The sequence below is a fragment of the Camellia sinensis genome, chromosome 1, assembly GCF_055761805.1.
Source record: "Camellia sinensis isolate YWXY chromosome 1, ASM5576180v1, whole genome shotgun sequence".
Lineage (NCBI taxonomy): Eukaryota > Viridiplantae > Streptophyta > Magnoliopsida > Ericales > Theaceae > Camellia > Camellia sinensis.
The window spans coordinates 196,700,621-196,772,709 of NC_138961.1; the positions used below are offsets into that span (position 1 = coordinate 196,700,621).

At 35.7% G+C, this 72,089-nt stretch overlaps 4 protein-coding genes and 1 long non-coding RNA gene across 8 annotated transcripts; 4 read left to right on the forward strand and 1 right to left on the reverse strand.

The window, feature by feature from the left end:
* The first annotated feature begins 18,848 nt into the window (after positions 1 to 18,848).
* LOC114319040 (Big1) lies at positions 18,849 to 24,806 on the forward strand. The gene is made up of 4 exons (XM_028266015.2): positions 18,849 to 19,293; positions 21,267 to 22,742; positions 23,439 to 23,569; positions 24,346 to 24,806. Exons 2-4 carry the CDS (start codon positions 22,491 to 22,493, stop codon positions 24,491 to 24,493), a joined length of 531 nt encoding a protein of 176 aa, XP_028121816.2. The 5' UTR covers positions 18,849 to 19,293; positions 21,267 to 22,490; the 3' UTR covers positions 24,494 to 24,806.
* LOC114319041 (uncharacterized) lies at positions 18,959 to 19,592 on the forward strand. Its single transcript, XM_082918625.1, has 2 exons — positions 18,959 to 19,273; positions 19,533 to 19,592. The coding sequence occupies exons 1-2, from the start codon at positions 18,959 to 18,961 to the stop codon at positions 19,590 to 19,592; spliced, it is 375 nt and encodes a 124-aa protein (XP_082774751.1).
* Positions 24,807 to 26,022: 1,216 nt separating the features above from the next.
* LOC114319042 (putative prolyl 4-hydroxylase 10) lies at positions 26,023 to 33,037 on the forward strand. 4 transcript variants are annotated; one of them, XM_028266017.2, is made up of 8 exons: positions 26,023 to 28,212; positions 28,314 to 28,395; positions 29,432 to 29,529; positions 29,672 to 29,769; positions 30,704 to 30,833; positions 30,958 to 31,145; positions 32,121 to 32,212; positions 32,737 to 33,037. In XM_028266017.2, exons 1-7 carry the CDS (start codon positions 28,016 to 28,018, stop codon positions 32,195 to 32,197), a joined length of 870 nt encoding a protein of 289 aa, XP_028121818.2. In that variant the 5' UTR covers positions 26,023 to 28,015; the 3' UTR covers positions 32,198 to 32,212; positions 32,737 to 33,037. The 4 variants fall into 4 exon arrangements, with proteins under 4 accessions (XP_028121818.2, XP_082747723.1, XP_082747722.1 ...); XM_082891589.1 differs by having other exon boundaries at positions 27,878 to 28,211; positions 28,310 to 28,395; XM_082891597.1 differs by lacking the exon at positions 32,121 to 32,212.
* A 2,836-nt stretch (positions 33,038 to 35,873) lies between these two features.
* LOC145801162 (uncharacterized) lies at positions 35,874 to 36,627 on the forward strand. Its single transcript, XR_014342178.1, has 2 exons — positions 35,874 to 36,183; positions 36,390 to 36,627. It is a non-coding gene; the product is annotated as an uncharacterized LOC145801162 (long non-coding RNA).
* Positions 36,628 to 61,509: 24,882 nt separating this feature from the next.
* On the reverse strand, positions 61,510 to 65,743 carry LOC145801163 (uncharacterized). The gene is made up of 5 exons (XM_082891608.1): positions 65,320 to 65,743; positions 62,517 to 64,359; positions 62,197 to 62,401; positions 61,922 to 62,115; positions 61,510 to 61,841 (listed from the first exon to the last, which is right to left on the reverse strand). The coding sequence occupies exons 2-5, from the start codon at positions 64,348 to 64,350 to the stop codon at positions 61,684 to 61,686; spliced, it is 2,391 nt and encodes a 796-aa protein (XP_082747734.1). The 5' UTR covers positions 64,351 to 64,359; positions 65,320 to 65,743; the 3' UTR covers positions 61,510 to 61,683.
* Between the last annotated feature and the right edge of the window lie 6,346 nt (positions 65,744 to 72,089).

Below are 72,089 nucleotides of genomic sequence, written 5' to 3' on the forward strand. Positions count from 1 at the left end.
ACATTTTACAAACAGGATTCTTTGGTAATTTAAACTTTTCAAAATATTTAGCTATATTTTCTTCGTTTATTTGAGTCTGGGCTTTACTTGCTTGTCCTTCTACCCCTTTTCCTTTTTGAAGTACTAATCTTTGTAACAAAACTAAACGATTTTCTAAACTGTGTAGTTGTTGTTCTGATAATTCTTCAATTTTTTTACACAACCGAATAAGAAATAAAATTTTTATATTATTTTGTCTTACAAATATTTTATCTGACTGATTTATTCCGTGATAGCTACTAATTCCCTTTGGGTTATTATGAAAGTCTTATGCTTGTTTTAAAATGACCTGATAATCTCTATTAGTTTTTTTTTTTTATCACTACTCATAAATTAAGATCTTATTAGTTGTTCTAAATTTTTTTATTTTTGTTTTAAATTATCTTGAATTTGGTTGATCTGTTTTATTTGTCTAGCTATTTGATTTATCTGATTATGAATATTTTCAATTAGTTGCTTAAATTCGAACTCTATTTGCTTCGAACTAGGGGTGTACAAATAACCGAATCATCCGATAAATCTGACCGAATCCGACCGATCCGGTATAGTTACGGACGGTTTCGAATTAGATTGGGTCGGCAGGGAGTTGAATTTTTCAAACTCGTTCTATATTTAGTCGATTATCGGTTGTAGAAGTGTATAATTCGCCGAAACCGAGCTGACCAATATATTTGTAAAACGTGTGGACTTTCGATTGGTTTCTTAAATTATCTTCCCAAGACCCTTTGTCTTCTCCCAATACTTAATATAGTCTGCCTTATCTACTTCCAAGACCAAAGACTTTTTTAAGGCCTCTTCAATACGTCTCTGTTAGGCTATTTTTTTTTTCTTGAGTAGTCATGCTAGTTCAATTCCTCTCTCTCTCTCTTTCACCATCGTTTCTCTCCTGCCGCTTTAGTCTCACTGTCTTTCACCCTTATTTCTCTCCCACAGCTTCAGTTTCTCTCTCTCTCACTCTCACCCTCCTTTCTTTTATGCCTCTTCAATCTTCTCTCTCATCCATGTTTCTCTCTTTAAGTCTATCTCTCACCCTTCTCGTCTCCTTTCCAGAAACCACTTTTTTCTTTTCTCTCTAGGCGACAATGGTGATCTTTCATACTCTCATCTCACCCTCGTCTCCCTCTCACTGTGACACAATCCATCTCACTGGAAACCCCTTTTCCACTCTTAATCTCCCTCTCTAGTGGCAATGGTGCTAATCGACGGTGACAATGATGCTCAGATTTACTCCGACGGTGATGAATGTTGCTCAGATTTAGGCGATGGTGAGTCTATCTCTACCAGTCCACTCTCTATTCTTTCTCAAATTTATTTGCATATTTAATATATTTGTTTGAATCTCTTTTGCTCCATTTATTATACATGTTTGAATTTGATTTTTGTTTGAATTACAACCTGAGAAAGAGTGTGAAGTAGATTGATTTCTCTTTGTTTCTCGCTGACCGAATCCGACCACCAATCCGAATGATAGGCCGCGGTCGATTTCGAATATGCTTACGGTCGGCAATGGGTGACAATTTCTCTAACCCGACACATTCGGTTTGGTTAGCGGGCTTAGGGTAAGTCCGAACCGAACTGACCCGTGTACACCCCTACTTCGAACTACTAATATTTATAGCTGAAATTAGAGTTTCTATTTCTAGCTTGGTGGCGAATTTTTCTAAATTTAAATCTATTCGTTTTTGTAGAACTGAGCTACACTGATCATGGATATAATCTAATTTTTTATCTTGATCCTTAATTATACTGCGAGTATTATGAAGATGGTCTATAGACGTAGTAAAAAGATTATTGAGTTTATCTACATCTTTTTTAATATTTTCTGCAAAATTAATCTGATGATCTATAATACTATTTAACTGAGAATTATGTTCGCTATGGAGCTGATGTGTAAAAGTTCCTTTAAAATCACAAAATTATTTTTATCTATATTAAGGCGATGGTTATAATCACTGAGTTCTAAATCTAAACATTCTACTCTTTTCATACACAAAATTAAATCATATTTTAAAATTATTAAAAGCTACTATAATAGGAAACTTATAACTAAATTGTCCAATAATAAAAACTACTCTATTACCGTAAGCAAAATGCATAAACTAACTTAAACTGTCCTAAAACCGAACGCTGCTCCAATACTAATTTTTGGGGGTGAGTTAGTGGTTTACCACTATTTTGAAGTTGGGCTGAGAATTATCTAATTAATTTTACAGTTATGCTGATATTATATCCTCAAGTTGTTGTATGACTAGCTGTAAGGCTTCTTGTTTTATAGTTATCTATCTATTTATTTGTGTGACTTTCAAACTATAGTGTACTAGAGATCTACCGGAGGCTAATGATAATAGAAGTTGATAGCTTTTTATCTTCTTATTCTTGTATAAGCTCAGTACTAGATCTAATTTTAATTTTAAGTTTTTCTTCTAAAAGCATAAAATTTTGATTTTAAAACTCTTATATTGATAATATTTCCTTGATATTTCTACTCAGGTTGCTCTTCTTATTATTTTTAATTTTTTTTTCTCTTATTTGGAAAACTATTTTTAAGTACTGTTTGCTTTCATTACATGTACTTCCGCCTTGAAGCTAAGCCTCGTTTAACATAGTATATTTTTATTTTCTATTTCTTACCTTTTCCTTTCTACCTACGATTTACCCTTAATGCCTAACCACGACTTAAACTAGCTCTTCAGCTAAGGTCACTCAGTAATGAAATAGAAAACAATAGATACTATGAAGGTTTAAAGCATGTAATATTAATAAACAAGCAAACATTCCATAAACTTAGTTTTCCAAAAAATAAATAAATTTTAAGACAGAAGAGTTATCCTTTTGAAATACCTAAGGAAAAAAAGAGACTGCTCACACTTATTATTAATAAATATTATATTCACAAAGATTATACTACAGACTTTGAGATACTAGAAATTGTTGAAAGACTTAAACACTTGGAATTTTTTAGATAAGGACTTGAGTAAAGAAGTTGGAGAATTTTTTGCAATGAAGAATAGAGAGAATTTTCATTGCATTGTCCATTGGCATAAATGCCAATTTATACAATACAATTGATGGATACAAACAAAAAACAAAGACTAGCTTACATAACACTTATGACCAAACCTTACACAAAAGTCTAAAAACCTAGTCAAGCCTAGACATAGGCTTTTACAAAACTTCTACATACAATGACATATAATAAATACAAGGCCTTTGTGGCTGCAATTATATACACATTTTCTAACCAACTTCTTATTACTCACAAACAAAAATAAATAAAGGGTTCGGATAATGATGTCGGGTACTGCTTTGGGCCTCATCGCACATCATTCAATCTTCCCACTTTGATTCTTGATTTTGGCACGATACACATGTAAGGATTCTTACAAATTTTCTTTAATGGAGCAGGGTAGAGGTCATCTGCTCGATTAAAGTAGTGAGTGAAGAAGAACTCTTACTATTGACAGACGCAAATAGTTACAGACATAAATAATTACAATAGCTGTTGTCATTTTTTGGCGTGAATTTTGCTGCTTGTTGAAGAGAGGCCTTATCTTCTACAGACTGGCTTTTTCTTCTGATCATCTTGAAGCCAATTATTGATGTAGATATGTGGATGCTTGGATGATGGAGAGAGTCTTCAAAGCCAATTCTTCCGTAGATACAATAACTGAAAAAGTCAAAAATTCAAAGCCAAAAACCTATGAGTCTAAAAGTCCAAAATGTGAAATGAAATATGGACTTTGTGAATACTACAATTGTTAGACCAAAAGCTTTCAAGAGTCTAATTATGTAGAGTACACGGTTTTTTTTTTTTTTTTTTTTTTTTTTTTTTTTTTTTTTTTCCACCCATACATTCTATTTGAAAGATCTTCAAGATCTACTGCTAAGAGTTGATCGTAAAAATCATCCCCATTATCTGGTTCATTCTCCCATTGGTTACCTTCTTCTTCCAATATTGGTGAATCCTGAGAGACACTATGCTGATAGTTAGGATACTGACTTTCATCCACAAATGTTTCTCTGCTGAAAGGAAAACTTGGAATGACTAAGTTACGGTATATCTTTTGATATCTATCTTCACATATGAGATTACCATAGCTTCCATTATATGCTAATAGAGGATTACAAGAAAATTTCCTCCATTTATTAAGTTGATCTCTGAGTGAAAATTTTCTGCATGGCCAGGGTCTTCGATTGAGAAGTCCTGGGTATCCTGGAAATGTCGAAGTTCTTCTGAGATACATTTTATGCTTGGCGGGGATGCATCTTATTCCTTTCTATTTTGCTAACTTGCTGTCAATTAATACTTCTACAAATAGATGATGCTCTTCTATTACACAAAGTACTGAATGAATAAGTTTATTCCCAAAATTATCTGTTTGTTCTGGATCTGAAAAAATTATTCTAGAAACAAAGTCGTAATCGAACAATTGTGCGGCTATTAGATGACAAGTTCTGCCTCTAATCTCTATCTCCAGTGGCTCAAAAGTTGCTAGATTTATCTGGCAAACAGATGCTGAAATCTAGATTACACTGACATCTTCCAAAATATTCTGGCCTTTCTATACATCTTTTTTCTTATAAACATGGTTGTTTTTCATCCTCATAGAGATAAGTCCATTGATATGCCACACCGGGGCACTGAACTCCTGCTATGGAAAAGTCCTGAAGAAATTGCTATATAGTGACTAACTCAATATTTCTGCTATATTCGGCTAAGGTCTTCTATTTCTTGGCTTTTCTCGCAAAAGGATTGAATGATAGAATGCCTGAAAAAATACATTCTAGCACTTAATTGTTCAAATTCCTCACTGATGAGTTGTCTGATTTCTAGGTTTGGAAAGGGAGTGGGCGTTTTTTCTGGAGTTAGTTTTTTAAGCTGGTTGGTTAGGGTTTGAATGGTTGCTCTCAATTGTTTTTCCTTGTCTTGGAGCTGGTTTAGCTCTTCACTAACTTTTTTGCCTTTATCCATAATTTTCTTGAAATTTCTAGTAAGGGTAGACACCTCATTTTTGACCTCCCTTAAGACTTGGGCGCTTCATTCTGAACACCGGCTGATGAAAGTTACACTGTACAATCTTTTGAATTCTCAGAGAAGAAATTTGGATTTAAGCTCTAATCCCAAACCTTATACCCTATTTTGACCAAAACTATTTTAAACCTTAAAGCCCTCTTTTTCAAAATATTTTTTCAAATGTTTCTACGATGTTTTGAGGCTCGCATTTCATTTAAAATATTGCACTTTTCGGTAAATCGAGTAAGGACAAAGTGGAGATACATAGAAGGGATGTGAACTCTTTGAAAAATATTTAAAAACATATTATTTATAGCTTTGGAGTTAAAGGAAATATGAGGGGATAGAAGAAAATTAGTTTAGGAAATGGTTGGGCATCAATCCGTTAAGATAGAAATGAGCAGCCTTCACAAAATTAGGCATATCTATTTGTACACTTAGAATTTAGATATTAGGCTACACCTACTGGAAAGTAGACTTCCGGGGCTTCAATTTAGGCTCAAGAATCATCTAAAACCGAGTCTGGATGTGAGAGATATGCTCGTTGGAATTTGAGCCTAGAATGCAGATTTTTGAACCCAACCAGGTCCATTTAAATCCGGCCTGCTTTTAATGAAAAATTGTGAATTTGTGCCTTTAGAGTCAGCCTTTCATTTTTGGGCCCGACCGTATGTTTTGGGGGCAACCGGCTCTCAATAGCGCCAAACAGACAGCTGGCGGGAATTGGACAATTGGTTTTGTTTGAAGATATTTTCAACCAAATTGGCTCAAATCCTATAAATAGAACCTCCCACTTCAGATTTTAAGGTTAGAAAAACCTTTCAAGAGGCTTATACATTGATGAGAGCTTTTGGACTTTCAAGTTTCGTTTGATTCTTCAAATCAATTCCCACAATACATACACCATTAAAGCTTGGATTTGAAGCTTTCTTGTAGAGAATTCAAGGCATATTTTCAGAACCTAGAGGTTAGAGAATTGTTATGGGAGATATTTGTAGGAGCTCAGACATAACTTGCTTACAAAAGCTTTCTTCATCTTTAAACTTTCTTGAACTATACATACATAATACATACATAATACATACACCATTAGAGCTTGTTCTTGAAGCTTTTTGTTGAAGTTTCAAACCATGTTTCATAATCTTAAGGGTGCTTTAGATCAAGTTTGATCAACAACAATACATACTCTTTAAAGAGGTATAACTCGTATCATCTTTTTCCTTTATTTTTACTAATCATCTTCTTCATTTTCCTTAAGTTTGTGCACTGCTGGAGGTACTTTAAAGAGTTGAAATATGTGATTTAATTCACAAAAAGTGGAGGGGTTAGCCACCCCTCCTTAAGCTTGCTTGCCTAGTTTGTTCTCCCCTATTTCCCTTCACTTTTTTCCACCCTTTTGAAGTAATTTTAGCCACTGTTTTTGGATTATTTTGGGGCTGAAATATGTGATTTAAAATTGTAAAAAGTTGAGGGGTTAGCCACCTCTCCTTAGGCTTTGTTCCATAGCTTTTTCTCTATTATTTTTACTTATTTTCTCTTGCTTTTAGCTACTGTTTTTTACATTTTAGGGGCTGTTATAGGCTGTTTAATTCATTTAAATAGTTTATGCTTTGAATATTATACTCGCTGTGTTGTAAGTCCTCATGGCTTCGATTGTTTAGGCCTTAGACACCAAGTCATTTGAGTTGATAGTTTTACTTTATTTGGTTTTCATGTCAAGAGTCTCACTCTAATAATCAATCTCGTGTAATAATTTCTAAGCCTTCCCTCTTTTCTTTTGTTTGAGAGTTATCTCAAAAGATTGATAGTTATTCAAGGCATGGGAAAGAGACCTATGCTTAATGGTTTAACCTCTACAGAGGTTCATCGTTAAGGTGTAGTCTCTCTTTCATGCTAAGAATCGCCTTTCATTTGATGTTTCTTCTTACGTAGTGGACTTAACTATCACTTTGGACAAATGGACTAAAGAATGGGAAAGCCTAGAAAAATTGGCTTAAAATCAATGAAACTGACATAAAGAAAAAGGGTTAGAATAGTTAGATTCGGTCGGACGTTATGCCGAATCCATCATGTCAAGAATTGTCACATATCGATTCATGATGTTTTTGATGAGTCTTGATACGTGTATACCTCCTTTTTTGAAGTAAATAACAATCCCAATCAAACAATCAAGACAATCAACACAACGATTTTAACGTAAAAAAAAACCATAACTGGAGCACCTCCAATTGTGATAAAAAATCACGGGCCAAAGTCACATAACAATCCACTAAGAAGACAAAAGCAATAACACAAGTGTGATCTCAATTACCTAGTGAATCCACGCCCAAATTGAACCGACCCCTATATGCCTCTTCCACCACGGTCTTCACCTCAGAATTGTCTTGCCTAACATTGAATCCACAACATCGCTGTCGAATCCACGACAATGAGCCGCTCTAGAATCCACCAAAGCTTCAGGCCCAAATTCTACGGAATCCACCGAAGAACAACTCTCTCTTTTATATTGAATAAATAAAACAACCAAACCCTTTGATATGATCCACTCCATTCGTGATTAATCTCTCACAGGTATCAAAGGAAAACAAGCAAAGAAGCTCCAGATAAAAACCTTAATACCCAAGAACAAGATCTGGAAGCTGTACCCTAAAATCAGACCGAAACACATATTTATAAAAAACAGATCCACGATCTCCGCTCGAGCGCAAGAATGACCGCTCGAGCGGGAAAAACAACTCTCAGTACTTTTGCAAGTGAGTGAAACTTCTAAAAGGTCGTGATCTCCGCTCGAGCGTAAGAATGACCACTCGAGTGGACAAACAACTTTGATCCCTGACATAGTCAACGAAGTGGCAAACATGAAAGAATTAACTTTTGAAACATCCTCTGCATAGGCATAATTTGGGTTGGATTCGCATCTAAAACTCATAGTCTTACTGAAATAAAAGATCGAATACAATTACAACTGAAAGAAGTTTTGTCAAACAGGGATTGCCAAGAATAAAAACCTAACAAAATTTGCAGAAAAAACTTTTAGTGCAAATGCCATGATAGATACCGGAGCCAGTAAATCATACATTGAACAACATATAGTTCCATCAGGATGAAGTTCACCTTTAACAACCCCAGCTTTAGTCAGTATAGCCGATGACACTAGATAGACATATACCCATTACATTAATGGAGCACAAATTAGTTGTCATCATATAGGCTCTCAAACTCAACATATAGAATGGTTCCCTTTACCCCAAGTTTGGATTGGGCATGCTTGACAAAACCATCCCTTCATATTGGGCCTTAATTTCATACTTAGTCTACACGGTGACATGTTTATTAGCCACAATAGCACTAGTTTCTTCAAGCGAACAATACATACACCTACCGCATATGCCCTTAGCACCATTGCCCATTCACCAGAGTTGTATACGAAGCATGGTGGTACTATAGGAGTAGATTCCGTTCCTACTCATTTTTTATTTCCTAGTAGAAATATTTTTCTTGAGTTAGCCCAAAAGTATATACCAAATGAAGAGATAGAAAATACTTCTTTAGAAAATTTAGACATAGAAGATTTTGAATTAGAAGCAAAGTGTGACTCTTGGAGCTTAGAAGAATTTCAACAAATTGTTAACTTAGAATTAATTCTTGCAAAAATAGGAAAGCTAAAGCAAAAACCAGTATACAGAAGAACATAAAATGATTTAGATGAAGTAATAAGATTAGTTGAAACAACAGAAATTTTAGGAGAACAGCCCATGAAATACTGGGAAAAAATAAAGTTTTAGTTAGTTTAGATGTAAAAATTAAAGATTATAAGATTACATTAACACAAATAGATCATATGCCAACAGATATAGAAGAATTTAGAAAACAGATTAAGGAGTTATTAGATTTAGGAGTAATTCGACCTATTAATAGTCCACATAGAAGCGCTGCATTTTTGGTAAGAAATCATGCAGAGATAAAAAGAGGGAAAGCTAGAATGGTTATAAATTATAAAAGATTAAATGATAACACAAAAGATGATAAATACAATATACCAGATAAAGATCAGCTTATAAATAGAATACAGACAGCAAGAATATTTAGAAAATTTGATTGCAAGTCAGGATTTTGACAAATAAAAATGGAAAAGGAAAGCATACATTGGACAACTTTTTGTTGCCCATAAGGACATTATGAATGGCTAGTCATGCCTTTTGGACTTAAAAATGCATCTTCCATATTTCAGCGTAAAATGGATAGTATATTTAACAAATATAGTTTTGTATTGGTATACATAGATGGTATATTAGTATTTAGCCTAGATAAAAATAGTCATATAAATCATTTATATAGTATTAGAAGAATTTATAAACAATGGAATAATAATTAGTAAAAGAAAAATGATATTAAATACACCTTATATAGAATTTTTAGGAATGGAGTTAGGAGATGAAAAAATTAGACTATAACCCCACATAGTAAAGAAGATTTTAGATTACCCAGATAAATTAGAAGATACAAAACAACTTTAATCATTTTTAGGAATTCTAAATTATGCACGAATGTACATTCCTAATCTTAGCAAGATAATAGGACCTCTATTTAGCAAGACTACACACACAGGACAAAAATGTTTTAACCAACAAGATATAACTTTAGTAAGAAAAATTAAAGACATTTGTAGAAATTTACCCGACCTACAACTTCCATTAGAATCAGAATATATAGTTGTAGAAATATATGCAAGTCAATTAGGATGGGGAACAGTACTATTAGCTAAACCTAGCAAATATTATAGTAAAAATAAAGAATGCATTTGTAGATATAGTTTGGAAAATTTAAAGAAGAATATACAACCATGACCAGCTTAGATTTTGAAATATTAGGGGTAGTATATGCAATAAATAAATTTAGATTATTTTTACACAAGCCTTTTACAATTAGAACAGACTGTGAAGCTATAGTTAAATTTCATAATAAACTTAATGAGCGTAAGCTTAGTATTAGAAGATAGGCAAAATTTTTAGATTGTATAGTAAGAAAGGATATAAAATAGAATTTAAACATATTAAAGGAAGTGATAATAAGTTAACAGATTGGCTAAGTAGGAAAATTTATTTAGAAAAAGAAAATAACTAGTTAAATTTTTGTGCAGATAATGGAGAACAACAAAACAATGAACTTTGGGGAATTTGCTCTTCTCATTTATGAAGGCAGAACCAAGTTCAAACCATTAATAGGAATTGAGCAAGACCCAGTTCAATACTGTCTTTTAGATAACCTTTGGAACAACCTTAACCACCTAGCTAAACGTTTGTCAGCTTTAAATTCTCTCAGTATATTTTTTTCAAAAATCCAGAACAAACCTTTGTCCAAAAGCTTTTCTTTCTATGTAGTAGCTAAAGGAACCAAGCCTGGTATTTATCATGACTGGATAGAAGTTGAATCTTTAGTCAAAATTTTTCCCGTACCTCAGTTTAAGGGATTTTATGATTTTGAGTAAGCTAATACATATGCCCATAGACAAATAAGAGCCAGTTATTTTATTAGTCAAATAGCTAAAGATTATCTAGACACATTAAGCAAGATGCAGTCAACTATTTTTGTTACTAGTGGAGTTCCAGTTAGCCAGATAACAAGAAGCAGTAGTACTAATCTTTAGCCAGATTCTCAAAATTCTCTTTAAATGTGTAGACATTGTGAAGGCCTTACCAGAAATTTCAAGAAAATTATGGATAAAGGCAAAAAGGTCAGCGAAGGGCTAAACTAGCTCCGAGATAAGGAAAAACAATTAAAAGCAACCATTCAACCCCTAACCAGCCAGCTTAAAAAACTAACTCCAGAAAAAGCGCCCATTCTCTTTCCAAACCTAAAAATTAGACAATGCACTAGTGAGGAATTTGAACAATTGAGTGCTAAAATGTATTTTTGTAGGCATTCTATCATTCAATCTTTTTGTGAGAAAAGCTAAGAAATAGAAGACCTTAAACCTTATATATACACCTTAGCCGAAGATAGCAGAAATAGTGAGCTACTCACTATACAGCTGTTTCTTTAGGACCTTTCCATAACAGGAGTTCAGTACCTCGATATGGCATGTCAATGGACTTATCTCTATGAGGATGAAGAATAACCATGTTTACAAGAAGAAAGATGTATAGAAAGGCCAAAGAAAATTAGTAGCCATCAAGGAATAAATCAGTCAGATAAAATATTTGTAAGGCAAAATAATATAGAAATTTTATTTCTTATTTGGTTGCGTGAAAAATCTGAAGAATTATCTGAACAACTACACAGTTTAGAAAATTGTTTAGCTTTGTTAAAAAGATTAGTACTTCAAAAAAGAAAAGGAATAGAAGGACAAGCAAGTAAAGCCCAGTCTTGAATAAACGAAGAAAATATAGCTAAATATTTTGAAAAGCTTAAATTACCAAAGAAACTTGTTGGTAGAACTTATGGAAAGTAAAAATGTTTAAACAGTTAGTAAAAGGAAGTAACAATAAAAAGCGTAATGAGGATGAAGGTGTTAAGGTAGAAGAATTAATAGATGTTGTCATGACCCAAACCCACCCCTATATGTTTAACGTCATAACCGCCCAGTAGTCCTTGGATTACCAAAGGCCTCTTATCAAAATGACATATAATTAGGGGCTACAGAAGCAAATATACAAAATATACATAGTCCATAGAGCTGTGTAGACATACATAGGACAGAAATTTGAAACTTTATAACATATATACATAAGATGTCATGTCTATATAAGTCTCACAACACTGTGCAAGCATCATCAAAAGGGACTTAGCCCAGTATACAAATAAACGAAACATAAGCGTTCTTAGCATGGTACACAAAGTAACTCTTGACATGGTCCATAAAACTTGACCTCTATATACGGGAACCTCCCCGGGAGGCACGGCGGATGGCTTGACAAAACAGAACTTAGGCCTTCAATTCTGAGCCTGACCACGCGCTTGGTCACTTACATACATAAATAATACAGTGAGTTGGAGCCTAGTGAATAATAACAGAGTAAAGGGTTTAAATGAATGACATCCATCACAAAGTCAGAAATCAAAATTTATATCAGAAATAGATTCTTATAAGAAACAGAGTCTTTTGCATATTCAGATTTCAAATCAGAAACAGATTCATATACATGTTCATATTCATATTCATATTTTGCATAAGATCATACGTGGTACACCCATTAGCACTAAAATATCATATACAAAGCATTAAAGGTCATACTTGTTAGTTCCATAAAAGAACCTTCGGTGCCAAGAACTTGTAACATGCTTGAACCACGGTATTATTACCCCCAGGCAAGGACCTTGTATTTATAGACCGCGGTATTGTTACCCCAGGGCAAGGGCCTTGTGTTAAGGATGCCACGAATACTTGTCAGAAAATGGGACAGTCATTCATCGTATAGAACATAACATTTCGTAAATAGATCTTATTCTTTCATATAGAAAATAATTAAAGTTGAACATAGTTTTATTAAGTTATTACTCACAGATGGCTCCACTTGCAGAATAGATTAGGTAGATAAACCAGACCGTCTACGGCGCGTGACTTACACAAACATTGAACGGATATGTACGTATTGAATTACACACCCGGAATCATTAACTTAATCCTTTCTTATCTTGGTGTGTTTCTACTTCTTATCCTTATTATTATGTCATAATCTTGGCCTAGGAATGCCTAGGATGCAATAAGGATGCTAAAATGAACTTGAACACATTTAACAAAACTTGCTGAAAACAGGGGTCCCGCTTGAGTGCACCTTTCTTTGCTCAAGTAGATATGTAAAATGTGAGTGGTCGCTCGAGCGCACCTTATCTCGCTCGAGCGTTCTGTAAAAGTACTGGTTGTGTGATTTTCACGCTTGATGGATGCTCGACGGTCGCTTGAGCGTGAGACTCAAGTACTCGCTCGAGCGGTCTGCAAAACATATGAACTTCTGGGAGCATGCATTTTACGCTCGAACCAACTTTTGGTAGCTCAAGTGGAGATGCAAATCAAAGGTGGCCGCTAGAGTGCAGAATCTGTCGATCGAGCGGAGATGTCGAATTCTGGAATTTTCAAATTCACCTCCAAGCTTCAAAACTCGAATTCAATACTTTAAAACTCATCCTTTTGGGCCAAAACTCCAAAAAACATTTAGAAACTTGTAAAAACCATGATTTGAAGATCAATTTGCTAAATCAAGGCCCAAAAGCATGTCAATTGATCAAAACTCAACCTTGAAATTGTGAAAACATATCATTTCATATCATGCATGTAAAGGTATACGTTCAAAGTTTTCAAAACATGATCCAATGAGGTGTCTAACTCAAAAACATGTTGAATTCTTAGAAGAAGATCAAAGGGCATGCAAGAGGAAATTCGTTGAAAACAACGTCAAATTATGATGAAATGAGCATGCATGCATGCATGATATGGTTCAATTCTCTTCAATTCTAACTCAAATCTTGTATCAACCAACTTAATTCTTTAGAGTTCATGTTCTACACATCATAATTGTACAATCTAAGGGTTGAATTCTTACTTAGGCTTGTCAATGATGCTCTAGATGATCAATTGTTTGAAGTTCTAAGCCAAAATCTCTAAGTTCTCTAGCAATTCTCTTAGTTTGAGTTCAAACTCCTCTTTTCTCTCTCTCTTCCACGTTGTGGTGTCTCAAGATGAAGAAGTGAGAGTGTGTAGGTGTGAGTGTCTAGTCATATAAGCCCTGTATAACCTTGATTAAGAGTGAACTAATTAGACTTTAATTAGTCTAAGCAATGACCATTAATTAATTTGCATTAATTCGTTCCGAATTGAATTTTAATTAAACCTACTATAATGTTCTAAAAATTCTAACTAATACATATACCAAGCCAATTTCGTGATCGGATGCCTATAAAACCTTCGATTGGCAGTACAAAACATAAATAGAAACAAATATTCCTACGCTAGACAAATAAAAACTTATATAGCACATAACACATGCAATTAACTCAGGATTTCATCTTAATTACTTATTAGGCATAATTAATCCTGGTTAATTAGCTAATCACAGGTCGGAGTTGCTACAGATGTAGAACATCAAATAGAAAAATTTAAATTGGAAAAACTAGAGTTAATTCCAGCTAAGTATGTATATAAGCTAGGAAAAATTCATAAAAAACAATATTTATTGATTAAAATAGTGAGATCTATTATCTCTTTGTCTGTTTTTAAGAGATAATCAGGCAATTATCTTTTAATCAATGGTGTGGAGCAATGCTGAAAGATTAACCAATATTTTCTTAAAAGTTAGACTAACTTTTTAAGCCCAATAATGTGACTATCAATTAAAATATTAAAGGCACTACTCTCACTTATATATTCTCTAATTATCAATCAATTATATCACTTAAAAAATAATTTTAAAAAATAGATTTATATATCATTTGTCAATTTATATTTATTTATAAACAAATATTATGATTTGAATACCTTCATTCAAGGAAAATGTGGGATTTTTTAATCCAATTTCATAGAAATGTAAGTAAAGATATTATTTTGTTTTTTACTTTATAAAAGTAAAAAGTCATCTGTTTTTATATAACAATGATTTTACATAATTTTATAAATTTAATATTCACCAAGTACTTTTAGGAATGTTTAGTCTAACATCATTTTCTAACTTTTAATAATGGGAGAGATTCGTAATATATTTTTTTTGTAACCTAAGGTCCTTCGCTCATTTATTTGTATCTCATTCATACTCATATATCACACCCTCTCTCTCTCTCTCTCTCTCTCTCTCTCTCTCTCTCTCTCTCTCTCATTTGACCTTAATCAATAGTGATTCCAATGAAAAATTGCTAGGTGTTTGAGTCAGCGTACTTAGTAATCACCATAGTGTTCACCGACGCCGCTGGTTTTGTAGGAACCCATGTCTCCGTTGCCTTGAAACACCGTGGCGACGATGTCCTCGGACTCGACAACTTCAACAATTACTACGACCCTTCATTGAAACGAGCTCGACAAGCTCTTCTTGAACACACTTGTGTGTCCATTGTTGAAAGAGATATTAATGACATAGTTTTTTTGAAAAAGCTTTTTGAGGTAGTTACTTTTACACATGTAATGCATTTGGCTGCTTAAGCTGGTGTGAAGTATGCAATGGAAAACCCTAGCTCTTATGTTCATAGCAACCATGCTAGTTTAGTTAGGGACCATTTGGGAACATGCATAAAAAGCTAAAAACCAGTTTTTAACCTATTTTGGATCACATCACCTCTTACATAAAAAAATTTAAAAAGTCAAAAAATTAGCTTTTAACCTTCTTTCCAAAATACCTCTTAGTTTACTTGAAGTATGTAAATTTACTGATCCATAACCTTCAATTGTTTAGGCATCTTCTAGCTCTGTCTATGGACTTAACACTAGAGTACCTTTTTCAATAAAAGATAGAATACACCAACCTGCTACCAAATCTGACAAATTTCAAACCAGAAAAAATTTAAAAACACAAAGAAAATCAGAGAAATTGAGAAAACTAGAGAAATTTCAAAAATTTGACTGAAATATCTTATATTTTGAAATTTCTCTGAATCGAAATTTCTCCACAAAAAATGTTGAGAGACCCTAACTACTATGAAAATATTGCATGTCTTTTATTCTATAAAATCTTAATACTAAGAACCTTAAAAAAATTTCCTCAACAAATAATTTTCTAGCTTAATTCTATTATACTCATAATCACACTTGACATAATCTCATCATACTTACACCATCTCTAACCCTGGTATTAGATTTGTCATCAAATTCATCCCCAACCCTGGTATCAAATTTGTCATCAAATTTAAATTTGATGAAACACATTTTTTTTAGGCTCCAACCGTGATATTAAACCCATATCAAATGAGTGGAAAATAAAAAATCTCATAAAATCAAGGGAGCATTTAACCTTTTATCAAATCTTGCTAGTGACCCCGTTGGTAGATAACTGGCCGATCAACCGGGTGGACGACCAACCAGATAACCAAGTGGATAACCAAATTGGGAAAGATTTGATAAAAATTTACTCTAGGCTGGATGACCGTCTAAATGACTGGCCAGATTTAATGAAACGATTGGAGCGCATTATATTGGATCAAATTTTTGCTCAAATTTAATGAAGTGTTGGAGATACTCTTACAATTTCACTAAATTATGTTGAGTTATTTTTGGTGGAGAAAAAAGAGTAGAGTTCCACTTATTTGGATTTGTGGGACACACCTTGGATCCTATTTTGATTATTTGAATCATTCATTTTATATATTGTTCTGTGTATATCATCTATGCACAAAAAATTTAAGTGAATTCGATAATGAAAGCATTTTATTTTATTACATTTGTCTAAAAAAAAGAGATAATTTATTTTTAAATAATTAAATCGATACAATTTACTTCAAGTTTTCCTTAATTTATTTCAAAAGTTAACTTATGTTCAAAACTAAATAGAAAATGACATATTGATAGTCATGCGACATAAAACGGGAAAATTTGAAATATAAAGGGTTAAAGTGAAAAAAAAATAGTGACCAAATTTTTTTTAAAAAATGATCAAATATAAAGAGAGAAAAAATTACTTTTTAACTATTAATATTTATAAAATTTATTGCTTATTTATAATTATTTTTTCAAACAAATATTGAACTGAAATTTTTCTATTTTTAAAAGGGTTGGATTTCTCTCGTGTTGGAATCTCAATATAACAAAACTTATGTAGTCCGTAAGGCCGAACACAAGTCTCGTTTCGATAATTTAAACCGTTCATTTTATAGGACCTGTATTATATATTATCTATGAAAAAATTTAGAGCGTTCCGATAATCGTAATATTTTTATTTTATCACATTTGTTTTTTAAAAAATAAATGGTCTATTTCAAATATATATTTATTGTTTTATTTTTTCAAACATAAATATAATAAAATAATAAAATTATGATTATCAAATTAAACTTAATTTTTTCATAATATATATTGGGGGGCTAATAAAATAAATGAGGATGTTTGGTTTCAGTTTTTTGAAAATTGAGTTTTTGTTTTTTGTTTTTTGTTTTTCGTATTTTTTATTTTTAGTGAATGTTTTCTAAATTTTAAGTAATTTTTTTTTACCTTTTAAAATGCATCTTACTTAGATGTATCTAAATATTAAAATATTTGTGAAAAATATTTTAAAAAATTAATAAATACACAAAAATATGAAAAATGTACTGAATTTTTGTATTTTTATATTTATATTTTTTGGTATTTAGTGTATTTTTTTAAAAAAAATTTCACAAATAATATATTTTTTAAGTGTATTTATATTAAGTGTGCTTAAAAATTAAAAAAAATATTTAAAATATTAAAATACAAAAAATAAAAAATAAAATTTTCCGAATATTGTTTTTGAAATCAGAAACATGAAAGTAGAGTTTGGTAACGTTTACGTTTTTGGTTTATGTTTACAAAAATTTTATAAATTGATTTTTGTTTATTTTTAGAAAAACATAAATTACAAATGCGTTTAGTTTGAATAAAATATTTGAAAATTTTTAAAAGCATAAACTAAAAAATCTGTTTGTTCAAGCTTAAAATATTTATATTTATTTTTTATGATAATGTGGTCATAGACATTATAATTGAAAAAAAAATTATTTGAAAAAAAAATTTATTAGTTAAATTTTTAAATTTTTGTTTAAAAACTAATATAAACTCATTGTTTGAGTTTATATTTTTTTCTCAAATTTACACATTGAGACAACAATTTATAAATTAAATAAATTATCAAATAAATTTTTATGATAATTTCTTAAATTTTTATAAATATAAATTAAAAATTAAAAACAAAAAGATTACCAACAGGCTCCAATAGTTCCAATTAGGGGTGGGCGCGGGTCGGTTGCGGCCACGGAACCTCCAATCCGCCATCCGTCCGCCAGCTTGGCGGATTGGAGAAAATCAATCCGCATCCGTCCGCCAATCCGGCGGATGTGGATTGAGCGGATTGACGGTTTGGCGGATGGATGCGAATCGGTTTGGCGGTTTAAAATTTTATAAATTTTCAACATAATTCAACTTTTGCACTTCCTCAAAAAAAAAAAAAAAAAAGTATTACAATCAATGACTTAAAAAAATATTACAATCATTGCATGCCTCATCCAAAGTAAGAAAGTTTGAAACTTTAGAATATCATAATCACCGCATGCCTCATCCACATAAAGTATTACAATCTATGGTTCTTAAAATATAAAAACAATTCAAACCACCAAAACCACAAACATAGCAGTAATAGAGATTGTATGTCTCTGTATTGTTACATCTATATCTGTTTTTGAAAACAAAAACCAACTAGCATATATCATATTTTCTATTTATTATTTTTAGAGATAGATTTAAAAACTAAAAAATATAGATAAATAATACATTTATTTTTTTAATTCAAAAAAGATATTCAGGTTGAAAACTTTTTTTCAACAGAATCTTTTTTAATTGAAAACACAAACAGAATATTTAAACAAACTAGAAACACATAGTCTTATAAATTATTAGGAGTGCTTGCGGTTTGGCGGTTCGGTTGCGGCCAATGGAATCTCAAATCCGCCATCTGTCCGCCAGATTGGTGGATTGGAGAAAATCAATCCGCAACCGTCCGCTCGTTATCACGCATCCGTCCAAAATGCGGCGGATCGGTTCGGTTCGATCGATTTTAGCGGATCGATACATCCGCTGCTCACCCCTAGTTCCAATGGATCCTACGTACCGTCAAATTCGTCAAGTTAAGATCTAAACCTTAACCCAACTCAGCCATTCATTGAAAATTTTCAGTCAAAGTTAAAACGCGTTTTCAAAACATCGTCTTCTTCCCATTCCCTCCCCTCCATAGCTGATATCAATTTTCTCAGCGACCAACAATGGCGTCGATCTACAGTTGCACAGAATGCGGAGCCAATTTCAACCTACACACCAACCACCTCTTCCCTCCCGACTTCTACTTCGAAGCCGGCAACAAAGGCACCGTCTCCTTCGCCCTCATCGACGCCACCAAATTCAAGTTCGAGAAAGAGGACAAGATCAGACCTTTCTTCGAGACCCTCAATTACTGGGGTATTCAGAGGAAGAGGACCAAGATCAAGTGCCACAGCTGTTCCTCTCTCGTCGGTTACATCTACGACGATGGTCCTCCTCTCACCGACAGTCCTGGCCAGTTTCACATGGGTCCTAGTCAGGTCATCCCTAGGAGCCCCAGGTATCGATTCAAGACTAAGGCTCTTCGGGTTACTTCTGAAACTTGAAGAATTTTGATATATACATATACTTGGGTTTTTTGTTTGGGAGGGTTTGGGTTTTTTTTTGGATTTCATATTTGTATACTTGGTGTGTTTGATTTGGGTTTGTAATGGATACAATTTACAAACGGTTCATATGCTTGCAAGAATTACTGTAACTTTTGTATGATTCATGTAAATGTTTATCATGAAAGGACAGAAATCTCAGGACATAATTGAATTCCATGGTGCTTTTGTCCCTGATTGTGATAGTTCTTAATGTTCATTACCTTTTCTTTTTTTTTTTTCTGTGGGAAGTTTCAATTTATGCTGTGTTTGGTTAGTTGATTTGGGTAAGTATTTGGAAAAAGAAAGGAAAAAAGTGTGTGAAATATAGTTATATTTTATTCACATCTCACCTAGTTTTTCTATTTCCTTTGCCAAATTCCTACCCAAATACATGAACCAGCATTAATGTCTCATGGCAAGTGATTTGCTTTAATCCACCTCCCCTCTTTTTGTGATGGATGGACCATTGAAGAATATTGCAATCACCATCAAATATTTCTGGAGCAGTCACCGCGGTTGATTGTTTGACAGAATTTTGGTTGTTATATGCATTGGGAATTAAGGACTATGAAATATGTGAGCAAAAGGAACTTTACTTTGTTAGAGTAATTTTCAGAAATCTTTTTATGCTTTTCTTTTGGGTGATGGCTTGGTCACCAGGGTGGGCTTCAAAGTAAGCAGCCAAAATGGAGAGAGCTTGTTAGAAGGGTGGCAAGACCTTTTTCTTTGCCATTTTGAATGTACTTGTCTCTTAATTAGACAGATTCTTACGCTGTGTTTGATTGGGCGATTTGGAAAGGGATTTAGAAAGGGAAAGAGAAAATGTAGGTGAAATGTGAATGTACCTAGTTGATCCTGGAATGATCCTTGATAATTACTAGGATCTATTGAGCATTACTTTTGGCAGATAAGTTGGACTTTTCACCAATGGCTTATAATAGTTACTGATGATTATAGAGTTATATCTCAAGTCGGATGGTAGGGAAGAAAAAACGTAAAGCAATCATGTTTTGACAGAACTGTATCTGTACTTGTGTTTAATAAATTGAAACTTTGTTGTACAGTGTAAATAGCGGATTTTCTGAGAGGTTATAGATATGGTTTCTATATTTTTGGTTTACTCATTTTTATTTGCTTGGATGGTAACTTGTATTGCATGAGAAAAGCTGCTTGCCCTGTTGATGTTATTGCAATTATATGCTTCATGGTACTTGAAAGTATGTGTGGATAGATGCAAGGACTTCTGTAATCTTTGATTGCCAAACAAGATTGGACACTGAATAATCAAGTGGTTTGCATTAGAGTATGGAAGAACCAATTGCTTTCAAATTCATCTTTATGCAAAATAAATGTGAGAGAGAGAGAGAGAGAGAGAGAGAGAGAGAGATTATCTTCCCTGTCTGTTAGACTTCTAAACTAAACATTCTATGGGAATTGAGGATTGGAGGTCAGACTGTTGAGGCCTCTGCAAATCTTTATATCTTTTGATTTATTATATTTTGGGGCTGTTTGACCTTGAGAATTATTGATCTTCATTAGCAATGCTAAAATTTCCATTCCTGCCATGTAGTTCTACCTATCAAATTAAATGGTTAGTGTCAGTGTATCGGTTGCTGGATCTTACAACAAGAATCTCTTACCTAATCCGGTATGACTATCGGTGCAGTTCATGAGCTACACTTTTTCCTGCAGAATAAGGAGTAAATTATTTCAATCTGATTGCTCTGTTGGTCGAAGTTGTCAATGCTCTGTTTGTTTTTAGAGAGTAATTTTTTTAGCTTTTAACCTTGGTGATTTCAAATTAAAATATTGACATTTTTGGTGCAACGAATGCAAAAAATTATAACTGTGGTTATTAAATTCTGATTGATCAATTATTGTTTAGGAAATTACCTGGTGTGCACCCTTAAGAAGGGGCGTATGATTTGCAACCTTGTAGCTGATCTTAAAGTTGAGAGTTACGATCTGAACATTTGTTACACTAGTGTAACCACAGCCAGATTTGATTGTACGCAAACCACATGGAGTTGTGAAATTCGACTATATTGAGTTGTAACTATTGAGCGGACTTGACCGATTTCATCCACCATATCATTGGAGGTTCACCATAATGATGCAACCGCTTTTTGCCATATGCTGGACTTTTGACATTTTCTGTAGAAATTGTTTTTTATTTATTTTTATTTTTTATGTTTAATTCGATTGTGACTTTGAAACTTATATGTTGTGGTGGCGGTGGCGGTCATAGACACAAACTGTTGGTTGTCATATTGATGGCGGTGAGGATGAGGTGGTTGTGAATGTGTAATCAACGTATGTGTGGCTTGTGAATGCATTAAAATTTTAACAAATGGAAAAAAAAGTTTTTCATATCTTTCATATCGATTGTTCAACGTTAATGACTGAATTTGGTAGAGTGGTGGTGAGGTGGTGGCAGTGGTGGTCATGGTACGGTGAAGGTGGTGTTGGTGGTGGCGATGTCATCGTCATCAGCAGTGGTGCTGGTGGTGGCGTTGGTAAGGTTTTAGTCCCGATTTCATCCTTTAAAAACGAACAATTTTCTGTTCAAATAAACTTATTTTCCGTTGACCGAGGAAAACATTTTGGTCAACTTTGGTTTTCCATCGCTCCAAATGCCAGAAAAATGCGGCAAATGTTTTTCAGAATGTTTGTCCCCCAACTAAATGGAGCGTTAGTTGTCAGTTCGAAGGACTAGATTGGTATATCTTCCAGGAGTTTCTGCAATCTGGACTGGTGTCTATATCCTCACTTCTCATCTACCAGTCAGAGTTCCCTTGTCTTTTACTCTTTAAATGCAAGGCCTTAGTATTGATAGATGCACATAGTTGACTTTGAAGTAGAACATTGTGGGGTACTACCAAACGGTTGTATACACAACATCCTATCTGATCATTCTTTTTTGAAAGTTAGGTTGGATAGGTAGCTCCATAGAAGTAGTGATTGATAGCTATAGATCTCCATCACTTGGAGGTAGCTCCATAGAAGTAGTGATTGATAGCTATAGATCTCCATCACTTGATCTTTAAATCTTCTGGACTTCTTTCATTTTGTAATAGCACACTGCTAGTAACTATCAGAGTCGGTGAGGATGAAGCAAATGGAAGTGGAAACTGTAGCTGGTAATGCAAAATTCAAACAGGCCTCTCCTCCACCACCGCCGCCGCTGCCTCCACCACTGCCAAAATTCTGGGCGGCAACAAAACCAGTGGTTAAGACAGAAACAGTGAGCGTGACAAATCAAGAGATTGCTAAGTTCTGGAGGCTAAAGCGCATGGAGGAGGAAGATCATCTCCTTGGTGCTATCAAGGCTGCAGCTCGTATCAGGGCACGCAAACTTACGGTATGGTTCTAATTATGACCCATTCTTTAATAGATTGAACTCTGTTGATGAGCCTTCTATATTTTTATTTTTAGTATTTTAGAATTAGTATTTTATTAGGAATCTTGTAATTAATTTGTTTTGATTTTATTTTACTAATTTTGAGTGATTTGGTTTATTAAAAAGCTATGCAAGTCTAAGGACAAAACAACCTTTTAACAAAATTTAACTTCTCTTTAAGAATTATTTAATTTGTTGTGGATGTGGATTCAAGATTTTCTTTCCGCGAATTGGGAATTCTTTGTTTACTAAAACAATATCTAATCCAGTATGATGTTTCCACTGCGTCATTTTAGTTCTGAGGCGTACTCTGAAGTTGCTTACATGCAATCATAACAATAAGGGAAATGATATTCACCACCCCTTTTAGCCTCTTATGCTTTTTATTTTGTCATCTTGTCTCTCATGAGTCTGCATATCGCTTCTTTGGCAAAAATTATTCTGTATGCATGTTTAGATTAACATTGTTTAGTGATGTACTTAAAATTGATATGAAAATTGAGAATTGAGGTGTTGAGTGACTGAATAATATCAACAAACTATCAACTGTTTGCCGAGCCCTGAAAATTCAGCATTCTCAGCTTCAATTCCTGCATAACAGTCTTTATTAATTTGATTTGGTCTACACTTGCTGAACATTATTGTATGGTAACTCAGGAGGATGAGTACAAGCGCTTCGAAGAGTCGTTGAAAGAGGATAACGACAATAAGGCTGATGATAACACCATCAGCGACTCCAGCAGAAATGATGAGAATGGCAAAGAGTTTCGTGTGGGAATAAAGGACTGGTTAGTTTAATTTCTCGATTTCACAACACTTTTAAAGATAATCTTTTTTGAGTAAACACTCCGCTAGTTTTGACAAATATCTTTCATAAAAAAATATTTTTTAATGTTTATTTATGATTTTAAAACTAATTTGTTATGGGTATTGGTAGTTTTAGTGTTGGAGTGGTGGTAGTGGTAGTGACAGTATGGACGGAGATTGTGGGGTGGTGGTAGTAATAGTGGTGTGGCGACAGTGATAGTTGAGGTGGTGGTGCGGTGTTAGGGGTTGGGTTGGATTTGGTGGTGGTGGTAGTATGGTGGCTACAACGACGGCGGTGGTGGGGGTGCGGTGTGAGGGGTTGGGTTGCCCGGTGGTGGAGTGGTGGCCTTGATAAAATTTTATTTTGAAAAATATATTTTCGCTTAAATAAATTTATTTTTCATTGACTACAAAAAAATGTTTTTAATTTTTCAAAAGTGAAAATATTTTGTTTGAATACGTTTGTTTTTTCATTAGAGCGCAAAAAATTTACCATTAAACCTTTCAATTTCCTTTGTACCAAACACTAAAAACCATGAAAAATGTTTTCCAAATACTAAAAAAAATGTTTTCGTTGAAACAAATGGAGTGAAGAAATGACGGCAAATCCTAAATCACAAAAAAATTCCATGATGATATACAAGGACATGGTCTGAGACATAGCAATTAAACTGACAAATTATAATATTATATGTGTTAATTTGAATGACGGTGAACAATATGTTAGCAGAGGTTTATTGAATTTAACAAATTGCAGGTGGACAAAGAGCAAATATGCATATTTGAACCAACCAGCCTTTGATTCTGTGGATACAACCAAAGGCCGAACCTTCTCAGCTTACATTCCCAATTTTTGTAACTTCAAGCTTGCTCCTCCACCAACTGCCTCATTCGGCATTTTTTAGGGTTTTTCTTTGCACCGCTTCTTCAACCCAGTTGATTTATGCTATAGCCGATTTATTTATGTTCAATGAATGATTTGTATGCATGTTTTAGTGAGATCATTGCTCCAAACATGTTTCTGTAGAAGTTATTTGTATGGTTTTAATTTTGAGTAGCGTGAGATGTCTTGTATTTATTGTAAGGGCCCTTTTAGGAAGGTGGAGGACCGAGATCTTTGCTAAATTACGTATATCTTGTGTTATTATGATTAAAATTACAATTTCGCCCTAGATTGAACATGAATAAAAGAGGGTGGAAAAGGGAAGAATTTTCTAAGTCAAGAGAAGAAAAGTACTTTTTATGACTTGGTGATGATCCCACATGCAATTGAATTGAATTGAGCTAAGCTTCAGCACAATTTCAACTTTATGAATGTAGCACAAGGTATTAAAACAAGCACAAAGTATTAAACAAAAAACACTGCTTTACCAGTTTACGGGGAAAAGAAAAGAAAAAAAAAAAAAAAAACAGTTGACCCAAACATAACCCTAAAGTTTATAAAATAAATTACAAACAACCCTATCACAAATTATCAAACATTTAAGCTCTGCAACATTGGCAATGTTATATAGTAAGTCATTAAGCCTTGTTTCAAACTGTTTTTCTAGTAGTTTATTATTATTATTGTTAAAGATTTAGTTTTTGGGAGGGGAAAAAAAAGAAAAACTCAACCTAAAAGGCCCTAACCCGTTGAAAAAATGTTTTAAATTGAACCAAACTAGGTCTTCGTCAATTTATTTATTTATTATCTTTTTATATGTTTTGCTTATCCTAGAAATCAAACCTTAAATCATGAACCCACATTCACATGTTTCTAGGGAGTTTATATTTATACTACATCTTTTAGCAATTTGCATACGTGATTTTTAACTTTGTTTCATTTATTATAACTTTACCCATAAACAAATTTAATATTAAGGACAACAAACTAAAATTTCTCTTTACTTACACTTTTTTCTTATCCCGCGCCTCCCATCTCCAACTACTATTGCCTGCAATACCTTTTCACTCTTTTTGAGTTACTATTGCTACCACCTCTTATTACCACCAGCAATACATTTTTTCCTTATTCTTTTTGTAGCTACTAGCAACCTCTCATTATACCCTCCTTATCGATTCTATCATTTTCCTAACGCCGCCTTGGCAACCCTTTCTTCCTTATTCACTTTCCTCGGCTATTCCAACCCATTGAAATCCTAGATTTGAAAATCTAGTCTTGTAAGCTTTTAACCTTAAATTTATTTCTCTCTCTCTCTCGCATGATTGTAGGTTTTGTTATTATAACCATTGTTGCGATTTGGAGAGGTTTTTCACAATGGTGAAGTAATGGGACTAAGGGTGGTAGGATTGGCAAATAGGGTAAAGGTGACGTGGTTGTGAATGATGAGGGCATAAATGGTAGAGGAGGGAATGGCGATCAAAGGTGGTTGTTGGAGTTATTTGGGGAGGTTAAGAGAGAAAATATAAAATATAAAATTAGTTAGAAAGTAAATTTTTTATTTTGCCAACCGATAGAAAATTAATTACAAATATGATAATAATTGTATCAAACTATAGTGCAATAACGCATATCTATAAGGCAACCTTATATGAAGACACAACCAGGCCCACCCCTGAGGGCAGGCCAAAGAGGCCTGCGCCTTGGGCCCCTAGATTTGGACTGAAAGTAGGGCCCCAAAATATGATTTTATGTTTTAGATATATAAAAAAAAAAATCCAAATACTATAAGCCCAATTGTATATAAGACCTAAAAAAAACAAAATATATGACAGATTAGAGTCCCAACTGACATGGGCCCAAAATTACTTTGTTTTTTGTTGCCTGAAATTAATTATCCACATAACTACTTTATATATAAAAGAACTACTTTGTTTTTTGTTGCCCGAAATTAATTATCCACCGACCAAAGCTCAAGAGGCAATTAGTTAAGGGAATTATGTTGATTGTACTATAATATAATCACTACTATCAAAGATCATTAACAAAAACTGTCTCAAGAAGCAATTTATTAACCATTTTGGATAACATTTTTCACACCTCAAATTTTAGTTTGTCTGACACTTAAATCTGATAAATTTATCAGACATGTGATAATCACATAATTAATTCTTTCCAGTTTCTAAATGGAAGCTAAAAGAAGGGTGACATTTATATTTTCTTTGATCAAAGCCGTATTGTTTTGATTGTTGGAATTACAATTCTCATGATCAAAGTAAATGAAAATATTGAAGGTCACGATCTCATTACGCTTGGAAAATCGCTAAGGTTGTTTTTTCAAAGTATTTTTTCTCTAGTCTATTTTGTGGTGTATTAGACACTGTTGTTTGGGTTTATGAGGTTCATCACATATATCATAATATATAATACCCACCGAGGCTAAGAACGTGGGTCACTGAAAGAAAATAAACATTAGAAAATTAGAAAATTTCTGAAAGTATATTAGAAAATTTATGGAAGTATAAACATTAGAAAATTTCTGAAAAATAGAAAATTTGTGGATTTATGTTTATATAGAGTAGTCATGCCTCCTAGGAAGTATAGTTTTGGATGTGAAAAAAGGAAAAAGAAGCAAAAATTAGAAAATTTTATTCAATTTCAATCGGGAGCGCTTGATAAATTTTTTGGTAGCAAGAAACAAATAGAAAGTTCATGTTTGGTTGATGAAGAAGTTGTTGTAAGTAAATTTTTTTGTGACTACAAACAAATAAAAAAGTTATTGTAACTTATCGTTTTATTCATCAATTTATTTTTTTTTTAATGTAAGAAAGGCCCCATTTCCGAAGGTCGCCTTGGGCCTCCTAGATCTCAGGGTCGGCTCTAGACACAACCAATAAGGTCTTAGTTTGGAGGAAGTGCGTTTAAAGAGCTAAAAATATTTTATAATATAACGTATTATTTTGATTAAGTGTGAATTGACTACTTTACCTTTACTTTGAACATTAATTTATAAATTTCAAGAGAACAAAGTAGTAAGAAATGTACTAGACATTAAGCTTATTTTTTTAAAAAAAAAATGATATGCAAGTTCATTTGATATGCAAGAGATGATTGACTAATAATTAAAGAAAATATGAGAGATAAAATTGTCACATCATTGTGTGTGTACATTATAAGATAAGGAAATAATTGAACATTAATTTATGTATGTCAACAAATTGTGGCCATTGGGCTAATATCAATATTATTATTCAAATTTCCGGGAAGTCTATTAGAAAAATAATCAAGTACAGGGGTAAAAATGCAAAATAGAAAACTAAGAGGGAAAGAAAAACAGCCAGTCATTCAAATTCAGGTTTCTCAAAGCCCACCGTTTTATAACGAACACGTAAACTGTTTGCGCGGACTCTGAAGAAAAAAAAGAGCTTTTTAAAAAGCGCTTTCAATTCTCTATCTCCAATTGTTCCCAATCTTGTTCTTCCTTCTGCGAAGAGTTAGGGTTTTGCATTCAATCAATTCGCTTCAAGCTTCAACAACAACAACAACAATGGTGATTAAAGGGAGGCACTCGCGTGTCCCGTATCGGAAATCGTCTCTTACTACTCTCATTTTCACTACGCTAATCACGTTCTCGTTCTTCATTGTCATCCTTCTCGCTCTCGGAATTCTCTCGATTCCCAGCGCTTCTCGTGGCTCTCCAAGCGGTCACGATCTCAGCTCAATCGTTCACAACACCATAGACAGGTACGTTGCATTGAATCGAGCTCCATTCTTTCAATTTGTTCGAGTTCGGTTTTGATCTGATCATGATTTTGGATTTTTTGCGGGGATTTTGGGCGCGGCAGTGATGGTGATGATTGGAGGGGAGATCAGTGGGTTGAAGTTATATCTTGGGAGCCAAGAGCTTTCATTTACCATAATTTCTTGGTTAGTTTTTCGAATTTTCTGTTTTTACATTGCATTTAATTTGTCTCATTTCAGTAGGTTGTAATATATGCATGCTTTGAGCTATCAAATTTTGTAGATTTTGAATGACTTGAGTTCCTGGATGGATTTCATTGAATTTTGTAAAGAATCTGTATGTTGATAAATATTGCAAAAACTTGTTATGTATCAATGCATGTACAAATTACGAATAAAATAATTTACTGTGTATAAAAGACTTGTTGTATTGAGAACAATATTAGCTGAAACTAAAATATTTTTCGGGAATGTTATAGGTCTACAAAGTGAAATGAATGTTCAATATTTATTTAAAACAAACTTTTAAAACTTGTTTAGAAAGAATGTAGCAAATGTAAGATTATAACAGAATTCCTGAAGTAATGTGTGTATATATTATGTAAATTTAGTGAGAGAAAAAATTATTTGCAGATTGATTTGGAAAAAGGAATGATACAAAGAGTAAGAAGAGATTCGTGGCTTACTTTTTGGAGTTCTAATGTTTTAGATTGAAAAATATAAATACACACACACACATATATATACCTTCAATTTAATTAAAGGCTTGAGGAGGGTCAACATGCTTTTTTATACAAACTTTTTAAAATGGTAGCTATACTATAAAAGAGATTCCGAAAAATCCAAATAGCCCCCTTCTCTCCACCCTTGCGTGGGAAGACTGGTGTCATGACAAGCATGCATTAGATACAATGTATGATTGAAATCTCTTTTGCCTTGGTAGAATATCTGGTTTAAGGGTTCAAGAGTTCTAGACATAAAAAATCTGTGATATATTCAATTTGTGCTGTGTCAATTGCACCATTGTTATAATTAATAGTCCGTTTCATGAGTTAACTGCAAAGATCAGTTATGCAATCTGAATTACTTTGGGCAGGGGGATAGGATGCTATGATTTTGTTTTTGTTTAATATATTTCATGCTTGATTGAGGTTTCAATTTGATGTTAACTAAGATAAGTAGTAACGATCACTGAATCTTCATTTCATTTTTGGGGTCGCAGTCTAAGGATGAATGTGCATACCTAATCAATATTGCTAAGCCGCAAATGCAAAAGTCAATGGTTGTAGATACTGCAACTGGCAAGAGTAAAGATAGTAGGTGTGCATTTCCTACCTCCTCTGTTGTCATTTCAAACTGACTTTTGCCGGATGAAGCTTTCTCTTCCATCTACTGATACCCGTTTACATGCTCATAAGTGGAGACAATTATTATTATTATTATTTTTTTTTTTTTTGTGTAGGGTACGTACGAGCTCTGGTGCATTTCTGCCCAGAGGGCGTGATAAAATAATCCGGAACATTGAGAAAAGGATTGCAGATTTCAGCTTCATCCCTGAAGGTATGTATGTGGCTGAGGAACAACTGATTAATCGTTTTAGACTTTAAATATGACGGTTTCAAAGGTTCTTCTGAATTTTGGTGAGTTTTCATTTTATTTCAACATATGCTAATGTGCAAAAGAGAAGGCTTTTGATAGGGCCTTGGAATGCATGGAACAACAGAGATCAGTGAGCCTAAAACCCTATATTTGGCTTTGTGGATCAAAACTATGATCTGTCATGGATTAAGATAGTAATTATCCCAGTTAGGCACACGTTGTCTGGGAGAGCTATTCATTGCATTAGTTATATGATCCAACTCATGTAACAAAGGAATAGCCATACACAATTCATCTGGACTCTGAACTAAGAAAGAGTTTGGATGATGAAGGTACAAAGCTCTTTTCATAACAAAAATTGCATTCACTCATACATCATTCTATTGGATTAATACAATGGAGATTTTGGGTTTAAGTGCTGCTATGTTCTAACTAGCTTGTCGTTGCTTTGAGTCCTATGGCATTTTAACCTTCTACAACTTTTGCACTAGAGTCAGTTTCTTTATAATTCCTGTGGCATAATTTTGCTATGATCATTGTTAAAAGACTTTCTGAGAAGAGATATCCCTTAGTTTCAGAGTCGGTTAATTTACTGTCTTACTTATAAAGGGACTTTTTAGCTATTAGATTCTGAGGGTAGGGTAATTGGATGGAGTACAATGCTAATTTGAGGTATATATCTTTGGCATACTGTCGCCAGCATTGCACAGGGCCAAGATTCTTATGGCCATTCTACTACTGAATTTTTATTTTCCTATACCTGTTTTATTTCCTTTCACCAGATAATATATACCCATAAGATTTGCTAAAATCTTTATTTAGTGCCTAAAGTTTGAACTGTTCTTCATTGTTATATGATCGTGGTATTAATTTCTGTCGATGCCATGTTTTTTAGAGCATGGGGAAGGGCTTCATGTTCTCCATTACGAAGTGGGCCAAAAATATGAACCTCACTATGACTACTTTCTTGATGAGTTTAACACTAAGCATGGGGGTCAACGCATTGCTACAGTTCTAATGTACCTGTAAGTAATCTATCTACTACCTCTTTCTGCATAATATTTCTTTTTGTGTTTCTTGTACGGGCCCTCTAATATATATATATATATATATATTTATTTATTTGGGCGATTGCTATCATTGGCACAGCTCGGATGTTGAAGATGGGGGTGAGACAGTATTCCCTGTTGCGAAAGGAAATATTAGCTCTGTGCCTTGGTGGAATGAGCTATCTGAATGTGGGAAAAAGGGACTTTCAGTTAAACCAAAGATGGGTGATGCGTTGCTTTTCTGGAGCATGAGGCCTGATGCTACTCTGGATTCTTCAAGTTTACATGGTTAGTTATTTTCACTTGATTAGCCGTTAAAAAATAGTATAGATATCAGTAGTTGGTTTCTTCTGTGTTGTATAGGCGAAACTTGTCAATGTGGTATGCGGTATGGAAAGAGAAGAGAGCCACAACCCTAACACAAAGGGCCACAATCTTGTACTCTATCAATAATCTAAAACTAAATAATACAATGCAAATCCTAGTATTTATAAGTCAAAAACCATAATCAAAATAGAAAACTAATCTAATTATCATTGGTAATCCCTAATATAATAAGAAACTAAACATTCCTAATATTCTGATTAACTATAAATAAAATATTAAAGACATAAATAAAATGATGAAGTCTCTTTCCATGAGTATCCATGAACATTTTCCATCATTGTCCTCGATTGAAAAAAAGGAAAAGGAAAAAGAAATGGGAACTCTTTTTTCTCGTGTTCTCCTCCAAGTATTGAATGCGGAATAATACAACATTTAAAGAAGTTGAAAGTGTCAACTGATGCCAGAACCCTAACCGCAGCCTTATAGTCCATATCAATAATCTAAACCTAAATAATACAGTGAAAATTCTAGTAAAAACCTTAACCAAAATAGGAAACCTAATCCTATTATTATTGGAAACTTCATCCCTAAGATTGCTGATATCCTAATTAACTATAAATAAAAATTTTAAAGACAAATAAAATTATAGTATCTATAAGTATCCATGAGTGTTCTGTATCACTTGTCCCATTTGTGTTTTGTTGCATGACCTGTTTTCATTCCCCAGTTCCCCAAATTTTTGACTCATGCAACGTTGAAAGAAAGTTGAAGGTGCCAACTGATTTAGCTTTTAAATCGTTTTGGTTGTAAAGCCACATGCTTCTCCGTTAGCATTCCCAAGGAGCTTGAAAACTGCCATCCTCTTTCACCCCTGCTTAACCTATTCCAAAAAATATTTGACTTCATATGCAATTTAAAATTTTCTTCTTATTTTAGGTAGCTGCCCTGTTATTAAAGGGAACAAGTGGTCTTGTACCAAATGGATGCGTGTCGGTGAGTACAAGGCGGCTTAATGTTGTAACTTACAGGTAATTTTCTGTACCTGGATGAGATTACTAAAATCCTATAATTTAATACTACCACAATAAGAAGTTGTTTCGTTTATTTCAGCCCTAATTTTATTGACTTGAGCAATTGGTTTTCTTGTATCTCATAAAAAAGTACATTTGTGTCTTCGGACTCTCTACACATGCATAGAAATTAAAGGAAAATTTCTTGGAGACTCTCATTCACACTCAGGTGTCACACTATGCTGCTTTTCATGTTATTATATATATATATATATATATGTCTCCTGTCTGTTTCTTTGTAGTTTGTCCTGCATAGTCGTCAATTTCTGAAATTAAAAATGTATTGCCTATCTGAAATGGTAATTTTTTTTGTAATATAGTGATACAACACTGGTGGTATTTTGTTGTCATTGTTCAACATTTCACACGCTTTGTTCTCGAATATATATTTTTTTTGAATGAAAGAGAAAGAAAACCCCAAAACATCTTGTTTGATCAAATGTTTGTGAAGTTTGTATTGATAGATATCTCTTTGTTGGCAGGTATACAAATTGACTTAAATTCACATACTCTGTTGTATTCTTTGTAACAAATGATGATTTACGGGCAGGAGCTCCTCAGCGTCTAGTCTGATAGACCTTTATACCTTTGTTTCATGCCATCAATTTTGATTTACAGTTCTCTTCTTAATAAAAGTTTTGTTAGAATATGTTATTATATCATCAAGAATAAAATGAGTCTCAAAAATCTTAGATTGAATTGTGACTGGTGATGTATTATTGACACCCAACTGTTAAACCAGATGTATATTTAGTGAATATATATGAACTGGTCCTTGTCCTCTTTCAGTGGTTTTATTTAGGACATTTTTGCGAACTCTTCTTGTGCTGTAACTGCTATGGTTGATGTAAGATAAATTGATAGAGAAAGAGAGATACAGAGAGAATGAATTATGTATATTGATTTATGTATTGAATGTATTTTGTACAATGGTTCAGGAGCTCCTTATAAAGGAGAAGTTTACAAACAATGCACCCAAAAGCAACCGAAAGCAAAGAGATCATGATCAGCTAGGACACACTTTACAGCTAATAACAACATAGAATACACTAACAATATAATGCACTAACAGCCCCCCTCAAACTCAAGGAGGATAGGCACTAGCCAACTTGAGTTTGAAGAGAGTAACAAAATAGAAAAATAAACTGATAAATAAAATAAAACAGGATAGGAGACACGGTATGGTCGTGTCGGACCGTTGTAGCAGACAGTTTACGGGGTCATGTCGGACCGTTGTAGCAGACACTGTGTGGTCGTGTCAGACCGATGTAGAAGACAGTTTATGGGGTCATGTCGGACCGTTGTAGCAGGACAGTTTACGGGGTCATGTCGGACCGTTGGAGAAGACAGTTTATGGGGTCATGCCGGACTGATGTAGAAGGACAGTTTACGGGGTCATGTCGGACCGTTGTAGCAGACAGTTTACGGGGTCATGTCGGACCGTTGTAGCAGACACTGTGTGGTCGTGTCAGACCGTTGTAGAAGACAGTTTATGGGGTCATGTCGGACCGTTGTAGCAGGACAGTTTATGGGGTCATGTCGGACCGTTATAGAAGACAGTTTACGGGGTCATGTCGGACCGATGTAGCAGGACAGTTTACGGGGTCATGTCGGACCGTTGTAGAAGCTTGTGGTGGTGCACCAAGGGGGCGACTTAGGGAGTGCGCCATGAGCGACTTATACATGATACTGTGTATAACCCCCCCTCAAACTCAAATAGGTGTAAAGATAGAAACCTATTTGAGGTTGAAACAAAGGGATTGATAAAGCTGACCGGTGTAGAAGACACTGTATGAGTGTGTAGATAGGCTGCCCAAAAAATATACATGTAGATATATATCGAGCCCTCAAAAGTCGTGCCCTCAAAAGGTGTGCCATCAAAAGGCGTGCCTGAGTCATGAAAAGGCGTGCCATGAAAAGGCGTGCCAGGTTGTCGGTGTCAAGAGGCGCGCGATGCGCGTGGCTGCCTCGGCTATATAACCAAGACTGAACCTGAGGCAGAGGCAGAGGCAGAGGCTGAGACAAAAAACCTGCGAATTTCTTTGAAAAACTCTTCGTTGTGCTAAGAGAGAGAGTTTGTAACACTGTTGTGCTGAGAGAGAGAGAGTCTGTAACACTCTGTTGCGAGAGAAATTCGGTAACACTCTGTTGCCCAGAAAATGGCCTCGTCTTCCCGTGGGCTGCTCACTCTCTTTCCCGATCTCAACGAGTCCACAGGAGAGAGAACTGGTGCGGTGTCCCGTGAACCTCAACCAAACACCACTGGGTTTGCTCCGTTGAACTTTCCGATGCAGTCGGTGGAGCAAAAAATGGCAGTGCAAACGGATGTGGAGGCTAATCAGTATACTTTGAAGGCGTGTGTGGAGTCCATGACGGCGGTCACAAACTTGTCGCATCGGCTGCAGAGTAGGACAAATGAGGTGCAGCAATTAAACTCCCAGCTGGCTCTGCTCCAACGCATGTATAAGGATGCGCGAGCAGAGATAAGCGTGCTAAGGGCAGAAAACAAGGAGCTGAAGCGGAAGGCCACCGTGATGTTCCGATTTGGAGGGCCGCCATATGCTGCAGTGGAGGAGCAGGGAGTAGTGATCGTGCCCAGTGGAGTGGGAAACACGGAGGCAACACCGGCAAGGGTCGTCCAGGACGGAGGCAAGAAGAAGAGACCGGCAGCAGAGTAGAGAAGAAAAATCCCACTGTGCCGATTTGTGTTGGTTTGGTTTTTTTTTTTTTTTTTTTTTTGTGTAAAATGGTGATCAGGGTGAGTCCCGACATGAATAAAATAAGTTGGTGTGCAGTTCGTGTGTCTGCCATGCGCATGCGTGTGATGAGTGTTTGGGAATATAGTATAATAAAGAGATAAAGATAGATATAGAGAAAGGATAAAGAGGGTGTGAAAGTGGCAGAGAGAGAGAAAAGAGATATACATGGGCACAGCAATGTGTGTGTCGGTGAGTGGTCTGGAAAGGAAAAGAAAAAAAAAAAAATAAAGAAATGGAGTGGGCTATGCATTCGGCATGGTGGAGTAGTTTTTTTTTTTTTTTTTTTTTTTCGTTTTTGTAAAAGAAAAGAATCGAGAAAAAAAATAAATAATAATAAGAAAAAATAAATAAAGAAATAAATAAGGGGATGAAAAAGAAAAAATATATATATATATATATATAGATATAATAAGAATAAAAATAATAAAAATAATGGGTCACGTGGGTTGCTTGGGGGTGGTGTTGTCGGTTTCATTTCAAAAGAGGGAGTAAAATAATAAAAAAAAAAAGAAAAAGAAAGTTAAGTGGTTTTCAAAAGAGAGAGTAAAATAATAAAAAAAGGAAAAAGAAAGGTAAGTGGGAGGATGCTTGAATTGGGGTTTGATTTATCCTCAGATTCATGCTCCAAGGTGGTACACGTGGGTTGCTTGGTGTGTTGTAGAAGAATAAAATAAAATTAAAAAAATAGATAAAAGATAAAAGTGGTGGAAGGGTGAGTTCAGAAAAAAAAATAATAGCAGTGTACTCTCTCTCACCCTTCCACAGCAGCCATGAGAATGCCAGAGAACGGTGGTCTGCAACATAAGGGAAGTCGAGGGAGGCGAGGTGGAAGTCGTCGTCTTTTTTTTTGTTTTTGTTTTTGTTTTTTTTGTTTTTTTTATGATGCGGCCTTGCGCGGTGAGCATGTGGCCGGCGTCGGGTTTCCGAGCGTGGATGTCGCAGTCTTGGAATAACGCCGCCGCGTTGCCGAATATGAAATCTACAGTCCCTGCAATAAAGCAGTTGATGTAGAACTGGCGATTGGAGTGAACATAAAGGGTGTCTTGGTGTGAGTTGCTTGCTGCTATGGCTTCGATGGGTGGTGGGGACCGTCGGATCATGAATCACAGCTGATCTTAAGGTGATGAATGTATAGCAACATAGCGGGCCTTGTTAGTGAAACAATTCAAGGTATGTGTAAGGTATGTGTTGAAAAACTCCCGCGGGCAGCGAAGGCAAGGTTGCCGGCCGGCTGCCCGCCGGAAAGAAAAGAGTATAGGCCTAAATCTTATAGCTCTGATACCATGTAAGATAAATTGATAGAGAAAGAGAGATACAGAGAGAATGAATTATGTATATTGATTTATGTATTGAATGTATTTTGTACAATGGTTCAGGAGCTCCTTATAAAGGAGAAGTTTACAAACAATGCACCCAAAAGCAACCGAAAGCAAAGACATCATGATCAGCTAGGACACACTTTACAGCTAATAACAACATAGAATACACTAACAATATAATGCACTAACAGTTGATGTGTCAGCTTTGTGAACCTACAGTGTGAGTAGCTCGATAATGTTGGTTTATGGACTAAGATATTACCTATCATATTATTGAAGTGGGTTTTGTGTCAAATTCCAAAATTTCATTCTCACGTTGGATGTGAGTAAGAAAAAATTGTAAAATTTGTTAGCTTATATATAATATTGCTATTATCGAAATAATGGAAAGTAGGTCAATAAAAAGCAGATTTGTTGTTGCTGACATTGATGTCACAGAATCACATTATGCAAACCTAATTACTTTAAAACAATGAAACCACATTATTAATCTTTTTGTTATGGTACTACAAGAAAGATTTGAGTATTAACGTATGTATTAATATATATTATTGTCCCGTGGGCTTCAACTAATTGGCACTGTTAATGTATAATGTAATGTATATAGTATAATATATTATAAGATAAAACATAGAAAGCATAGAGTATAGAATTCTCCTCTTCTTTCGGTTGTAAAGACCAAACACCACTCACACACTTTCATTATTATGTCTTCTCCTTTCGGTGCTTTCTCTATAAATGAGCATTACTCTTGTAACCAACAGATATAGAAATTACAACATTCATTCAGATATCTTACATATCTCACATGGTATCAGAGCACAGGTGTTTTGCCTAGTCTCTTCTTCCGCTGCACTACATTTTTTTCTTCTTCGCAGATTGCTGTGTCTCTCGTCTGTATCACATTTTGACAGATTGTTGCATATCTCGACCTTATCTGTCTTTCTTATTGGACCACACCAGTACCTTCGTCTCCTCACGACGAATCCACCGCCACCAAATTCATCACCAGCCGACGTTCCACGCGCCTCCACGCGCCGCTAGAACTTAAGGCCACGCGCATCCTCGTTCTCCGACGCGCTCTACGCGCCTCTTACACTGTCCCGTGCTACTGTGCGCCGCGGCCTCCTCTGCTAACGTGAGCCGCGTGTTTCTGACGTCAGCCGACGTCAGCCCTAGCTGCTTTCGTGCGCCGCCTGCTCTCCTCTGCTATTGTGCGCCGCGCACCTCTCTGCTAACGTGCGCCGCGCCTGTGACATCATCACTGTCGCCCGTGACATCATCCTGTTTGACCGGATTTGTTGACCAGACCACTCCACTCACTTTGACAAGCCAATTTAGTGCCTTTCTGGTCCTATTTTTCGGTCAGTTCACTCATTTCCTACTGATTTCAACCCTCTGAATTCAGTGGTACCCTCGGATTTTTTAAATTCTACCTCGAAAGTACGATTTTTCCCTCATGGATCGCCTCGACTCCTTTAAATTCTACCTGCTTTCGTGCGCCGCCTGCTCTCCTCTGCTATTGTGCGCCGCGCACCTCTCTACTAACGTGCGCCGCGCCTGTGACATCATCACTGTCGCCCGTGACATCATCCTGTTTGACCGGATTTGTTGACCAGACCACTCCACTCACTTTGACAAGCCAATTTAGTGCCTTTCTGGTCCTATTTTTCGGTCAGTTCACTCATTTCCTACTGATTTCGACCCTCTGAATTCAGTGGTACCCTCGGATTTTTTAAATTCTACCTCGAAAGTACGATTTTTCCCTCATGGATCGCCTCGACTCCTCTAACCACCCTATTTCCGTTGTTCTTGACGGGACTAACTATGTCTTATGGGCACAAGCTATGTCTGGGTTTCTCAAAGGAAAGAAACTTTGGCGCATCATCACTGGGGATGTGTGCAAACCCATCCAAGCAACCACGGAATCCGCTGCCACCACGGACTCCGCTGCCAAATATGTCGACCGTCTGGAGGATTGTGATAGTAAAAACTATCAGATCATTACCTGGTTTCGCAATACTTCTATTACATCTATCAGCCTTCAGTTTGGTCGGTTCCAACTTGACTCTGCTTCCTCTCCAGCCAAGGCCATCTGGGATTTTTTACAAGAACGCTATCAGACTACTGGCCTTGCTCACCAATATCAGCTTCTGAGTCATCTTCACCGTATGCGCCAAGAAACAACTCAGACCATTAATGATTTCCTCTCCCAAATGTATTATGTTTGGGATCAGCTCGCTCTTTCTGAACCTCCATGGGATTGTACTAAGGATGCTGCCTTGTTTATTACTTACCGTGACCAACATCGCTTGGTTCAGTTTCTCATGGCTCTTACTTCCCGTTTTGAGCCAGTACGTGCATCTCTCCTTCATCGCACTCCTTTACCCACTCTTGAGCAAGCAATTTCTGAACTCCTGTCAGAGGAAACCCGGTTTGGTACTCTCCATCCGCACCCTGTGGACTCTGTTCTTGCTACTCTCCAGACTCGGAGTTCTTCTTCCCCACCTTCACCACAGAAGTCAACTTTCTGCAACTACTGTCAAAATCGCAGTCTCCCGTCGACTCATTTTCTGGTTAATTGTCCTGTTGGCCTCTGTCGGTTTTGCAACAAGACTGGACCTGGTCATCTCCAGCAAGATTGCTTCCGCAATCCCGCCCGTGCTTTTCGCAATGGTCCTTCCCCCGGGCATTTTTCCCGCAGCACCTCACATCGTTCTAGGACTCCGTTTAAACCACTCCCTGCTCAACGCACTGCTGCTGCTGCCTCAGAGGATTTACCTTCCCCTGTCTCTATAGATCCTTCCACTCCAGTCTTCTCTCAAACAGATGTCGAAGCCATATTTCAACATTTTTGGCAAAAATCCGGTACCCCTCCCTCTACTGCTTTGTCTGTCATCGTAGGTAACACTTCCTGGTACTTTGACTCCGCTTGTTGTAATCACATGACCTTTGACTCTACTATTTTTACTCCTCTCTCTTTTACTCCTCATGTTCCTTCTATCCATACTGCTGATGGGTCTCTTCTGTCTGTAAGTCATGTTGGTTCTGTTTCCACCTTTCACTTATCTTTATCCCATGTCTATCTTATGCCTGCTCTCACTTTAAATCTTATCTCCATTAGTCAATTATGTGAGCATGGTCTAACTGTTACCTTTTCCCATACTGGTTGTTTGGTGCAGGACCCTCGGACGGGGCAAACTCTTGGGATAGGCCGTAAGCATGGACGCCTCTACGAACTTATCCATCTTCATGTTCCGGATTCCTCTCAGATCACAGCTCCTACCACTGCTACCACTGCTCCTCGTTTATCTCATTTTCAGCTTTGGCACTGTCGTTTAGGCCATCTTTCTGCTGTTCGTTTAAAAACTTTAATTTCTAGTGGTCATTTAGGTCCTGTAAGTTCTGATGCTTTAGATTGTGTGTCCTGCCAACTTGCTAAACAACCTGCTTTGTCATTTAATAAAAGTGACTCTGTTTCTCTTGCATCATTTGATCTCATCCATTTTGATATTTGGGGACCCTCTCCTACTCCCACTATGGGCGGAGCCCGCTATTTTGTTGTTTTTATAGATGATTTTTCCTGTTTTACATGGTTGTTCCTTATGAAAACTCCCTATGAGCTCAAACAACTTTATTACAATTTTGCTGCAATGGTTAACACACAATTTTCTAAAACTATTAAGCTTTTTCGCTCCGACAATGCCATGGAATATAAAGATTTTGACTTTCTTTCCTTCCTTCAGAGTCATGGTACTCAACCTCTTCGTTCCTGTCCCGGTACGTCTCAACAAAATGGATGTGCTGAACGGAAACATCGGCATATTCTCGACACTACTCGTGCTCTTCTTCTATCTTCCTCTTGTCCGGAACATTTTTGGGGAGAGACAGCTCTCACTGCTGCTTACACTATCAATTGTATCCCTACACCTGTCATTCATAATCACACTTCTTATGAGCGTCTGCATGGCACCCGTCCCCCTTACACCAACCTTAGGGTCTTTGGCTCTGCCTGTTTTGTTCTTCTCCAACCTCATGAATGTACCAAACTTGAACCTCGTTCCCGCCTTTGTTGCTTCTTGGGCTATGGTATTGAACATAAAGGGTATCGTTGTTGGGATCCTCTCTCCCAACGACTTCGTATCTCTCGTCATGTGGTATTTTGGGAACACAAAATGTTTTCCTCTCTCTCTCTCTCTTCCGTTTGTCCGTTCCCTCACCCTCTCTGTTTTTTACTGATCCTTCCACCGATTTGTTTTCTGATGATCTTACTCCACCACCCCTGCCAGCCACTCTCGAGTTTTCTGATCCGCTTACTCCACCGCCCCTGCCAGCTTCTCTCGAGATCGCCTTGCCTCCTGGTCTGTCCCATGCCCCTGCTCCCTCTGATGGTCCTGCTCTTGCTCCCTCGGGCTCCTCCCCTCCTGCTGAGTCTCTTCCTCTGGCTCCTCCTCCGTCTACTCGACCACGCTGGGTAACCCAACATTCTACTCATCTTCGTGACTTTATTGTTGGTTCTACTACTTTTTCTACTTATGAACCGACCTCTTATCGTGAGGCTCGCTCTAATCCTCTTTGGCAGCAAGCTATGACTACTGAATTACAGGCTTTAGCCAAAACTCATACTTGGGACATTGTTGATCTTTCTCCTGGCAAGTCTGCCATTGGCTGCAAATGGGTATACAAAATCAAGACTTGTTCTGATGGATCTATTGAGCGCTACAAAGCCCGCATTGTTGCCAAAGGCTTTAACCAAGAATATGGTATTGACTATGAAGAGACCTTTGCTCCTGTTGCTCGTCTCACCTCTGTTCGCAGCTTGATTGCTGTTGCTACCTCCCGCCAATGGGATCTTTATCAACTGGACGTAACCAATACTTTTCTTAATGGTGTTCTTCTCGAGGAGGTCTACATGCAACCTCCCCCTGGGTCTACTTATCCACCTCATAAAGTCTGCAAACTTCAGCGTGCCTTATACGGTCTCAAACAAGCTCCACGCGCTTGGTTTGCCAAGTTCAGCTCTACTATTCATGAATGTGGTTTCACCTCCAGCTCTTATGATACTGCTCTTTTTATCCGGAAAACAGCTCAAGGGATCACCCTGCTTTTACTTTATGTGGATGACATGATTATCACCGGTGATGATATCGACGGTATTCTTCGCCTTAAACAGTTTCTTAGCCATCATTTCGAGATGAAAGACCTTGGTCCTCTCAGCTATTTCTTGGGTCTTGAAATCTTCCATGATTCTACGGGTTCTTTTCTCTCTCAGGCTAAGTATACCTTTGATCTTCTCACCCGTGCTGGTCTTACAGATTGTAAGACTGCCTCCACTCCCCTCGAGCCTCAGAGTCGTCTTACACCTCTTGATGACACTCTTCTCTTTGATGCTACCCTATATCGTCAGCTGGTTGGCAGTCTTGTCTATCTCACTGTTACTCGTCCTGATATTGCCTATGCCGTTCATATTGTCAGCCAGTTTATGTCGGCTCCTCGTACCCCTCATTATGCTGCCTTAATTCGTATCCTTCGGTATCTCAAAGGCACCATGTTTCATGGTCTTCATTATTCCACCCGCTCCTCTCTCCAGCTTCGTGCTTTTTCTGATGTTGATTGGGCTGGAGATCCTACTGACCGCCGCTCTACTACTGGATTTTGCTTTTTTCTGGGTGATTCTCTTATTTCTTGGCACAGCAAGAAACAATCTCTTACTGCTCGTTCCAGTACTGAGGCTGAATACCGCGCTCTTGCTGATACTACTTAGGAGCTTCTTTGGCTTCGTTGGCTTCTTGCTGATCTGGGTGTTACCTCATCTGGTGCTACTGACCTCTTTTGTGACAATCACAGTGCTCTTCAAATTGCTCACAATGATGTTTTTCATGATCGCACCAAGCACATTGAGATTGACTGTCATTTTATTCGTCAACACGTTACTCGTGGTACTGTCCATCTCCATCCGATCTCTTCTGTTGATCAACCTGCTGATATCTTCACCAAAGCTCATTCTCCTGGCTGCTTCATTGAATTTGTCTCCAAACTCCAGTTGGTCAATGTTTTTCCACCTTGAGTTTGAGGGGGACTGTTAATGTATAATGTAATGTATATAGTATAATATATTATAAGATAAAACATAGAAAGCATAGGGTATAGGATTCTCTTCTTCTTTCGGTTGTAAAGACCAAACACCACTCACACACTTTCATTATTATGTCTTCTCCTTTCGGTGCTTTCTTTATAAATGAGCATCACTCTTGTAACCAACAGATATAGAAATTACAACATTCATTCAGATATCTTACATATCTCACAGGCACAAATGTTTGAAATCTTTTGCTTCAAAATTTGCATAACAGAGATTTTGTTAATTGTGGCGTATGTTATCTTTACCACAAAAAAGGGGATAAAAGAAATTAAGAGTAATGATATATAAATAAAAATATACATGTAAAACATGTTGTCACTTTAAAACAAAAAGGGAAATAACATGCTTACAAAATTCTTATTCAAAATTCATGACAAATAATGTAGTTCAAAAATATAAATCATTTTATGAATATTTTGTTTAAAGTGATAAAAATAAAAAAATTTCGCCTCATAAACAAGATATATTCAATTTTTTAAAGATTGAGATTAATTCGTTGATCAAAAGTCTCTTAGGCTCATTAAGAAATTAAGGTTTGATTTTTGAGTCATAAAATTTGAGTTACGAAACATTTTCCGATTTTTATAATCTAAATGCGAGACTTTTTCTTCCTGCGTTTCTTCGTAATATTTCTTATGTAATTGTTAGTTTTTTTTTCTTTGTATTTGTTTGAAAGTCTTTCTCATGTCATCATGGTGTTATAATTGCATGATTGTCACAATATATTGATAAATTTTCTTACACAATTGAATGTGGAATGTGTTAGCCAATTTTCACAGTATTTGAAGAAAAGATTAAGAAAGAAGAAATTTTGTTAGAGTACGGAACATCGAAACATAATATATTAAAAAAAAAAATAGAGAAGAACAGAATCTGTTCTGTTACAAAAACAAAATAGAATTTGGAAAGAAAAAAAAATAGTAAACCAGAAAAAAAAAAAAATTCTAGAAAAATGATTGAGTCCAGTGTTATACACTGTTTCCTTAAGATAGATTCGTTATCTACACGGTACTTTCAGAATATGGACGTCTATCTTTCAAAATAAAATGATCGACAACAATTAGTAGCAGCACTACACGCTAATTGTTCAACGAACATACTTAGTGTACTCTTACAACAGAAATGTAAAAAAATATGCAGACAAAGAGAATGATGAAAAAAAATTGAATGGAATGAACAAATGGAGGAATGCCTATTAATAGACGCATTGGTGGCTATTTAGGATAGAATTGAATAGGCATAGAACCTGTTTGGGTTGAGGGAATAGCTGAAAAGGGGCATTGGACCAAACTGCCAACGTTCAGAAATATTCAGCTTGTTTGGTTGTGTTTTTTCAAAAACACTTTTCAGAAAATTCTACTTTCTTGTTTTTCGTATTTTTTTTGTTTTTACTGAATTTTTTTAATATTTTAAGCAATTTTTTTTACTTTTTAGACATACTTAACATAAATATACCTAAAAAGTAAAAAAATTGTGAAAAAACTTTTTAAAAATTCACTAAATACCAAAAATATAAAAAAAAAACGAGAATTCAGTACATTTTTTGTATTTTTATGTATTTATTAAAATTTTAAAATATTTTTTCACAATTTTTTTTACTTTTTAGATACATCTAAGTAAGGTGCATCTAAAAAAGTAAAAAAAATGTTTAAAATTTTAAAAATATTCATTAAAAACAAAAAAACACGAAAACCAAAAAACTGAGTTTTCAAAAAACTTAATTCAAAAAACTCAAACCAAACACACTGATTGAGATCATTTCATAATTTATTTTGAATTTCAAACGGAAATTTAAATTCCAAACGGTAATAATTTAATTTAGACTCTTTATACTCTCTCTTACAACAAAAATGCAGAAAAATATGCAGATAAAGAGAAGGATGAAAATGGAATGGAATGAACAAATGGAGGACTGCCTATTAATAGAAGCATTGGTGGTTGTTTGGGACAGAATTGAACAGGCATAGAACCTGTTCGGGTTGAGGGAAAAGTTGAAAAGGTGCGTTGGACCAAACTGCTAACGTTCAGAAACGTTAGGGTCATTTCGGAATTTATTTTGAATTTCAAATAGAAATTTAAATTCCAAACAGTAATAATTTAATTTAAAATAAAATTCAAATGTTTGGACCACATAGTCCCAACCCAATCTCACACCCAAGCCCAATTTGCGTGTAGTGGTTTTTGGGTCCAATGGATCAAAGTCCATTTTATCCATAACCTCCTTGTCACAAAACTTGGGTGCCTCTTGGGCTGTCCCCAAAATGTAAACTCAAGGTTTATAAACTCATAACCAGGTTTGCCCACCCAAATAATGTGGGACAAGCCTTTCTCTTCTTCCCTCATGAAAAATCACCAAAATATCATTTTCATAAAGCTCACTTTGGTATTGATTTCTCATTCACCCAACAATGGTTTTTGAACAATCAAATACACGACGTGAATCGTCACACGGCAAATAACACATTGCCACATAGACCCGCCAACTTTGGCACATGAGTCCCACTTCAAAATTAAACCAAAGTTTAGAAAAAATTAATTTTTTCCCAAACCATTTCAAACCGAACGTACTAAAAGTTATGGGACAATTTGAGAAGATTAGCTTTTTAGTTTTTTTTTTAAAATTTTTAAAATTTTTTTAAATCACATCACCTCTTTATTTTTTTACACAAAAATATTAAAAAAATCAAAAAATTAATTTTATATCATCTTCCTAAAACAGCGCATAGTATTTCATAAACTACTTTTTTATGATTATTCAGAATAAAAAATAAAAAGGCATTCGAAGTTTCGGGACCTCTTGAGTTGACAACAATGTGATCCAACCACTAATCAAGATATACATACATAACTTCCACAAATGAGAATAATGTCTTTTCAATTATGTCACAAAATCTAAAAACTATCTGTAAAGGCAGATTTGCTTCTTTTTCTTCTTTGAAAACCAATTTAGCACCTTGGTGAGAAACCAATTTAGCACCTTGACAACCAGAAAGTAGAGAGAGACAGAGAAGTTTCGAGTCATACCTAATAGCTTCCATAAATTTGAGTAATGTGTTTTTATTTATTTATTTATTTATTTTTTTATGGAGATTTAGATAGTGTTTGGTAGAGTTTTAGAATTATGATTTGAGAATAAAATTTTATTTTGAGTTTGTGAGTTTTAAAATTATAATTTGAGTGTGAAAAATTTGTTTGGTTATGCTTTTTGAAAAGAGTTTTGAATTAAGTTTAAAAGTTTTGATATGACATATGATATTTGTTTAAAAAACTTACAACTCATAACCAAATATATTATCCAAAATTCTATTTAAAGCTCATAAATTTTTTTTATTTAAAATATAAAAATAACAAGTGCCAAAAAAAAAATGTTCCGGTCAACCGGCTTGTCAACCGGCCGGACATCCGGGGGACATCCCGGAGGATGACCGAGTAGACATGTTTTCAAAAGTGGGTGTACACTACAACATATAAAAGTTTTAGAGACCAAATTTTTAGTCTCTAAAAGTAACAATTTTGTTGCAAAAGACATTTAAAGATCAATTTCTATCATTGTGAAGATAGTTGCTAAAAAGTCGTTCTAAAAAGTCAAAAATAAAGCTTTTAGCGACAAAATTTTGAAAATGTCACTAATAAATACACTTTTAGAGACAAAATAATTTGGTCTCGAAAAGATAATAATTCATCACTAATGTCCAATTTTTGTTGTTAAAAATATAACGACGACACTTTTCGTAACAAAAATATTTGGTTCCTAAAAAATAATTTTGTCCCTAAATTTTGGTCTCTAAAACCTTAATTTCTTGTAGTGGTGGAATCAATTTTTGAAAATTCTAACAAAAAACAGCACTCAAACCAATGTGTGAAATTACGTTTCCAAAACTCCACCAAGCACAACCTTAAATTTGCTAAAGTTGAAAATCTTAATTTCGCACATAAAGTTGATACATTATGAAATTAATCTATACACATCTCAGTAATTTAAATCGTTCATCTCATATAATAAGTTTAGGATAATATGCGCGCAAAAATTAGATGAATCAAATAAGGATTTACATGATCAATTTGGTCCCAAACATATGCTACTAAATGGTTCCTACCTCCATTCTATCTAAAATTAATGATGGGAACAAGAGTATTTTCGTCAAGCCACCTATGATACTAATAAGTTGGGGATGCCTTGTTTGAGAAGTGGCTAAAATTAGATAAAAAGAAAGAAAATAACTACATTCTCTCAAATTTTTTACATGTCTTTTCATAAAAAGTAAAAAAATATTAAAAAAGTCAATTCTTAAACGAATCCCACAAACTACATACTTTGAGATTATTTTTTTTTCTCATTTGTTGATTTTTAAATGTAATTTTGATGGAAAGTACACTTGCGTTATCAATTATAAACGAAAATAGAGCTAGGGATCATTTAGTAACAAAATTAATATATTAAGAATCAAATTGACACAATTGAAGTATTAAAGACTAAAATAACACAAGACGCATGCTTTGGGTACTAAAAATGTTACATATAATAAATGTAAAATATTATAAATAACAAATCATTTTCTCACCATTTGGTTTAAATGCAATAATATATTCCATTCTACTGTTTGATACACATAATTAAAAATAATTTTCTTATTATGTTTTATGTTGGTATTTTTAAGATTTTTTTTTTTTTTTTTTTTTATGTATAAAAAAGGTGCAATATATTAGTTTAGGGCAACTAAAGATATATTGTTGTGTTTCAATTTGGGCAATCTGAGCGTAACGTGAATTCTTCAAGCTAAACTCAAGCTTGAGATTGGGCAAAAAGTTCAATCAAAGTTAGGTTCAGCCTCAGGTTAGGTTTGCTCTTGAGCAAATAACCCTTTAGACTTTTGGTTATGCCTAGATAGATAGACCCGCTGCCTACCCTAATTCGTTTGTCTGTCTCCTTCTTGAGGGGAAAGAAAGAAGATCATACAATTATTTCAACCATATCTCCCATGCTTAATTCCAAAATACGCACTGATATATAATGAACCGTAGGGTCAATAAAAAATAGATTGGTTGGTCAGTTTGTAGATTACATTGACGTCACATTATCTCACCATGCAATCCTAATTATTTTATAAGAATTTATGTGTAGGTTTTAATATGTAAATTTATTGTCTAATGGATCATAGGATAATTAATAGCATTTTTCATCAAACACTATTAAAAAACGTCATTAATTATTAATTTTTAAAAACAGTTTGAAAATTGTCACAAAAAATGTTACTAATTATAAGTTTTAGCGACAGTTTAAAAAAAATTCATAAAAAAGCGTCACTAATTTTTTACTTTCAGCGAAAGTTTGAAAAATCCATCATAAAAAAAATGTTACTAATTATAAGTTTTAGCGACAGTTTAAAAAAAACATCATAAAAAAGTGTCACTAATTTTTTACTTTCAGCGACAGTTTGAAAAATCCATCATAAAAAAACGTTACTAATTGTGAATTTTAACTATAATTTGTAAAAATCATGACAAACAAAAGTCACTAATTGTCAATTTTTGCGACATATAAAAAATTGTCACAAAAAATTATTTTGAGTGACGATTTTATTTGATAAAAATTAAATTCAACTGTTATAATCTATTAGTAGTTTATCCTTATTTTATTTATTTATTACTTGAGTTTGGCCCATGGTCTTATAACACTCCTTAAGATATAATGAAAGGAATGTCAGGAGTTTGAATTGATGGAGTAGGTACGACTATTTTAATGGTAATGTAACTTTATTAACAAATTAACATCCAATAATTTTGACAAAAAAAAAAACCTAATTATTTTAAAACAATGAAACAACATTTTTAATGTTTAATGTTTGCTTGAAATCTTGGGTTGAAAAATCTGCAAACCAAAATGGAGATTTTGTGGGTCGTAGTAGGGTAGCTTAACCACCGAAAAAGGGAATAAAGAATAATATTTTCACTGTACACTATGTTTGGATGGAAGACAGAAGAAGGATGTGAAGGAAAGTGTTGCAAGAATAGTGAAGGAAGCTAACGTGACAACACTTTCCCTCGAAATTCTTGACTCTTTCAATCCAAACGGAGTATTAAGTTGATACTCCAAGCTAAATAAGTCTGGATGAACAGTGTTTGGGTTGTAAATATTTAACGAACAACTTAAAAGATGAAAAGAGACTATAGAATTTATTCTATTTATGGGTAAATTATACTACTAGTCCATATTCTTTGGTTATTGTGTCATTTTAGTTTCTGTAATTTTAATTAGATTGATTTTGATCTTGAATTTTTTATTTTGTCTCAAAATTAGTCAAATTAATTTTAACAGTAATGCTAGGGATCATGAAAAATATATCATGAATATTATCATGAAAGATTCTCAACCTTTGGATTACCCATACAATAAAACACCACACACTAATCAAGACTAATCAAGGGATGAAAAATTTTCATAATATATTTCATGATATATTTTTCATGATCCCTAACATTACCCTAATTTTAATTGTTAACATTTTCTTATGACAAATGCGTACATGAATAGCCTGTGTCATACTAAGAGCAAAATTATAAAGTTGATTAATTCAATGACTTGGCCTCAATCAATATAGTAAAAATTTATATCGAAAATCCTAATGTCGTTATCAGTTGAACTAAATTGACACAAAATTTAAAATTAATAATCAAAATTGAGTCAATTAAAACTGTAATAACTAAAATGATACCAACGACAAAATGTAGAGATTATCAATGCAATTTGCCCTTTATATATTTACTTAATTTGGCTCTTTGACATTAATAAAGGCATTCCTAATGCCCTTGTTTGACCGATTACTAATTACTTGCTTGGTTCAAGTATATTTTCTACCCTGTTTGGTGAATTCTACCAATCATTGCGCTTTCTGGCCAGTTTTTCTCAATTATTTTCGTCTCTTAACGAGTCTATAGTGTTTATTAAGATTTAGTTGCATTTATCATCGTCATCATCATAATTTATTGGTATTATTTTTATTCGAATTACTTTAATTTTTTTTTTTGAACACAAAAAAAGGAGGTTCTGTGGAGGCATCACGACCTCCGCAGGCCCAAGCCCCGGAGTAACTAGTTGCCGACCTGGTTTAACCCAACCCATAGGAAGAGACCTACCACCAAGGCACCTGCGGAGCTCATCAACCGCCTCAGTCACGGACAAGCTACGACTGGAGTACAGCGCGAGGTCGCAGAAGCGAGCTTCTGAAAAATCCAGGAATTTCGCGCCTCCTAAGAGTCGAACTTTACTCATGGCTGTGAGAAGACAATGTTTTCACCACTGGGCCACCACCCTCGGTGGTAATTACTTTAACTAATGGACAATCATAAAGTACAGACATTCAAAATTTGTAAGTAATTGGGTTAATTCGTGGAACAACGATTAGGGTTATGATTTTTTATTTTATTTTTTTTCCCCTCACTTTTGGCTGTGTTTGAAGTAAAAATTTGAAAGAGAACTTGTGAAGGGAAACCAAAAAGAAAAAAAAAGTAACTTGTATTTCATTAATTTTTTCCGTATTTTTTTCTTCCCTTTCTCTACAATTCCTAAATGTGAGTCTTTTCCTCTTCCATTTGCTTCTTGTGTAAGTCTTTTCGTTTTTGTATTTGTTTAGAAGTCTTTCTCAATTTATTGTTGGGTTCATGCATAATTGTCACAGTATATTTTATTGAACTTTCTTAAATAATTTGTCGTAGTCTCATTAAGTTTAATAATATTTACAAATTAATTTTTACCTGATAATTGAGAAATAAAAAAAAATTACAATTGAGTGTAATTTTTTAAAAATAATTTCAGATAAGTGATAAATTTTATAGATATTACTAATTAAAATAATAAATTTTTCTATCAATATGTAATTGTTTTATGAAAAAACTGCTAAATTGTAATTCTCCCAATAAAAGTAAAAAGACATTCGAAGTTTCGAGCTTTCTCAACTTCATCACAACAATGTGAAGCAACCACTAACAAAGAAAACAACAATGATGAAGACCTCCAATTTTAGGGATCTTCATGGCTTTCAAAATGATCTGAATCATTCATGTAAAAGAGATAAAAAAAAAAAAACAAAAAAACAAACAAATAGATAGATAAGTGGTCCAAATCATTTTGAGGGTCATGGGATCTCCAAAAATGGGGTCTCAATCATTTTTGTAAAGAAAAACTTACGTTTTGATAACTGGCTTAAAAGACAATTTTTTAGTATTTTGATTTTTTTAAGTCACATTACTTCTTTAATTTTTTACACATTTAAAAAAAAAAATAATTTTTAACTTATTTCCTAAAATAGACGTTCTGAAAATGGGAGTAATGTCTTTTCAGTTATGTCACAAAATCTAAAAAAATGGATCTGCAAGGCAATGGCAGATTTTCTTCTTTGAAAAATCTGGAAGATAACCCCCCCAACTTGCATGGTGAAACATAAATGACAACCAAAAAGTTGAGACATTCGAAGTTTCGAGCACTCTTTCGGTTCATCTGTCACCACAATGTTATTCAACCATTAATCAAGAAATAATAAACTATAAACCTAGAATATTTATTCACAATTTTACTTAAAAATATCAATATATAATGGGAAAATTACACTAAAGATTCCTATAGTTTAGGACTTTTGTCACTTTGATCCATAACTTTTTAGTTGTGACACATTTGATCATGAATTTTGAATCTTGTTCCAAATAAAGACAATTGAATATACCATTACTTAATTTCAATGGCAAAGTCGTCAATTTGATAAAATATAAATAAATTTAACAAAAATAAATATCAAAAAATATTTTAAAATTTTTATTAAACCAATCCATTAAGTCAAAAAATTCAAACTAAAAACATTTTATATATTAAATATATCAATTACAGATTAAAAACCTAACAACCACCCATTACATGATCATCATCTAAACACATAATAAAAATTAATTTGGTAAATAAAATAAATAAAAGTGTAAAAGATTTATCAATTTTACATAATTTTATCTTTGGTAGATATAAGTAATTTTTAAAAATTCAAAAATATTTTTTTGGTATTTATTTTTGTCAAATTAATTTATATTTTATCAAATTGATGACTTTGTCCTTGAAATTGAGATATAATATCTTTAATTGTCTTTATTTGGAATAAGATTCAAAATTCAGGATCAAATATGTAACAATTAAAAAGTCAAGGACCAAAGTGACACAAACCTTAAATTATAAGGACTGTTAGTATAATTCACTCATATATAATTTAGATTTATTTCAGAAATAAATTTCACAAAACACTAATTTAATCTCCAATATACATTTAAAACATGTACATAACAGAGATTAAGCAAGTTTACACGCAAATGCAATGGTTAAAAAGAGCACTTACACATATCGTTGTTGAGTAAATTTATCAATGGTTAAAAAAAAAAAAGAAAGAAAAAGAAAAAAAAAGGTGAGATCTGGAAAAATATGAGCCTTACACCGTATCTCTCTGTTGTGTGTACATTTATTTCTTTGTACCATTTTTGGCCACCACAACTCAATTATTACGCAGAACGAAGAAACAGTATAAAACGAGGCCAACTTTGATTGATTTTCAAATGGTGAGGTTATTTGGTAGTTTTGGAATAATGTAGTTTTATCTAATTTATTTTGTAATATTTGTCTTGTTATTTAAAAAATAAAAAAATAAATAAAAAAGCACGAGTACTTGTTTCAAAAATATTAAAAGGGAGATATGCCAATTGCTCATATTTAATTACCACATGTTTACTACATTAATACTAATCAATCATGTTTGCTTTGGCCTGCTTGGGGAGGGTTGGAGACTAAAATAATTAATAAAGATAAAATAGGTTCTTATAATGGGATATTTATCAATAAATTTCATTTTACAAACAAGTACTTCAATTAGTCCTAAATTTTTTTTATTGATTTGTCAAGTCTTATTAGTAGAGAGTTTCTTTTTATATAGTCTTATTTTTTATTTTGATAGTGTTTTGATGGGCAACTATATCCTTTTATTAATGTGATAGGCATGATGTGATACTCCAATGTGATAAGTATGAATATGACACTCTAACGATGTGACAGTTCAAAAAAATTAAAAATTCTTTAGTGTATTTTTCCTAAATGTGATAACATGATGGATATGATATAACATTCCAAAACTTTTACTCAAAAAAAAAAAACTTTTTAATGTATTTTTCTCAAATGTGATAACGTGACAGGTATGATGTGATACTTCAAAAAAAAAAATAAAAACTCCTTAGTGTACTTTCTCAAATCTGACAACGTGGCGGGTATGATGTGACATTTTAAAAAAATAAAAGTTATTTAGTGTACTTTTCTTAAACGTGACAACATGATGAGTATAATGTGACACTTTAAAAAAAAATTAAAAACTTCTTAGTGTATTTTTCCAAACGTGACATATGACACTTCAACGTAACGGGTATGATGTGACATTATAAAAAAAAATTAAAAACTCTTTAGTGCACTTTTTCCAAATGTAACCCTCTAATGTGGCGGATATGATGTGACACTAAAAACTCTTTAATGTACTTTTTCAATTGTAACACTCTAATATGACCGGTAAATGAGTCATTATATATTTAAAAGAACTAAATGAATCACAAGAAAAAAATATGAGACTATATAGATTAGAAGCTAAAAATATGGGACTTATTGATCAATCTCCCTAAAATAATTAATAAGATAAAATGTCACATTTAAATAAGAATTATTTCATTTTATCTCTTATAACAATCAAATTAACTACCAAAAAAAAAAGAAAAAAAAAAAGAAGCAAACCAACTTCTCAAACACAAATTTTTTAATCAAACTCAAATAATTAAAAAATCATCTAAAATTACTAACTTTCCAAACGACCCTTTATACTATTTGGTTAAAACAAAATTTATGAAATCCGATAAGGATAACGATGATGATGTTTTGTTGTTGATAAGAAAAATTACAAATCAATAATAATTGCATAAAATATTTATAAATTCATAAAAAGGTTTATAACTTTAATCAGCAAAGTTGATAAAGTTTACAATTGATTTAATATATATTTTTTTTTACAAACTTACACTGAATTGTAATTTCTCCTTATCTATACTATATGCATTAAAGACAAAATAATTTTTTGATTGAATTAGAAATATTATCCTCCTTGGTACTTTTCATCCTTCCATTTTAGGGATTAGCAGTCTCGTTGGATTGTTTGTCCCATAATTTTTAATCAAGCAGAAGTGATGTAAGAGGATTGCTATTTATGCCTACTTAATTTCTTTGGATTCTCTAATTTTTACTTTTTTTTTTATTAAAATTATATTTTGAAATAAAATTACATTAAAAGATAATCTTTAATGGAACACTTACCCACCAAATAAAGACAATTCTACAATATTGTACACTCACCTCCCCCACCTAAACATATTCTTTACCTACCTAAATCCAACGTATTCTTCTTTATCAACGTTCCTTTTCATTACCAACCTTAAACTCAACATTCCGTTTCATCACTATCCTAAACCCAACTTATTCCTCTTCATCACCATCTTAAATCCTAAACACAGAGTTGAAAAAATTGTTTATGTTTGACAGCACAGTACTGAAAAAATTATTTATGTTCAACAATACAGTACTGAACAAATAATTTTTGTTCGGTAACACAATATTGACAAAATTATTTATCTTCGACAACCCAATGTTAAACCAACTAATACTGTGATTCTAGCCCCCTTCCCTTTTCTCCAAAAGAAAAGAAAAGAAAAGGAAAGAAAGAAAATAAAAACAAAATAATTCAATTTTGAAGAAGGAAAATTTGGGATAGGTTACTTTTACTTAGAGATTGAAAATTGAAGAATTGAAATTTGGAGAGGAAGAGAAAGAAGATGTTAACGATTAGAATTAATTGGACTAATTTTGAGACAAAATAAAAAATTTAAGGTCAAAATCAATCTACTTAAAATTATAGAGAGTAAAATAATACAATGATCAAAGTACATGGACTAGTAGTGTAATTTGCCCATAAATAGAATAAATTTTGTAGTCTCTTTTCTTCTTTTAAGTTGTTCGCTAAATATTTACAATCCAAACACTGTTCATTCAGACTTGTTTAGCTTGGAATATCAACTTAATACTCAGTGTGTGAGTGAATTTCTGACCACACTACCGACTCAGTATTCAACTGGAGAGCACTGGCGGAATAGATGGCACCTGAATGACCTGTAACTGAAAAAAGAGATTCCGGCGGTGGTTTGTCCATCCGGGGGCACTCCGACGATCAAGTCAGTTATCTCTTAAAGATAATCAATAGAGCTTAACTCACTGTTCAGAATGTAAATTGCGTATCTTAGACCCATGGGGGTGCCTTTCTTTTATAGTTAACCTAATCTTAGTCCCAATAGAAGCCTAGCTTCGATGGACTTTACCTCAGTGTTTATCTTGGACTCTCCAATAGATAAAGATAAACTCCCTAAGAGTTTTATCCTTATCCAAGCTGAAATCCCTCCTCATTCTAAGACTTTTGTCCCTTATCCGCTTATCCCAGATTTCGATATCTTCCGAGATAACCTCAGCCTAGCCGAGATAACTTCGGCGTTACGACCAAGACACGTGGCACCTCGGCTGACACGTCGGCGTCACCTTGGCCACGTGCTGGTACTCAAAAAATATATTCCCACAACTGCGCCCTAGGTTCTATTACCTTGGCATCCTGAGGTGATGGAACCTATATTGTTATATCGTATAGCATGTCGGCTATCTTGCTGTATCATCCATTTACCGGGGTCATCATACGCTGGTTTCATACGACCAGGCCCTGTAGTCTGTCTTATCAAGGCCTTTCGATCCAATAACCTAGTTTATTCGAGTTATTTAGCCGAGATCTTCCTACCAGCCGAGGTCATTGTTTTATTTAGCCAAGGACTCCAAGAGTTCTATCACGCGCATGAGCTGTCACAAACAACATTCTAACTGTTTCTGCCATTCGTTTCTACCCCATTGGACCGTGTTTAATACGCGCCATAAAATCGCCTCGTGCCTGCGTACGTTGTCTGTCAGATATGTCGTTCCAGGCACATTTAATTGCATTTTGCCGCCTCTTCAAGTTTTTGACAAAACTCGTTTCCTTTCTCCTCGTCTTTTCACTTATCATCGTTTTTGTTCAAACTATCTCTCTCTATTACTTTCTCAAATCCTCCATTGTTTCAAGCTTTCAAGCTCTTCTACCACCGCCATTCACCCACCTGGCAAGGCCCTTGCTAGTCTTTTCCGCTGCTTTCGCTCGTCTGACTTCAGCGAACTTAACTCCGGCTTCTTTTCTTTGGTGAGTTACTGTTTCTTCCCGATTTAACTTCTTGTTTCAGTTTCTTTTTTGCTTTACTCAACTCCACTGCTCTGCCTTTGTAATCCTGCTCATATCTTTGATATTTCAACTTGTATCTTGTTTTCCACTACATGTTTGTCTCATGATTCTGTTTTTGCCCCATCTGTTTCTTGAATTCACACTGTTTACACACTTGTTGATTTTTGCCACTGTTCTTGACCTGACATACCTGCGCAAACTTTTGTCTTGTGTTTCTTGATGATCCATCACTGTTCTTGACTTTGAATTACATTCCTGTTTTCTGTTTCCTTTCCAGATTCGTGCCTTCAATCTTCGTTTCTATAGATCTAGGTTTGAGATTTGCTTGTAGAACCCACAAATTTTAGGAAAAACTAAAACAATCCCCACAAATTCTTACCCCAGCTCACATTTAGGTTTTAGCCGAGGTCTTTAAAAACCATTACAAAACACTTTCTTCCGAAATCCTTCACCTTCTCCTCAAGCCGACATCATGGGTATGTGGAAGCATAGGGTAGATACCCCAACTAAGTTAGAACACTTTAGGCAGGAGTTTGATATCCCAGCCGACCTTTATCTAAAGTTGGCTAGGGAGGATGACTCCATCGTGCCTGATGTGAACCTCATGCCTTTTCCAGTAGTGGCCTTTATCGAGTGTGGGCTTAGGTTTCCACTTGACACCTTTTTCCGAGAAGTCCTTCATTACTATAAATTGAGCCTAATGCAACTTGCCATCAATTCTTATCGAGTTATCAACGGTACAATAGCCTTAGCCAAACAAGTGAATGCTAGGGTTACTCTTGCCGATTTCCAGTACTGTTACACTATGTGTCGCCTGAAATCAGAAAAAGGCCATATCTATTACCTCAAGCCGAGGTCCACTGAGTACAAGCTCATTGCCGACCTCCCAGACTCAAACAAGGGTGCTGGAGACGATTACTTCATTGTCTCGGGCAACTGGGAGTTTCAGCCCAACGATGACCTCCACCTTTATCCCCTAAGCCGAACAGTTTTCGGGGAAGGAGATGGTAAGTGCCAAGTGTCACTTTTTCTTGCTCTCTTTTTTGAAGTTTTTAATACGTTGTTCTAATGTTTGTGCTCTTCTTTTTGCAGTTCTTCCTCAGCCACCAAAGGGCTTTCGCCAATCTTTCTTCCCTAGCAAGGACTTGAAGAAGCTATTGGATTTGCCAGTCCACAAGCGGAGAGCCCCACTACTACTTAACTTCATTCCCACTTACAAGTCGGTTCTTCCCGACGTTCCAAAGAAGAAGAAGAAGAGTCAGTCTCCTCCGTCCGCCACTACTCCTCCAACAGCCTTATCATCTCGGCCAGATCAAGGATCAACCTCAGATCCAGCAGGGCAACCATCCACCTCAGCTCCACAATTAATCCCACCATCTCAACGCCGACGCCGACGATGAACTGTTTTTGCTGCTGAGATAGGCCGCCAGAAAGCAGTCGCTAAAGACCTCTTAGCCAGCATCCCTGCCGATGTTGACGTTCAACCAGCACAAGCCTAGCCTCAACCAAAACAAAAGCAAAAAAGACTCAAGAAGGCTCAGCCAAAGGCAACGGTGACTCAGAGTGATACTGAGGACACCTTGCCAATTTCAAAATTGGCTGAGAGTGAAAAGACCTCTTCTGCTGCCGAGAAGAGGCCCGCCGATGCTAAACCATCTCAATCAACTCGGTTCAAAAGGCCGAGGTCAGACTCAGCCACAGCGTCGGGCTCCATAAAGTCTGGTGCCCCCTGGGCTCCACCCATTACTTTGGAGGACAGGCCGGTCAAAGTCGATGATAGTGTCGACGACATCAACGTCGGTGTTGCCCTTACTACAGCCTTGCTCCTTCCTAGGGATCTCGACCGCAATGCCGAGATGACTGAGTATGAAAACTTTGCCTTAATGATGCAGCAGTCTACTAAAGTAAGCCCCTTTATTTGGTAATTTTTCTTTCTTTATTTTATACTTAGAAAATTTTCTATTAACTTCTGCTCTGTCCATTTTTCTTCAGGCAATCCAGCACGCCCACTCCTTCTCAATGCAATCTTTTGAGACAAGGAAGGCGTTGGCCGACAAGACTAGGGAGTTTGCTAGTCTGCAGAAGGCCAGCAAAAGGGCCGAGGCGAAAATGAAGACTTTGGAAGATTAGGCTGAGGCTGCTATCAAAGCCAAGGATGACGCCGAAGAAAAAACGGATGCCGCTGAGGCCATCAAGAAGGTTCTCGAGGCCGAAAAGAGAGAGGCCGAGGAAAAGATGACCCAAGTCCAGAAAGAACTTTAAGATGCCTTGGCCACAAAAGAGGCTGAAATCAAGGCCGCAGACGAAAAGGCATACGTTGAGGGGGTGGCCGATGTCACGGCGGACTACGAGCGTTAGGTGAAGCAGGCATGCAACAAGGGTTTCACCCTTGGTTTGATGGCTTTACTGAAAAAGCTTGAAGTCCCCGAGGACTCCCCCCTTAGGAACACTGATGTCCTTGCCTTGCCATTCCCCCCAACTCCAAGCCAATCCGACGACGATTCTGAGTCTGAGGAGCAAGCTTTGGTGAGGAAGTCAAAGGAAGCTGCTGGGGCCAAGTCCCCTACTCAAAATGAGCAAGTCCTGGACTTGACTCAAGACGAGGAGGATGAGGAGGTTCCCAAAGACGCTACTCTTGAGAAGGCAACGTCGGAAGCACCTATAACCGATAAGAGCCTTGAGCAAACCCTTGAAGAAATAGGCGCCGAGCTCGTAGCTAAGAAGGCCGCCGAGATGTCTACTCAGCAGTCCTCTGAGCTCTAGACCCAACTTGCCAGTGCCGTCGAAGAATCTTAGTTTGATGTTCTTTTTATTTTTTCTGTACCTTGTACTTTTTCTTTCTCAGGAACAATGTAAGCACTTCATGTGTCCGATGTGTCTTCCTTTGAATATAAATACAACTTCCTCTCCTGAATGTTTGTATCTTTATCTTCCCTTTACTGCTCTTGTATGACTCTCATACTTGGAATATTTTGCATATCTTCAATGTACATCATAATTGTGTAATCTTCTCGGGGTGAAGTACTTTGGTTATACCCACCAACGGTTTACATCGGCAAGTACATAAGTACTTATTTTAATACAACCTTGTCCTTAACTTGTAAATTTTTTCACAAATTTCAACAGGTGTTAAACATGATCTCGGTTTAACTTCAACTTGTAAATTTTTCTCAAATTTCAACAAGTGTTAAACATAATCTCGGTTTAACTTCAACTTGTAAATTTTTCTCAAATTTCAAAAAGTGTTAAACATAATCTCGGTTTAACTTCAACTTGTAAATTTTTTTCAAATTTTAACAAGTGTTAAACACGATCTCGGTCTAACTTCAACTTGTAAATTTTTTACAAATTTCAATAAGTGTTAAACATAATCTTGGTTTAACTTCAACTTGTAAATTTTTTACAAATTTTAACAAGTGTTAAATATGATCTCGATCTAACTTCAACTTGTAAATTTTTCACAAATTTCAACAAGTGTTTAGACTGATTTTAGCTTGTATTTTCTACCTTGCCAGGAACCATTTTCCAACTCTCTGTCCCCTAATGTGAACTTAAGTTTCACTTGGGTTCTCATTATGCATGTATTCCAAAAACCTCATTAAGCATCTTATCAATCATAAGTGTAGAAAAATCAAGCTAAAACTTTATTTATTACTTCGGCAAATAACAAAGAATAAGAAAATTTAAGATTGCAAGTATTCCAGGGCCTTGGCAGCTCTTTGCCCTCATTGTCTTCAAGCCGATATGCCCCATTGCCCAATACCGAGATGATTCTATAGGGTCCCTCCCAATTTGGGCCAAGCTTGCCCTCTCTGGGATCCTTCTTGTTGCCGACGACTTTTCTCAAGACGAGGTCACCGATTTGAAACTCCCTTGGGTTGACCTTCTTATTATAAGCCCTGGCAAGCTGCTGCTGGTATGCCGCCAACTGAATTGCAGCTCTCTCCCTTCTTTCTTCTAGCAAATCTAGATCTCGAGCTAATAATACATCATTAGTCCCGTTTTCTACTCCCTGGGTTTTGATCCCTGGGATGCCGACTTCCAGAAGAATGACTGCTTCTGTGCCATAAGCCATGGCAAATGGGGATTCCCCAGTTGATTTTCTCGGCGTAGTCCGATATGCCCAGCGTACACTTGGCAGTTCATCCACCCATTTTCCTTTTGCTGCTTGCAGCCTCTTCTTAATCCCATCCAAGATGACTTTGTTGGATGCTTCTGCTTATTCATTGCTTTGAGGAAAACTTGGGGTGGAAAAATAATTCTTGATTTTGAATTTGACACAGAAGTTCTTGATTAGCTTACTGTCAAACTATGTTCCGTTGTCTGCAATTAGTGCTCTTGGGATCCCAAACCTGGTGATGATGTTCTTCCATATAAAGTTCTTTACATCCACGTCTCGGATCTTGGCAAGGGGTTCAGCTTCTATCCACTTGGTGAAGTAATCTGTTGCTACTAGCAGGTACTTCCTTTGCCCAGTTGCTTGGGGAAATTTTCCAACAAGATCCATGCCCCATTGGGCGAATGGCCAAGGACTAGACACTGGGTTTAGGTCTGCTGGTTGGTGTATCAGAGATGCAAACCTTTGGCACTTTTCACACTTCCTGACATAGGCTTCTACGTCTTTCTGCATATAGGGCCACCAATACCCCTGGGTGATGGCCCTATGAGCAAGTGATCTGCCCTCAGTGTGGTTTTCACATACTCATTTGTGTATTTCGTACAAAAAATCTTCAACTTGTGAAGGATGTACACACCTCAAAAGGGGTCCAGTGAAGGATCTTCTGTAGAGATGTCCCTCTATTGTTACACTGAATCTTGCCGACTTCAATCTGATCTTGTGTGCTTCCTTGTGATCATCTGGCAATTTTCCTTCTTTCAGGAATCCTATTATTGTGTCCATCCAGCTTGGTCCCATGTCCACACACATTGCTTCACGCTCTGTGGTCAGTGGTTCGATGCTCGAGCCCGACAAGTAGTCAACCATTATCGTCCTTGCCTTTCCAGGTTGTATTGCACTAGCCAGGTTGGCCAGGGCATCGGCGTGACTGTTGTCATCTCGGTTAACCTACTGTAGTCGGTAATTCTGAAACAAGGCCACCAGCCTGCCTACTTCCTTTGCGTATGCCGACATACGTTCATCTCGGGTTACGAACTCGCCTATTGTTTGGTTGACTATAAGCTGAGAGTCACAGAAGACTATTACCTCATCTGCTTCTACTGTTACTGCCAGTTTCAGTCCGACAATCAGTGCTTCATACTCTGCTTCATTGTTTGAGGCCTTGAATCCCAAACGAATGGACTGTTCTAATATCTGTCCATTTGGAGATACCAGTACTACTCCTGCCCCCGCTCCTTGTCGGTTTGAACCAAGGTTTTAAAAATCGGACCCGTGAACGAACCGGAAAAATGATTGGGTGGACGGGTCACCGGTTCAACCGGTGGGTTGAACCGGATCGAACCGTGACGTCATAATTACGTCATAAATATTTTTTTAAAAAATATAAATTAATAATTTAAATATTAAATTTTCAATTTTTTTTTTTAAAAAAAATATTAAATATTTTTAGTGATATTTTTCTATACTTCAAAAAAAAAAAAAAAAAAAAATCCTGAATATAAGCCATAACACTTCACATACTAACAACAAATTAAAGATGAAAATTTAGCCATCAAAAACAACAATCATAGTAATAAAAATTATGAAAGCATCCAACTAAAGCAATCCATAAAACATAAGTCACAAAAAAGACAAAACAAAGTCCAAAGTTTCCAAACATAAACAAACTAAGTCCAAAGAAAAAAATTCAACACAACACAACATAACATCACAAACAACAGCCGAAATCTCCTAGGGACGATAATTTAGCCAATCATCATCATCATTTTCGTTCGCGTTTGCATTAGAGCTCGGATTGTTTGATCTATTATCAATGTTCACGTCACCAAAAGATCCCAAGTCGATATCATCTCCAAGAAGTTCTACCTCCATATCATCCTCAACATCATCTACAATAGTTAAAATAAAATCATTAATGATAGATAAAAAAAAAAATGTGTTGCATAATGATGAAACATTATTTTCTAACCATCTCGTAGACCATGACATTGCTTCTTATATCGTGGAGGCTCATCTTCTTCATAAAGCATTTTTTCGAGCTCATCATAATCAATCAATGGAGGCTCCTCTTGTTCTAGTCTTTCTTCTTCAATAATCCAAAACTCGGTTTTGTCAATGCTTTCAATGTCAATGGGATCATAATTCCTTGTTTTGTAATACCTCCTATATTGATTCAATTGTAAGACTAAATAAACGAATAAAATAAAGAATCCATTAGTTACTATATGAGAAAGATTAATTTACCTATTCTTCAATCGCAAGTTGTAATGAACATACACAAGATCATTAAGCCTATGATGTTCTAGTCTATTCCTCTTCTTTGTATGTATGCGTTCAAAGACACTCCAATTCCTTTCACACCCAGAAGAGCTGCTAGTTTGACTCAGAATTCGAATGGCCAACTTTTGCAAATTTGGAGCACTATGTCCAAACATCTTCCACCATTCATCTTATTATCAAGAAAGAAAGAAAAATATTATAATGATAATTATAATGATAAAATATTCCAAACAAAATCAAATAATAATGATAATTACTATTAAAAAAAAAGAGAGAGTGATTACCAGGTTGTGTTTTCTTAGATGTAGTAATGGCAAGCTCTCTTCCAAAACTATCTTGTCGATCTCGAAACAATCTAAGTTCATTCACGAGCTTCGTTTTACTTGATGTGGCTTTAGTTTCAATCACATCAAGTACACTATTCATAACCTCTGGCTTTTTGCAAAATGAAGCTTGATCATATTGAAAAGCTGGGTTCAACCAATAAGCTGCCGCATGTATATTCTTCCGCAATTGATTATCCCAACGAGTTTTAATGATTGTTGTGTAAGGCCTATACAACCTCTTATTTCTCTTGAAAATATCTTTAATACCTTTGAGTGCCCTATACATGCCTTCATAAACATATCCCATGGACGGTTTCTCATCTCCATCAACAATACGCAAAAGACGCATAAGTGGCTCAACAATCTTAACAGTGATGAAGCAATCCTTCCAAAATAGTTTATCTAAAATGATATCAATGGCATCCTTTCCTTTCTTCTCTTTGGCAAACCTTGAACTTGTAAACTCCTTACTTGTCACCAAAGCTTGCAAATCATGCATATGCTCATGAATACTATGCAATGCAAGAAAAGTAGTGGCAAAGCGCGTTGCTCCTGGGCGCACAATTTCAGTCCAATTCTTCTTCTTTCTCAACCGAGCTAACAACCATGAACGGTTATATATGTACCTTGTCACCGTTGATGCCTTAATAGCAAGCTCATGCACATGATTCATCTTGGAAATTTCACTTAAGATTAAGTTCAAGCAATGAGCTGCACATGGAGACCAATTTATAGATTTGTAAGTTGCATTTACAAGTCCTCCTGCAGCTTTATAATTTGCTCCATTATCTATCACCATATGAACAACATTCGACACTCCCACCCACTCAATAACCTCTAGAAACAATTTAGAAAGAAGAGTAGCATCTTTGACAGCATCAGAGGCATCAATTGATTTCACAAAAGCAATTCCCATAGGGCTATACACAAGAAAATTTATTAGATTTCTTTGTCTACCATCAGTCCAACCATCACCCATAATAGTACATCCACACGTAGCCCATGAACTCTTCAAAGTGTCAATATACAATTGAAGCTCTTTTTTTGAGTCTCTCAATAAAGGAACTCGAAGTTGATGGTAAGTAGGGACCTTATATTCTGGACCAATGGCAATTGCGGCATCAAACATGGGCTGAAAATAAATGGAGTTCACAGCATTGATTGGAATACAAGTATCATAAAAGAATTTCCCAACAATCATATGTGCTCTATGTATGGCTTCTTTAGTTTGGAGAGCACTTTTGATAGTTGGTTGGGAACCCGGAGTGGTCCTTGGTGCAAAATAATCACCAATTTTTGTTGGTTCATGTTTCTTCCCCTTCCCTTTATGTGTCATTGGTGCTCTACTCTTATTCCCACTTCCAGCTCCTTCATTGATTGAAATGCCCTTATTGTTTCGAGGAATCGTTTCCACAACCTCATCATCATCATCAACATTAACGTAAACATCATCACCCTCAAATTGAAAACCACCTGGACCATAAGGATTTAATTCATCATAATTTTCTAGACTTTGCTTCTTCTTTTCATCAAATGCTTTCAAAGACTCATGCATTTGATACTGAATATCTGGGGGAACTTTTTTACATGGCCCAACCTCACCCGACTTCTTTGCAAGATGTTGCTTCATTCTATTAATCCCTCCACCTTTAATAGTTTTCCCACAATACATACATGAGTAAGTCTTCTTCCCATTAACATCTCGTCCCTCAATAACATGTGCCCATGCAATATCAGATTTTCCCCTTGTGGCTTGGGTGGAATTAGCTGTTGAATTTTGGCCAGATGACATCTCTCACAACTACCAGGTAGAATAAGAACAAATGAAAAAAAGAAAAAAGAAAAAACAATACTCCTATTCAAATTAAAATTCCACAAAGTAAGATTCATTACAATACAATACAGTACAATAATCATAATAAAGTTAAAAAATTATCCAAAAAAAAAAAAATGAATGAAGAGCCTGAACTTCAGAGACTTAATGAATCATAATAAGATTCATTACAATTCAGAGACTTAATTATCCACAAAAAAAAAAAAAAAAACAGAGCCTGAACTTCATCATTAATAAATTTCAAATTAAAGCTAAAATTAAAATTAAACATCTTAAAATGACGTAATTTGATTTTAATTTTAAACATAGACTGTTAAATTATCACAATATAACCATTACAAAAGGATTCATTGCAAAGAATTTTTATCCATATCTTAATTATACTTTGCTTGTTTTAAATTTGCTTGTCTATTTTACTGTTCCAGACATACCAAGAAATCATTTATATTTATATTTTTTTAATAATTTAAATTTTCTATATCTACGATAATTAATTGGAATAGTTTAATTTATATAAACATTAATTAATTTTCTAAACAAAAATACATTATTTATTGATTAGATTAAAGGACAGAAAAGTAGAAACCAAACAAACAATTTAAAATGAAAGGACTGTAATTTATTTATAATTTATAATTTTAATTTTAATTTTAAGATGAAAGTAAGAAACCAAATACAATTTTAATTTTTTTGTTTAATTTTAGCTTTAAATCATAATAAATTTCATCATTAATAACTAACTTAAATTTCATCAGCATAATAAATTTCAGCATTAATAATAAATTTCATCTTCTTCTCCTCTCTCTAAAAAAAAAAAAAAAAAACAGAGCCTTCTCTTGTTTTATTTGAGATACCTCTGTGTGTGTTGATTCAAATCAACAGTGAAGGAAAAAAACAGAGTTCGGAACTTTTTCGATTCGGAGATACCTATGTTGATTTAATCAAGTGTTGATTTTGGTTGTCAAGTGTAGACCCAAAATAGAGATCAAACTTCAAAGATCAAAGATCGGGATCGGCTGTCGGAACGGAAGATCTGAAATAAAATAAAAGAAGTGAAGAAAAAAAAAGAGATCAAAGATCCATGATCCATGGTGGAAAATAAAAGTGTAGACCCAAGAAGAGTACCTGTGTGAAGAAGAAGAAGGGATTAGGGATTTGGGAAGCCCGTTGCTGCTGAGTGAGAATGAATGAAGAACAAAAAAAGAATAAGATCTGAATTTTTTTTTTTTTTTATATATAGAAAGCAAACCGGACCGGTTCGACTGACCCGTTACCGGGTCAACCGGTTCGCCGGTTAAACCGGTGGGTTGAACGGTTTTCACTAAATATCCCGGTTTTTTATGCTGGCCGGTTTAGGAGGGTTGACCGGACCAGAACCCCATCCGGTCACCGGTTCAACCGGTTGAACCGGCCGGTCTGGTCTGGTTTTTAAAACCTTGGTTTGAACTCCCGTCGACAAATAGTCGAAAGGAGTCGCCGATGTAAATGCTGTAGAGTCTTAGTTTTTCCTCTTTCCTTTGTTCTGTTGCCCTCGGCTGGGCTCCTTCTTGCTTGTTTGGACATCGTTCACCTCGGCTCAACGGAGCCCGGTGTACGATGGATTCTGGCTTGAACTCGGCCACGAAGTCGGCCAAAACTTGGCCTTTGATTGCTGTTTTGGGTCTGAACTCCAGGCCATACTGGCCCAAGGCCACTGCCCATTTGGCTATTCTACCTGTCAGATCTCCTTGCTGCAACAGGGAGTTCAAAGGGTGTTCAGTTAGCACCACAATTTTATGGGCTTGAAAGTAATGGTTCAGTTTCTTTGAAACCATTACTAAAGCCAGCACCAACTTCTCTAGGGGTAAGTATATGGTTTCTGCGTCAGCCAGGGTTTTGCTTACATAGTAAACAGCCCTTTGTTCCCATTTTCCTCTCCAGGTTCTGGTTTTGAAAGAACTAGAGCTGTGGTCAAATATTTCTTCAAGTCAGCCAAAGCAGCTTTGCACTCCTCGGTTCATAAGAAGTTTGTGGCTTTCTTCACTAAGTTGAAGAAAGGTTTGCACTTGTCTGAGCTTCTGCTTATGAACCTATTCAGGGCTGGAGCCCTTCCAGTCAGCATCTGCACCTGTTTTGCCGATGTCGGGCTCTTTAACTCTAGGATGGCCTTGATCTGATCTGGGCTGGCCTTAATGCCATTTCTAGTAACCAGGTATCCCAAGAATTTACCAGATCCAATTCCAAATGCACACTTTGATGCATTGAGTCGGAGCCGATATGTTTTAAGGATGTCAAAGACTGCTTTTAGGTCGGCCAAATGACCTTTAGGTTCCTTGGTCTTCACGACCATATCATCAATGTAAACTTCCACTGTTCTGCCAATCAGGTGTCTGAATATCTTGGTTACTAATCTTTGGTAAGTTGCTCCTGCATTTTTCAACCTAAAAGGCATCACTCTGTAGCAATACAACCCTTTTGGGGTGATAAATGCAGTCTTCTCTTCATCTGGGGGGTACATGGCTATCTGATGGTATCCCCTATAGGCATCCAGGAAGCTCATCCTTTCATGCCCTGAAGTGGCATCCATCAGTTGGTCGATCTTGGGTAAAGGAAAACTGTCTTTGGGACAGGCCTTGTTTAGGCTGGTAAAGTCCACGCAGACTCTCCATTTACTATTCTTTTTCTTTACCACCACTGTATTTGATAGCCATGTCGGGTAATCTACCTCTCGAATGGCTTTGGCTTCCAGAAGCCTGTCTACTTCCTCTTCCACTGCTTCAACGTGCATCAATGTCGATCTTCTTACACATTGGATTACAGGTTTGGCTGACCTGTCTACCTGTAGTTTATGGCAAGTGACCTTGGGGTCAATGCCAGGCATTTCGTAAGGCGTCCAGGCAAACACCTCAATGTTTGCTCTCAAGAAGGCCTCCAACTCTTTTTCCTCTTCTTCGGCTAAGCTCGAGTCGAGAAGGAAGAAGCATTCCTCATCCCCCTGCTGGACAAGGATTTTCTTTAGTGCTTCTTCACTTTTTTTGGCTGGCTCCTTGCTGACATCCTCTAGGACCTCCACGTCTTCATTTTCGATCTCTGTCCTTTCTGGCTCTTGTATGCTGCAAGTAGATTTCATTGCTGCCATGGAGCAATTTTTTGCCTGCAGCTGATTTCCTCTGACCTCCTCTATCCCATGCTCTGTTAGGAACCGCAACAGTTGATGCAATGTTGAGGGAACAGCCCCCATTGCATGCAACCATGGTCTTCCTAGGATGACGTTGTAAGGGGAGGGTGTGTCGATTATGGTGAATTCTGTCTTTATCTTCTTGGTGCCAGCCTGCACCTCCAAGCTTGCTACTCCCAGTGGCCATGTCGGTGTTCCATTGGACCATTGGATTGCTCCATATTGTCTGGGTGAAGGCTAAGCTCCTTGTAACACATGACATACATGATGTCACAAGAGCTGCCTTGGTCAATCAAGATGCTTTTCACTTGGCACTCCCCAACCTGGAGGGATACTATCAAGGCATCGTTATGTGGATGTTGTACCATCTCAAGGTCGGCTTCAGTAAAAGACACTACTGGTCCCTGGCACTCCTCGGCCCGATGTCGTTTCTCCCCGACCTGGTACACGTGCTGCAAGTGCTTTACCTTCTGGGTCTCCCCCCGTATTTTGTTTTCGTTGACCTTCGAATGAATTACATTAATTACCCGAGGTCCTCCTGCCTGTGGTTGTTGTGCTAGGGGAGGTGGAGCTGCTGGTGCCTGAGGCAATCTTGCCTGCTCTTTCCTTGTCCTGGCCTCATCTATAAGGTCCCTCAAGTGGCCTTGCCTTACTAGGTCTTCTAGGTGTGACTCCAGGGCTCTGCAACCCTGAGTCAGATGCTTATCCTCATTATGGTAAACACAATGCTTACCAAGGCTTCTTCTCATAAATTCTCCCGGTACCCTAGCTGGTGCTCTGAAGTAGGGCTGGGATTGGATTTTATCCAGGACTTTGTGAATTGGGATTCAGAACACAGTTGTGACTGCTTGTACAACCCTCAGTCCTATCTCTTACTTGTTGGATGCGTTGTTACCTTGGCTTCACTTCGGCGAGCCATTTCCTTTCTCTTGCTTTGTCTCCTTAGTTTCTGATGTGTCTTCCTCGGCTCTGGCATACTTCTCAATTCTGGCCATGAGCTCTTCCATGCTTTTTGGCAATGTCTTTGCTAAAGACTTTCGTAGTGGACAGTTATCTTTTAGGCCATTCTTGAAAGATATGACCACCACCTCTTGATTGCACTCGGGTATTCAGTTGAACACCTCATAGTACCTTTTAGCATAGGCCCTAAGGCCTTCATCCTTACTGATTCTCAGAGCCATCAAGGCGTCTACCCTTAATGGCTGTAGTTTGTTTGTCACGAACCTGGCCACGAATATCTCGGCTAGGCCTTCCCAGGTCTTCACACTTTCCTTTGGCAGTTTGTGAAACCAATCTGATGTAATCTCCCCGAAGGATGAAGGGAACACCTTACAGAGCAACGGCTCGTTCCCAATGTATAGTGCCATCGAGTTCAGGTATAATTCGACGTGAAAGTTGGGGTCCGACTTTCTGTTGTATATCTGGAACCTCGGCATACTGAATCTTTTTGGGGACTCAAATTTATCCAACTCTGCCGAGAATGGTGTTCTCGGCTTAACAGGGGAAGTTACCTTGGCATCTTGTTTCTTCCTCCTGAGGTAATCTCTCAAGACCTCCTTGGTCCGCCCAGGAGCTCGGCTATCTCCTAATTTCAATCTTTTTGGTGCACTACTCTCAGCTTCATTGTGAGCCCTCTTCGACCTTTCTCCATTAGTTGTGTCGAAGCACAGTGCTTGCCTTTGAACATTCCGATGTTCTTTGGGGTCTGCCTCCTTGGTGTAATGTGTCTTTCGAGATTCTTCCCTCCTCGACTCTCCTCACCCGACCTTCCTTGAAGGCCAGTGAGAGTGTTTTTCGCTCCTGGTGTGCTGGGGGGCTATAGGGATTGTTTTCTGCCCTCCCTTCTAGGCATTGGCTGCTGAAATTGGCGTGTCCTGTAGTGGGAACGGTGGCTGCATGACATTGTTTTGCATCATAAAATTGACTACCGATTGCAGGTCAGCCAATTTGTTTGCCATCTCTTTTACCTCTTTGTCCCTTCGCAGGCATCTATCTTTTCATACCTGGAGGTCGTTCTCATTGTAATACCCGCTTCGGTCTAACTTCTTTGATACGTCGCCTTCCTGGCTGACGTCTTCCTTTCCGTGATTTTGGTCTTGAGTCTCCTCGTTGCAACCATATTTCTCCATGTTAGGGTTAACGTGTTTACCGTTCCCAGGAGGGATTTCGTCTCCAACCTTTTCCTTCTGTCTGTCATTGGCCATCTATTCTCCTTTCTTTCCCACAGACGGCGCCAAATTGTGTGAGTGAATTTCTGACCACACTGTCAACTCAGTATTCAACTGGAGAGCACTGGTAGAATAGATGGCACCTGAATGACCTGTAACAGAAAGAAGAGATTCTGGCGGTGGTTCGTCCACCCGGGAGCACTCCGACGATCAAGTCAGTTATCTCTTAAAGATAATTAATAGAGCTTAACTCACTGTTCAGAATGTAAATTGCGTACCTTAGACCCATGGGGGTGCCTTTCTTTTATACTTAACCCAATCTTAGTCTCAATAGAAGCCTAGCTTCGATGGACTTTAGCTCAGTGCTTATCTTGGACTCTCCAATAGATAAAGATAAACTCCCTAAGAGTTTTATCCTTGTCCAGGCTGAAATCCCGCCTCATTCTAGGACTCTTGTCTTTTATCTGCTTATCCCGGATTCCGTCATCTTCGGAGATAACCCCAACCTAACCGAGATAACCTCGGTGTTACGACCAAGACACGTGGCACCTCGGCTGACACGTCGGCGTCACCTTGGCCACGTGCTAGTACTCAGAAAATATATCCCCACAATTAGTTTCAATTGAAAGAGTCAAGCATTTCAAGGGAAAGAGTGTTACCATGTTAGCTTTCTTCACTATTCTCGCAACATTTTCCTTTACATTAGGGATGGCAATTTGAAACCGATCTAACGAGGACTCGACCCCCGACCCTGATTGGAACGATTTTTTCCTGAAAAATACCCTCGACGGGTTGGGGATGGTATTCAAAAATGAATCCCCAATCATTTTCGGGCCGGGGACGGTGATACCTTCCCCAGCCTCGGACCCGCCCCGTCCCTGTACCCGTTTACCCCCAATATGAAATTACCGTTGTACCCCTCCATATATATATATATATATATATGTTTTCTCTATTCTTTGACTCATTTTAGGCTCTCTCTCTCTCTAAAACTCTTCCCTCACGTTGACCTCCTTCCCTCCAAAGGACGATGAGAGTCAAAGAATCTCGCGGATGGCCTCCGGCAAAGGATCTGAATCATAGATCAGATCAAAAAATGCAACCACAAATCAGATCATACCACATTTTTCGAAGGATCAACAATTTCTTATGTCCGTTGAAGGATCTGATTCATGGCCGTTGATCTCCATTCTCTACCATCTTTGTGACTTGAAAGAGAAATGAAATGCCTATGAGAGATATGGTGGTAGAAGAGGATAACGATGGTGGTTCATGTTTGTTCGATCTAAACTTCAAACATGTTTAGAGATCTCAGGCCATAAATCCAAACAGCAACACAAATTGGTTAGTTTGATCTAAACTCCACCACCATCGAGATATCTAAACGTGTCTCTTAGATCAGATCTGGTGCTCGATTAGTGATCTACTAGAAAAGAAAGATCTGTCTTCGTCCATTTGAGCTCAGATCTGTTGTTGATGAAGATGAACAAAATAATGATCTGTTGAATGTGTTAGATTTTTTATTTTTTATTTTTTACATTTGATGAATATATATGCTCATATCTGTTAATGATGTTGTTGTTGTTGATGAATATATATGCTTAGATCTGTTGTTGAATATATATATGTTGTTGTTGTTTTTTTATTATTTTAGCCTGGGAATTTTCGAGGTTGGGTAAACCCGATCCCTGTTAGGGGACGGGTGCGAGGGCGAGGGCAGTGATAGGCTCCCCGTCGGGGATCGGGGCTGGGGACGGAGAAATTTCTACCATCGAGGATCGGGGACAGGAAGTGTGATCCCTGGCCCTGTCCCGACCCGTTGCCATTCCTACTTCACATCCTTCTCTTGTCCTCCATCCAAATAGAGTGTAAAGTAAAAATATTATTCAGTGTATTTAGTTTCAGTTTTCTGAATTCAATTTTTTCGAAATTGAGTTTTTTTTTGTTATTCACATTTTTTTTAGTGAATATTTTTAAAATTTTAAGTATTTTTATTTTTTATTTTTTTAGGGGCATCTTACTTAGATGTATCTTAATAGTAAAATGTTTGTGAAAAATATTTTAAAAAATTAATAAATACATAAAAATATGAAAAATGTACTGAATTTTTATTTTGTTTTGTTTTGTTTTTTTGTTTTGTTTTTTTGGTATTTAGTGAAAATTTTAAAGACTTTTTTCATAAATATTATATTTTTTAAGTGTATTTATGTTAGGTGTGTCTAAAAATAAAAAAAAAAAATTGCTCAAAATATTAAAAAAAATTCAGTGAAAATAAAAAAAAAAATAAAATTTTCTGAAAAGTAAATTCTGAAAATTAAAACCAAACAAAGTGATTAATTTCTTTAGTCCCTTTTTTGTTGGATAAGCTACCC

Coding starts and splice junctions, on each gene's coding strand:
- LOC114319041 (XM_082918625.1), top strand. CDS start 18,959: ATGGCGTCGATCTACAGTTGCACAGAATGCGGAGCCAATTTCAACCTA. Junction 19,274..19,532: donor TTCACATGGGTCCTAGTCAG/GTCATCCCTAGG, acceptor ATGAAAGGACAG/AAATCTCAGGACATAATTGA.
- LOC114319040 (XM_028266015.2), top strand. CDS start 22,491: ATGAAGCAAATGGAAGTGGAAACTGTAGCTGGTAATGCAAAATTCAAA. Junction 22,743..23,438: donor TCAGGGCACGCAAACTTACG/GTATGGTTCTAA, acceptor ATGGTAACTCAG/GAGGATGAGTACAAGCGCTT. Junction 23,570..24,345: donor CGTGTGGGAATAAAGGACTG/GTTAGTTTAATT, acceptor AACAAATTGCAG/GTGGACAAAGAGCAAATATG.
- LOC114319042 (XM_082891589.1), top strand. CDS start 28,016: ATGGTGATTAAAGGGAGGCACTCGCGTGTCCCGTATCGGAAATCGTCT. Junction 29,530..29,671: donor GGCAAGAGTAAAGATAGTAG/GTGTGCATTTCC, acceptor TTTTTTGTGTAG/GGTACGTACGAGCTCTGGTG. Junction 30,834..30,957: donor GCTACAGTTCTAATGTACCT/GTAAGTAATCTA, acceptor TCATTGGCACAG/CTCGGATGTTGAAGATGGGG.
- LOC145801163 (XM_082891608.1), bottom strand. CDS start 64,350: ATGTCATCTGGCCAAAATTCAACAGCTAATTCCACCCAAGCCACAAGG. Junction 62,402..62,516: donor ATCTAAGAAAACACAACCTG/GTAATCACTCTC, acceptor CTTGATAATAAG/ATGAATGGTGGAAGATGTTT. Junction 62,116..62,196: donor AACTTGCGATTGAAGAATAG/GTAAATTAATCT, acceptor GAATCAATATAG/GAGGTATTACAAAACAAGGA.